Source organism: Ambystoma mexicanum, chromosome 1q, assembly GCF_040938575.1.
Source record: "Ambystoma mexicanum isolate Mex_15411 chromosome 1q, UKY_AmexF1_1, whole genome shotgun sequence".
In the NCBI taxonomy this organism is placed as follows: Eukaryota; Metazoa; Chordata; class Amphibia; order Caudata; family Ambystomatidae; genus Ambystoma; species Ambystoma mexicanum.
In genome coordinates, this window is record NC_090922.1 from 1088680281 (window position 1) to 1088752369 (window position 72089).

A 72089-nucleotide genomic window follows, 5' to 3' on the forward strand; every position below is an offset into this window, starting at 1 on the left:
CTTAAAGAACCAAAGTTACAGAAAAATCCTCATTGTAGCAGAACGATTAATGTTGCAAGCCTAAGATTGTATATTCATGCTCCAGTGATAAGCGCGGGTACCGAATTAGAAATTATTAATCCAAATTGTTATGATTAAAATTGATAAAATTCTATAGAATGAGAAAGACAGCTCTCACAGAGATGGGGATTGAATGTGAACATAGCCCATCAAATATGAAGTGTCCGATTTTATTAGAGGACATCATTTTAAAAATGTACATTTGTGCAAAAGTTTTGGTCAAAATCAATGTGGGAGTCCCTAAATCCCATTATAAAGATGACAGCTCCGTTCTGACTGCCAACCAAAACAAGGCAAGTGCCTCTGGCCACTCACAGCCGTGGGGGTGTGTTTTTAAATTCTACCCCACCATAAACTTTGTGATGTCATTTGGGAGTATAAATATAGGAACTTCACCACACATAACACACGCTGCTTCCAGAACATATCCAGATTTCCGTGCAGCGTCTTGTTCCTGACTTCTTCATCTTGTCCAGAACTCTTCATCTTGTAGCTGACTCCAGATTTCTTTGCAGAATCTAGGCATTAGCATTGCTGAACTCTTTTTAGCTAGGCCCAAATTCAACCATCCCAAAACTTGAGGGGATTTAATACTGATTCAGTCTGGCTTGCTACCATTAAGACTTGCCCGCTGAAACTCAAATCCTGCTAATCTGCCGTGTCCAGTGACTAGAAGGGCCCATTCAAATCCAGTCTGAAGTGCAGTCCAAAATTGACCAGAACCGTGCCGCAGATCCAATCCCTCCAGAAGTGCCCTGCTGCTGGTAGACCCGATCCGATGACCAGACTTTGCCTGTCCAATTTTAATTACAAAGGACTATAAGTATTAATAGGAAGAACAGTGACCCCTAGTATATTTGCATTGTTTTATCCCAATCTCAAACCATCCCATCTTTAATTTCAGAAGCTTGATTTTGTCAGAACCATTCTTGCGCTGATTTTCTCTCATCTGTGTTACAAAACCATAAGTCATTAGTGATTTTGAGTAACTAAAGTAAATCCCAGAAAGAAATAGAGTATCCACCACGTGAAGGGTTACACTGGCCATGTAACTGTGGAGATTCATGTGTAGCATTCTCTTTTTCATAGTCATTAATATAGTGTAATGAAACCAATCTGTCATTTTTAAAACCAAATTTCTGTTTTCATTTCCACGCCTATTTTTCAAAAACGCCTCTCACTAAAACCTCTATAACTTCTTCAATTTTAAAGATAGAAACGGAATTTCTATTGGGTATTAGACCTGTTTTTATCATAAATCGCATAGTGAAATTTTGCTGCGCATTAGCAGTTTTCAAAACTTTACACGTGTCTTTTTCCAATTCAAAGTGCTTCTTCACTCCCATCCTGATCTAAAGTGTGTGTGTTGTCACCCCTTGGTGATTGCGGCCCCATATATATATATATTAAAACTTGTGTGTAATTTGAATATTAAATAAATAAATACATCTTTACCATTACAAACTAGCCTGATTCCTGATCCAGTGTGACCTGGCGGGTATTTTGAGAAGGGTGTGATTTGAGTGGTATATCATTCAGAATATTGAACTTATAGACATAATAAATAAGTATTTAATTGCGCACTACATGCTAGGCGAGCCCTGTGTGTGTGCCTGATTGAAATCCTTAACACTATGTGGACCTCTGAGACACACTCTTCTCGATTTGTCCCCACCACACTGCATAAGACTTACCACAGGTTCTACCACGTGAAAGATGTTGTATTTCGTGCTTTCACCAAATTACTTTCACTGAATTGATTTGCTGCATTTTTTACCATTTTTATTTTTAATGCAAACATGCAGGTGGTAAATTAGGGATTGGTATATAGAATGGATGGTAGTGGCGGCCGGGAATGGGGTGTTGTAGTTCCACTACATTTTCCAGTGAATAACATTCTGCAAATGTGTAATTCAGAGAAAAAAACTCAGGAAACGATTGTAGATCCATATATGTGGGCTCCATGATATTCTAATGTACATGCAGGTCATGATTTTTGCACTGAGGTTAGTGTGCAACTCCTGTACTTGATGCTGCCAGTTGGCGCTCATACAACACAAATCTTGACCTGCAAGTGAAACAGGAATGTAGAGGAGGATACAAATTCCTCTACCAGAAGTCCGGCCACTATTCTGCCTATATGTTGGAAGCCATAAATTGTGACACGCACAACACCGATAATGATACCTGTACCGCAAAAGATCTTCAAAACAAGGTATCCACTGAGAAAGCCCTATAAAATGTACCCACCGGAGGGATGATGGTCTACTGAGAGAAAGTCCCGAAGTAGTGTGAAGCAATGAACAAAAGAGGCTGGTGACATCACAGCAGATGAGAGTGACGCACTGAGAAGGATGACCAAAGAAGAGAATGCATAGATCTTATGGAATCTGATTACGAAATAAAGAATGGAGTAACCTTTCATGTCCGAAATGAAGATTGCACGAGCGAAGAACACTGAAGAAAATATAAGTCACTTTATAACTGTACAGATGCTGCAACACAATTAGACTTAGTAATCATGAAGGCTGGCTATACATAGTGAATAGACTGCAGGCAGTGCCACCAATATATATATATATATATCTCCTGGATATTTGATGTCACAACTTTAGTAATTAATATATTATGAATAAGATAGAGTTTGGAGTAGCAGGGAGCTTTGAGCAAAGCGGACCATCATGATACACTAAAATACAAAATCAATAGAATTTTAATAAGGTATAAACAATGTTTAAGACAGGATTAAAAAGATTTTTAAAAGTTAGCACGAAGGCTAAGTGATACAAACAGTATGTCTGAAAAACAAGATTCATAGGAAAACGCCACAATCAATGAATGATTTGTGTAACAGGTAACAATTTTCAGTGTATGAATGCATTTTGTTCATTGTATACCTTTCTCAACTTATTGACAATCGTAAAGTCTTTGTTAACTCTGTGACAATCCAGAGCAGAGGGGACTCAACATATTTCTGTTCTTTTGGAATCACTATAGAACATTCATCAGGAGAAAGGTTTTAGGACAAAATCCTATTCGGAATCTCCAGGTGGAGAGAGAGATCAATGCAGCCTGTAGTGTTAAAAAAGATAGCGGTAAGATAATTAGTAGCCTAAATTCCTATGCAGTTCGCTTGGTAGAACTAGGAACCTTAATCACAAGGGTTAAAAAATGAATACCTTCAGAGGTTCCCTTCACAAGTGAGTTGGAACTTCTTAATCAGTCCTGAGTTGCCAAAAATGCAAAGAAAAGCAAAAACTAAGCTTTTCTGAAGTGCTAAAGCAAGGCTATTATGATCTGTCAAGAAGGGGGACTGACTGGTCACTCACCTGGATATTGGCAGGGAAATTAGGCCAGTGAGGTAGTAGGTTGAAAGCTGCATCAGCGGTATTATACTGTATTGTACAAAGAAACTCTTGTTAGGACCCGTAGCCAGTAGCCCATAGCCGAGTCGCAGGCTAGGTAGGGGATACCACCTGCAAGATTGAAATGTGAATTATCCAGTGTCAGAATGGTGGAAAGGCTGGCCAGGCTATATAGTGTGCTTGAGATTCTTTCCTCAAACATAGCTTTATATAATGAGAAACAGTATAGAAAATGGAGGTACCTTGTCTGGTGGTCTGGAAGGCTCCTAAAGGAGCACTAGAAGGATCAAATGAAAAGATTCCCTCGGGTCCGGGCATGTAACCTGGGTGAAAAACCACAGAAATACATAGTGAGGCTCGATCCATACTAGAATTGGGAGTCAGACATCAAAAAACGTGTTCGAGCCCCGTGAGCTGAGGAAAATTACCTTAGGACTCAGTCGGGGCGCTGCTGCAGTAAATGGGAAAAATTCCAAGATCAAGTGAGTGGCTAGCCGCTGAGTCTGCAGCGGTAAATGCTGTTGAAAACAAAAATCCCAGTAAGGTTGGAGAAGAGCGTTTAGGGCTCTAACGATCTCAATAGGGGAGACGTTAGACAGGGCATTACCTGTGGGAGGTTAGTGGAAAGAATCGAAGTGGGCTCCAAGTGCTCGCCGGCCCGAACCCTGAAACAGCCTTGTGTAGGACGCTGGACAGCAAAGCGTTCCAATTACCATTGCAACATCTCCGGTGGAATAAGTCCGACAACTTTAGTAAGCCAGGACCTGTGAAAGAGAAGGGCTGAAATTATGGCACAGCAGAGAAAACAGCTGAAAATCGAGGAAGGATCGAGAAGGCTGTCTGGCCCAGTGTCAAGGGTTGGGGCAGCCAAGAACTGGTTATCTATTCAACGAGATACAAAGAGCGTGAGAAGAGAGGCAAGCTCCTGCTAAGGTGCAACGGAAAGACACTATGAGTGCCAAGTTCTATTAATTTAATATCATCAGATCCGGAGAAGGAGCTCAAACACAGTCTCCTGTCACATGGAATAGATGGAAATAGAACATGGGCAAGCAGCACTTAGACTTGAAGATAAGAATGTGCTTGAACTCTCTTCCATTCTCAGAAGCATTGATACTTTGCAAGTCCAAGTTCAAAGACAATTTGAATGGCAGACGGCATTAGTGATGATGGATGATGGGCTAATTGGGTGGGGAGGCATGGTCAAGTCCACCCACAGGCACATGGGGTACCAGCTTGTGTGCTGCTAGCGAGTTCAATATTCCAGAAGGGTACAAGCGTGTCAACCAATTATAGAGGGTTATGTATTGAAGAGCCCAATAGTTTGAGAGCCAATGGTGTGTCGTGTATCTAACAAATATTGAGGATGGCTTGCACAAGGGGTGGGCATAAGTTGTCCACCTGACTATAGAGACCCAATCACAATCCAATCCCCTACAGAAAGTATACTTAGATGTTCCCCACAGACCAACCACAATCCTAGATACGTTTTTCTTAATTTGCCACGTAGTATGACGTTACGTATTATGAATTTTCACTATAAAATTATTATTTGTGTGATGCATGGAGATTATGCTTTGAGACGTCCGTTGATGTCCATTGTACTCCCTGTCTTAGATAACTGAGAATAAAACAGATTACCTTTGCCAACTTCCTGAGTCGGTCTTGTTATTGGTGTAAGAGTTATTCTGCATCCCCATCCATGTCACAATGGGCTACCTCATTTGAAAGGGCCTAAGGGTTCACATCATAGCATATCAGATGATTCAAGACCCATCAGTTAAGTAGAACTCTAGTATTTCAGACGATCGAGCGACCTTCGCCATCCAGCCATAAAATCGCTGGGTTTCCTGTGCAGAGCGGACGATATAGATTTCTTGCAAGAAAAATTGATACAGGTGTGACAGGTCCCTCTTTGACGAAATCCCCCTGGGAGTGATCACTTGGTACAGAGTCAACATCTGCCATTAATAAGTACAACCCTGTAAGAACACAAGTCAGTTGATGCCTGAAGGCAAGTGCTGGGATGGTGCGGAAGGTTGAAGGTGATTGGGCGGAAGGCAGGGACCCTGAAGGACACATAAATGTCCCAGGCCGCCAATCTCAGCGACTGTGCGGTATTGGCACAGGAGTGAGAGGGGGAAGGAGGAGGTGAAGAGGAAAGTCTTGAGGATCTTCCAGAATTTGAGGAGATCCGGCTCAAGACAGAGAGGAGGGGGGAGGCTGTTCCAGAGGAGGGAGCCAGCTGAGGAGAAAGATCTACCACCAGCTTGCTGCTTAGAAAAGTGATTGACACACAGAGAGTTGGAGCCGGAAGAGCGTAAGGATCTGGAAGGAAAGTATTGGGTGAGGGCAAGTTGTAGATAGATTAGTCCTCGGCCAAAGACAGCCTTATGGATGATGCAGAGGGATTTGAATTTGATCCTTGCAGCAACCGGGAGCCAGTGGAGGAATTCTAGGGCTGGAGAGATACGATCCTTGGGCTTAAGGTCAAGGATAAGTCTTGCAGTCCTATTCTGGACAAGCTGGAGGGGGTGGAGAGAGGAAGAGGGTAGATTAAAGAAAAGGCTTTTGCAATGGGCAAGTCTAGAGAGTACCAGAGCTCTAGAGACGTTGAGCTTCTGGGGAAAAGTGAGAAAAAAAAGGATACCTCTGAGGAGGTGGAGTTGAAAATGGGCCTTCTTGGCAATGTCCAAGATGTGAGGGAGGAAAGAGGGAGAGAGGAGTCAAAGATGATTCCAAGGTTTCTGGCTTCAGATGAAAGAGAAGAGGGAGAGCCCATTGGGTGTGGCCAGAGTCAAGGGGGAAGGGAGGCAGTGGGAGTCCCAATTGGAAGGATCTCAGTATTCCTGGCATTGAGGCCGAGATCGTTGGAGATGGATAGCAGATAGGCAGTCGGGAATGGTAGAGGAAGAAAGGGGAGCATCACAGGAAAGATTGAAGAAGAGTTGGCTGTCATCTGCATAACACTGGAAGTGAGGGGAGAACGTGGAGTTAAGGTGAGCAAGCACAGTGAGAAAGACGTTAAAGTGCCGGGATGAAAGGTTAGAGCCCTGGAGAATGCAGCAGGTGGAGATAGAGTTAGGAGAGGAGAAAGAGCCCAGTATGACCTAGGAGGGACGGTCAATGAGGAAGGAGATCAGCCAGTCCAGTTCCCTCTCCGAGATAACAAGGGTATCATGGAGCCATTTCATGAGGTTGGAGTGGCTGACTGTGTCAAATGCAGAGGAATGATCAAGTAGAATGAGGACAGTGAGAGAGTTAGTGTCAAGAGATGTGAATAGTTATTCAGGGGTGTTCATAAGAGCACTTTCCATGCATCTCGTTACTCAGAATCTAGATTGATGGTCGTGTAGGCAACCAGCAAGCTCAGTATGCTGGGCCAGTTGGGGGTAGACCAGATTTTCAAGGAGTTTTCCAAGGAAGGGGGTGATAGAGATGGGTGGTAGTTAGCAGTTGATATAGCCAACTCCCCCAAAGAGAAAACAGATAGTTAGATACTTAGCTTGCGTTGTTCAGGTGGATTATGAGAGAGTGTGCATCCTACCTGATGCTTTTACTCCTAGAGCAGAGTTGTCTAAAAGGCTCAGGGCCTGTACTAATGTTATGTAGAATAAATCACTGGAGATGATTGAGGGTGCATCCTTCCGGCCAAAAATCCAGAACAGTGAGTGGTGTTGCAGGGCATGGCATTGCTGAGCTGGATGTTGGTCCCTGATGAGATATGCTGGCATGTGTAGAACCACAAGCACCATTTGCCTGTGGCTGTGCTCTTGCAAGTATTCCTAATATGTATGGTCTTCCTGCGATTTCCCAGGGTCCTGGTGTTCTGCCTTGTTAGGGAGAATTCTCATAAATGGCTGATTTCCCTTACCCAATGAGTCCCTCAGCAGCTTTGCTGGATTTCTAGGATTTATTTTTCTCACCTGGTAAGAATGTGAACCCTTTTCCCACTCTTACATGTGTTTTGCTGTGTGTGCTTTCACTTTTTGTGTGATCTTGAGCACTGGAGTCTCACCTACTCCATGGCCTCATATTTTTCACGTGTGTTACACAGCACCTTCAGTGCAGTGACACAGGGTTGTCTTTGAGACTTCCCACCGACTCCATTTTCTGGGGCTGACTACTGTCCCCCAGAAAAGGTAAAGTTGCCATGAACTTTACTTTAGTCACTTTAAACCACAGACCCAGTACACCGCATCTTACATGGAGTATTGGAAAGTGTTAATTCTTATCCCTTTTTGATTGTGTCTCTTGGAGCAGTGTTTCACTCCCTATACATTAAGACTTGGCTGGTGGCAGTGGTAACTACCCTAGCTTTTCTACCGCGGTTATCTTATATAACCATGGTATTGTTTTAGGCTATTATATTAGCCTCGAATATAAACCCGCTTGACCAAATACATTTTATTTTTGCTCTGGCTGGGTTTATTCACCATTTCTTATTGTTAAAGTCTTTCTCATGTTTTTCTCTGCGCACCAAACCGGGGATGATTCCTTTGTTCGCTGACTTTTCGCTGACTTCTGCCCAGAAGCCCTCCTTAAGGTGCCTGAAAGTCTAGGTAGGCAGGATTTGAGGGAGGGATCTTCGGACCCCTGCCATGGGTTCCCTTGGTAACCCAAGTCGCACTCCTGTTTGGTTGGCTGAGGGGACTGTCCTTGCCAGGACAGCCACCCTGCTGTGTGATTGACAGCCAGGCTGTATGAATGGGGGAAAACTGCATCAAAAGCAGGTCTCTGGGACTGGAAAGGCAGAGTCGCCACTGGAACAAAAGAACCTATGAGGAGCTGATGGAAGAGGACCCCTAAAATGACTGAACCGTCCTTTGAAGCCATGCTGTAGGTCTGAATGTTCAGAATACGACGACAGAGAAGATCCTCCAGGAAACTTCTTCCCTTGAGCTGGTGGGACCAACCAGTTTGCCCAAACTACAAGCCAGGACTCCTCCTCTGGTCGAATTTGCTGTACAGAGCTAGAGTGGGCCAGATAGCCAGGACGGTCGGACCCTGCTTGGGTTGTAAGGAGCGCACCTTTTATTCGTTGTTTTGCTCTGCTGCTGGTTTCTTCCCTGGGTAGTGCAGGACCCTCCAGTCTTCCTACTTCTTGTCAGTCCGACAGTTGCTCCAGGAACCGTGAGCCTGCAGGAACTACCAGGAACGTCCGCCTCAGCGACAGCTTCCTCTCCATTTTAAGGTACTGTGCAAATCCGGTTGCTCGTTTCGTTCAACCGCGGTGAAAGTGTTTGAACTACCCTGAACTGTGTGATCTTGAGCAGAAGACTTTTGACTTTGGCCCTAAGCCTTTTCTACCTGATTCTATCTCTGTAGTTCCTCTTGTTCAATTGCCATGAGTACTTACCTGTTGGTTTGATCTAATTTCTAATAACTTTGTCTTTCCCCCTTTTTAAATTGCTGGAGTGCCATTTTGCTCCCACTTCATTTTGTGAGCTTAACTTGTCTGTAATTTAAGGGAAGTGGTGTGGTGTATTAAGAGTATGATTTTTAGACTGCTTATAATAGTGTAATGTTATACAACTGAAGAGTGAAATAAATGTATATTCTTTTACTTGAAAACCTTGAGTCAGTGTTTGCCTGAATCATAGTAATTGCTGTCCTTTGTGTAACTATATGATACTGCTCACTTACTCTTGCTCAGCCATCACTACCACTTTAACTGTGTAGTACAGGCTTGTACCAAAGGTTAAATTGTACTGTCGCTTGTAGTCTTAATTGTGTGTGGTGTTCCCAAAGGGTACTGCATATAATTCTGCCTAACATGCCTTTTCAGACTCTCCACCTCTGACCTGTAACTCTGAGATGTTAGACATGCTCCGGCCAGGGGTTGAGCAGCGAACGGTCATGCCACTAGGGCCAGACTTTTATTCCTGTCTGGGATTGCACCTGGTATCCCCTCTGGCCCCTTTCCTGGCCCTAACATTACGTTTCTACTCTTGCTGACTTCATCTCTACTTAAACTCCCTCTCAGTCTCTGCCCTCCTCAACTCCCAAAAACCGGTCAGTGTCCTGCTGCTCACGTGTCTCCTCCTACTTCTGCTTCTTTTCGTTACTTGCCCCCACTCACCCGACTTGAATGATGTCCGCCCTGTCATCAAAACAATCCAATCCACTGATGTATTCAACACCCAAATCAATCCATCAGCTAACCTGTACAGGGTCATCCCTTGAACCCAATGCTACCCCCTGCCTAACTGCCCTGCCTGCCTGCCCTACCCAAAAACAAAACAAATGTAAGTATGAATAGTTTAATCATGTAAATAATGACTAATTGCCTGAATGTTTACCATATGTAGATATTTCCGTGTAAATGTATCTTCCCCTTCAACACCTGGCTTGCTTTCATCCATCCAATATCTGTAACATTGTTAAGGCACCCTGCTCAAGGGTTACCTTTGTTATTTGTAATGCTGTGTGACCTACCAGCATTCAGATAAATACAACATACACAATCCCCTATTTACGGTGGCCTGATTCAGCACCTCATGCAGGCAATAATCACTATGAACAAACAAAAGTCTACACAGATGTATAGTTTAAATTACTGTTTTTATGGTAGGTAAAACATTTATAGGCCTGGGTCCTTCGTAAATACCTTCCTATTCGAGCTCTTCGCTCCTCCACCTCTAACTCCCTCAGGGTCAATTGTTTCTCCAGGCAACAAGTCGATAGTATATCGCTTTCTCATCTGGGGCCTCCCTCTGGAACAGCCTCCCTGCCTCTCTGAAACTTGAGGAGAACCATCTCTGGTTCTGGAAACACCTCAAGACCTTCCTCTTTGCTTCCGACTTTTCTCTTTCTCTCCTCTGCTGATTTCCTGTCTGATACTGCACTGGTCACCTGGCTACCCTCTGATTTCAGACACAGGTCCCTGGCCGCCCAGTTGCACACCCGCACTGCCTCCCGGCAACCCTTGCACTTGGGTCTGTATCTGTAACCCTCCAGTCCCCCTACCTGCACGTTTGGACACCTGCTGCCTGCCCTTACCCTTGCACCTGCCAACTGCTGGCCGCATTTCTTGTTATTTTTTTGATCCCATGTAAAGCACTGCCCCCTCCCCTTTCGCCTGGCAATTTTCCCTCCCACCTCCCCCGCACTTGCGCGATCTCAATGTCACTTGGCCTAGTAAGATTGTTCTCGCTGTCCTTCCCCTGTTCCTCGTTCCTCCTTCCTTGCCTTGTCGCGTCTTGAAACACTTTTGTATAGGCGCGTTACAAATGCCATATCACATCATATCATATCATATCATATCATATTATATCATATCATATCATACACGTATAAGACAAGGTTATTCACCAATAGTCCCAGGTAATAGGATGGAATCGTTAGAGATCTCGTAACTGTTAATGTTAGGGTCTTCAGTGGATTCTTGGTGGGTGTATGGCTGCCCGGAGCTCAGTAAGGTTAGCGTTTGATGAAGCCTACTCTACCATCATCCTCTGCTTCTATCTCCCACTTTAGTCACGCTAATTCTGATGAAGTGCTATCTCTACTGATGAAGGCTAACCCCTCTTATGCCCTATCAATCCCTCATGCTACTCAGCTAGTCAAGCCAATAACCCCTTTAGAGGCCTCTCACCTCGCTGAACTCTTCAACCTGTCCTTCGACTCCACTTGCTTTCTCTCTGTTTTCAAAACAGCCACGATCATCCCTCTTCTAAAAAAGCAAGTGACCCACTCCTTCCACACTACTCTAAAGTGCTTGAAAGTGTTCAACTGTCTTATCAATTTCTTAGACATCCACAACCATTGAGACCCCCAACAAGTAGGTTTCTGCTCCTGTCACTCCATAGAAACTGCTCTCAAGAATGTGTTCAACTTAATTGCCTCTGTTTAGCACTCTAATCTATCTTCTCTCCTAATTCTTCTTGTCCTGTCTGCTGCCTTTGACACTGTTGATCATTCTGATCTCCTTAATACTCTCTTTCTTGTTGGGATTCACGATCGAGCCCTTGCCTGTATAGAATCCTACCTTGCACCTCGACAATGTTCGAACCCATGGAGCAACAACACCTCTCAACTCACTCCTCTAATTGTTGTTGTTCCACAAGGCTCTGTCGGGGGCCCGCTCCTCTTTACACTCCACACCTCTGCTCCTCGGGCACTAATCTCCTCCTTTGGGTTCTTGTACCAACTCTTTGTGGACAGCACCTAAATCTTCTTCTATTTTCCTGAACTGTCCCCTGATCTCTCTATCAAAATTCTTAACTGTCTTTCTGCCATTAAATATTGGATGGCTTCACACTCTCTGATGTTAAACTCTACCAAAACAGAGGTGCTCTTCTTCAAAGCCAAAAGCTCTCTCTCATCTCTTCCTATGCCTATCCAGTTCCCACCTGACACTCTCCCCTACTCTTCAGCTAGAAACCTCAGCGTCATCTTTGACCCTTCTCACACCTTCTCTACTTTCATCAACAAAACTGCAACAGCAGCACGCCTCAACCTCCGAAATATTAAGAAAATCTGGCACCTCCTTCCTTTCAACACCACCAAGCATCTCTTAACAACTCTTTCTTCTCTAAACTGCACTGCTCTTTTGTCTCCCCAACTATGCTTTCTGGCCTCTCAACAAGATCATTAACTTTGCTACCAGGACTCTCTTTGAAATCCCTCATTTCACACCTACTTCCTCATACCGTCACCAGGCTGGATGGCTGATGATGCAAAACAGGGCCAGATTTAAATTTCTTCTCCTGGTTTACAAATCTATCCATGGTAAGGCACCACTGTATCTATCCTCCTCTATCCAACTCTACAAGCCTTCTCATAATCTCTGCTCTGCCTCCTCGACTACCCTTGTGGCTCCTCACCCTCCCTGTGCTTCCTCTCGCTTCTGCTCTTTCTTTCTTCTTGCTCCACTTACATGCAATTCTTTTCCCCCGGACATCCGAGAAACAGTCCACACCGATTTGTTCAAAACCAAACTAAAATCCTACCTCCTTGCCTCTGAGTTACCCTCTTAACCTACCTCTCATCTGCCTGCTAGCTAACATGTTTCCCTCGGCTCTAACTTGCCTCTGTCCCTCACTTCCTCTGCCTCCACTCTAGCACTTCACCCATCATGGTCACATCCGAACACAGCTGGCCGTAACGCCTCCATGCACTTAAAAATGTCCAATGTTGGTTGTCCCTAATCTATGTAGGTCGATTTATGTATTGTCCCCTCTGACTGTTCTATTTACTTGCCTCCACAACCTGCTCGGGTGTCCCTCAAACTCACCCCATTGTAAGAAGCTCACTGCTTCCCACCAATCTGACTTCTTGTCAATTGTAGGTTCTTTTGTGATCCAAAGAGCTTGGCTTCCCTTACATATATATAAATAAATACATTGGGATGCTGAACCACCCTCATATCAAGCATGATGCAGGGCTACCTCATGATTCTACTTAGTAGCTAGGCAATGGCTGAATGGCAGATCAGGAGCGCCAGATACACACGCGGAGCGCCGTGCATCTACCCGAAGTGGGAGAGCAGATCAGGAATTAGTGATTCCACCAACCTGGAGGGAGAAATTACCTACCAGGCAATAGAAGCACATCACATGCTGTCAGAAGCACCATAAGGCTCACCGGAAAAGTTTTAGCAAAATCAGAATGATTGGATATGCTACCCATAAGGCACGCTAGACTTTAACTTACTGGAATCTCCTCATCAAAAGTATATGAGAATATAAACAGCCTTGAGAAAGACCAGTGGCCGAAACACGCGTCGACTGGACTGTGTTTATGATTAATAAACACTATATCTCTTTGAAGAATTATCAATTGCACTGTATTCTTTTTTATTGACCTAACTTGGATGTACTATTGATAAGAGTCACTTTTAGTGTGTAAACAAGACTTAGGTTAAATAGTGTTGGTAAGCGCAGAATACTGGTTTATCTGTTTAACTCATTTCTCCAACGGGCCTAGGGTAGGACCCATCATTACTAGTTCTGCAGCAGACCCCAGCAATAGTATCACAACCCAAGCACACTTACAAGCAGTTTACCCTATTAACTATGGCAACAATTGCCTCACATTCACTTATTCACATTCCTGCTTAGCATCAAGAGATGGCGCGGGACACTGCCCAGGATTATGCATGGGAGTAGTTGATAGAATCATCCACAGAATACAGTAAATCTGCATGCTCTCAAATTGATGAAAGGCTGCCTCCAACTTGTGGAGCCCTCTCAGCCCGCCCAAGCCCGGTTACTTGCGTAGGTGAAACAGGTTGTTTGATTTACAATGATCCTGGACGGTGCGCTATATAAGTACCTTTAACATAACATAACATGCACCTAGAATCCTTCAGTGGGTACATATGTATCTATGCCTCTGATGAGCTCTGAGATAAGATCTTTTCAGGGAAAAGCAGTGCGCCTGTGAGGCAAAAGTGAAAAGAATTCAGAGAAGTTGGCTTAAATGATTAGCGTAGGAGTAAGCTTTTCACACTTGGACAGCAAGTCACTATTCGTGATCATTTTGAATAACCCAGAAAGATAGATGGCAGTTCTATGTTAGCATAGTTTTGGGTACATTGTATGATACAGTTATTTCCTTATTAACTTAATAAATCAGGTTCAGTATTAGTACACGTGTCCAACATTGCATGAAATCAAATCGAACCAAAACAAACTGCAGTGGCCCAATGAAAGGAAATCATAATACTGACAAACCGCAAAATAAGGGATTCAATAGAATGGAAACAATGCAATTAGAAGAACGCACAGACCTCCCTCACCACAAACCCTATTAAAACTTAAACTTTCCTACAAACTCACCGCTCAACCACAAATACAACACACACAAACCCCTACCTCAGCACAAAGCGATAATCACACAGCAAATGGCACGCCCCTAAGTAATCTCACTGAACACAGCACACCAAGGGGCCGATTCATGGAACAAACGTCCGCCAAAAATCCAAGCGCAAGCAGGCGCAAGGAGGCTAAGCGCGAGAAAGCAAGCGCACGTGCACGTGTGCGATTCAAGGAAGGCGCTGCGCTACTTTCCCACTGGTTGTGCGCCAAGCGCACGCGGGCAACATGTCATCAAACGGCGTTCGCTTCGCGCACAGCAAAAGCGCTCATAGCGCAGCGCACACAACAAAAGTGGGCGGACCAGTGGGCGTAACACGCGGAATGGGGAATAACGCGTGAAAATGAAGGCGTAACTGGGGAAGTACTGCAGGGAACTACATGGAACGCCCACATGCACGCGAACAAACCGTATTCATGGATTCGAATACGGGAAACCCGCGCACGGCAAAAGACGCACACAGGCGTCAACGCGTCCGCCACACGAAGGCAGGCGGAAGCGTCCCCGCACACAGCATAAAAGTGCGCGCAAACAACAAACACGTATATACAGCTACGATGAATGCCCCATTTGTCGCAGCACTGATCTTGGGACACCGCAGGAGGAGGAGAATAGCCAGGGCACGCATTTTTTCACCACGGACAAGCCTTTTTGGGATGCCTGACGACCAGGTCTATGGCAGGTATAGGTTTCCACCCCATATCATCATAGACCTGGTCAGGGAGTGGGAAGATGACCTAACATCCCCCACCCTCTGCTCCCAAGCATTGAGCCCTTGGAGAAGGTGCTCAATGTCCTGCATTTTTTGGCCACTGGGTCTTTTTAGCGGACTACTGCCATAGTGGGTGGGTCTCACAGGCCACCCAGTCACGCTACCTACACCAGGTATTGGCAATCATGACAGCGCGCCCCTCAGTCTGCAGGAACATATACATGCCCAGAACACCCGCAGAAAGGCAGGCCGTTGTCCAGGACTTTTGCAGGTTGGCACACTTCCCCAAAGTGCTCGGTGCCATAGATTGCACCCATGTGGCCCTACGTCCACCTAGGGCCACTGACCTCATCTACCGAAACCGCAAGCACTGGCATTCCATCAATGTACAGGTGGTATTTGATGCAAAGGGAATCATCACCTCTGTCTATGCAAACTACCCTGGCTCCACCCGTGACAGTTTCATATACAGAATGTCCGCCCTGAGCCGGTCCCTGGAAGCTGGGCAGCATGGCGACACATGGCTCCTAGGTGAGTACACATGCCCGTGCACATGCATGCATGTCACACACACACACAAATACACAAACCCCAATAATCACAACCATTATCACCTCTCCAGGGGACAGTGCCTACACTCTGAGCAACCACATGATGACGCCAATCCAGAACCCCACCACACCACACCAGGTAAGATACAATGCGGCCCATATTGCAACCAGGGCCATAGTGGAGCGTACATTCTGAGTGCTCAAGTCACGCTTCCGCTCCCTTGACCGCTCTGGCGGGCAGCTACTCTATGCACCCCCAGTAGTGTGCAGGATCATTGTGGCAGCATGTGTCCTGCACAATGTTGCAACACGGCAGGGCATACTGGTGGACATGGTGGGGCCCCCACATCTGCAACCACAGGCACAGGCGCTGCCCATGGGAGGGGATAGGGCACATGGCGAGGAAGCCCGGTCCCAGCTTGTGGCAAGATTTTTCACCTAAACTCCCAACCCTGTGGAGTGCACACAGGCCTGGCACATACCAGGTGACAATCGATGATGACAAAGAGATAGTCAACTGTCACAACCTTACCACCCTGAGATTGTTGCCATGGAATTGCCACATTGTGTGCATCCCTAGCTACTTAAACACAAGTAATCCTGTGTGACCAAAAGGCACACATGCAAGGTGTGAATCACACAGACCTGCAAAACAGGCCATGACTATCACTGGTAAGTCACTCAAACCCTCCCAAGCCACAACATGACACGGCAAGCAATAGCCATACACCAATACAGTACCAATAAGGTACACATTGCCATATGAAAAATGTAAATGGGCATCAGACAATGATGCCTGACATGGAATCAGATGAAATGACTGACCAACAACCTCCCACCCAAAATAAGTCATACCCAAATGCATTCCAAAAGTTGTATTTGAAACATAACAATGAATGCCTGGCCACATGCACAATGTGCATTGCATAATCAACACTGCAGCTACTGTGTGCCGTGTCCACCTCCTGCAACACACTGCTCAGCGCACAGCACAGTGAACATCCATTGTGTGTGATGCACACCCTGAGCATCACATCTAAGTGACAAACTACATAAAATAACAAAATTAGGCAAGTACAGGATCCACAAATGGTCATAGAACATTCGCTGCAGAGACATAGTGGGCACCAGAAGGCAAACAGAGTGTACACATGGACATGTAAGGGTGGTTGTACATGTAGTGGATCATAGTGCGAGTGTCTGGGTCGGTAGGGACATGCACTCAACATATGCATGTGAAATCAAGTGACCATGACTATCCTCTACACATCACATGTGAACATTCACCATGTGTATACCCCAGCATGTCAAACCACAACTATCCCCTCACACCTGAAAGGTAAACACAACACATGAACAGGCATTGATGAGCAGAATACATCATGTACATAGGAAAGCACAATTACAATTTCAGGGTGCCCATCACACTGCAGGGCAAGGCAACTATCAACAACAACCCCCCCCCCCTCACAAATCACCACGACCCACTGAACAACTGCATCTGGGTTATTCATCCGACATCCTTGAATTCCACCTGGCCACAGGATCACCCTTCCCCTTTGTCACCATCTCCCACCTTGTGTGTAAAAAGTTGCCAGCACCCTCAGAGCCCACCTAGATTTGCAAAAGCACAAAATCCAAGAGAACTCAAAGCAGGACAAAACAGAAGCCAAGCAAATACCCTGCAGGCAGTAAAACAAACCAGAACAGCCTCCAGTTGATGACTTCAAGTAGCAGTACGCCACAAAGGCCAGGTACTACCACAATGATGTTAACAACCAAGGTAGAACAGTAAAACAATGTCACAATAGGATCTGAACCATGTGTGGTAAATAACATAGAATGATGCAACACGAACGGATGTCTACTGTCACAGTTCCCGTGTACAGGCGCAGGAGTGGCACAAAACAACCACGCCCACCGTGGTCTGGGTGCCTGCAAGGTCTAACTCACACAGGCCTCTGAGACCCTGGTGGGGAAGGAGGGTCAGGGATATGCATTCGGCACAGGCATTGGCATACTGGATAACCGGAATGAGGGGCAGGAGAGGGGAGTAGGATTGACACGGGAAAGTAGGGAATGCACCCAAATGTAGTACACACATTAACACATACACAAATAGACCAAACTTGTTCACATGCACATAGCAGCAAATTACTCAAATGGAAGTCAAAGAGAAACTTATCTCTGGGGTGAGTGCTGGCCTCCTGCCTGCGCACTCTCCGGTCCTGTAACAGGAGCAGTTCAATGCTGCAAAGAGAGCCACAGTTAATAATCTGTGCGTGCCCAAAACACACAAACACACCGCCAAATATGCCCTAAAGTAACAAAATACTCTACAAACAGAAAATCTTGTGTGGATGCTGCATACCCATACGTAACATTACCCCTGTGATGGTTCATACACAGTCAATGCATTAAGTCAGGCACCGGTGGGTGCATGGAAAATGGAACACCAATGTGTCACGATTCACTGGGTAAGCAGACAGACGCATATAGCAAGGTCTGACTTCAGAACAAGTCCTGTACCACCATGACCAAAATAAAGTAACCAGTGCATGTATCAGATTCTACTTGGAAATTAAATGCACTGCACCCGATTCTGTCCCTTGCTGTCTGTCCCTGTGAGCTGCTTCATTCCATGTTTTGCAACGCTACATGGCTAATACAAGTGCCTCAATGGACCATGGTGGAACGGAGGGTATGTGCCACTGCCCATGCAGGTGCCCCAGACAACTTTCCCATCAACTAGCCATCAGTCCACCAACACATCGGAGCTGTATTGTGCGCTTCAACACCAATATTTGTCCAAGCTCACCGTCATTGCTGCTACTAAGCATGCATGTTCAACTGGCCAGGTGGAAGGTTTGCTGTGTTGTGACCCCCCTGTGCTGCTCACCTTGACTGGAATCCCTTGAAACACGTCATTGTTTATTGGATGTATGATCGCAATCCCTGTGCCTCTGCTTGTGCACACATGCGCATGTCGGCACCAACAAACGTGTCCAGATTCCAGAAGTCTAATGGCCCATGTCTGCTGGCAAAGGTGGTCTTGAGGCTCATCCCCCTGCAAAAAGTCCATGAAACACATGATTAATGCTTAATATTCATCTGTGTGTGTCTCTTCAGGCATTACATGAGTGGACCATGTCAGAGATGTACATCAGAAATCACACCATCAGTCCGTCTTTCACAGCAACAGTGTGGAACACACTATCTATGGCATGATTTTCAACAAGCACATGTTCATTAAAGATAAGAAACATACTACACAATGCATAGCAATGAATGTACACATGAATCATTAAACACCCCATCTAGCAAAAGATGGCCATATACGACCCGGGGAGGAGGCACCCATGAGGGGGGAGGTACAGGGTGCTGCTCAACACCCACATGCGATGATGCTGAGGAAAAAAGAAAACCTCCATGGGCTCAACGCCTGCACAGCCCGACCTATGTGGGAGATAGATTGTCGTCCGAGTCTGGCTCTTCCTGGAAAGGTGGACGTGGCACAGGAGCATGACCACGCCTAGCCGCAGCTTGCCTCTCGTCGGCAGCAGGTCTGCCGGACGGGTGAGCCTGGTTCTGTGTGGCGATGACATGTAGGTCTGTATGCAGAATCTCCCGTGATACACGTGCTTCCTCTTGCAAGGTAGCACATGTAACACGTAGTTCCTCCTCCAAGGCCTGGCTGGACAACCGCTGCACCTCCCGGCAAGCATGTAGCTCAGCCGAGATGGTACGCTCAAACTGTGCAAACCTCTCCTCTGCCCGCTCCCTCTGGGACATCAGAAGGACACCCAGAGTGGATCTGAGGGAAGCATGCTCCTCCCTCAGGACCTTCATGTGTGCCTCTGCGTGAGCAGCAATTGCTTGACGCAGAGACGACATTTCAGCCTGGTGTGCCCTGTTTGAGGCCGCCATGCCCAGCCTGAGCGAGCGGGCCGTGGACTGTGCCGCCTGCTGCTGGAGAAGCACCTGCCTAGCAGGGGGGAGCACAGATTGGGCCACACGCTCCATGCTCTCAGCGATGTTCTCCATTGCTGCCCCCTGCCATTCAGAATTGGCAGTCATGTCTTGCTCCAACTCAGTATATTGTGGTTGCGCGCGGCGACCATGTTGCTGGGCTTGACCCCTGCGGGACCCAAGCACCGCGTGTCCTTGTTGTGTTGGCCCCACCCGCGGCTGCACGACTACATGCCCCCATCGACGTGATGTCCCAGGCACATCAGTGACTGGCGTGGAGGGTGACCCTGTGTCCCGATCCACCACGTGCGGAGGTTCCAAGACTGTCTGACCCCTCAGTGCAGGTGTCACGGACAGAGAAGTGTCCACATCAGAATCACTCACCCCTGACATATGAACCTGATGCTCATCCAACTGGACATGGTCGTCAGAGTGTTCATCAGGGCTGGACTCATAGGTAGCCAGAGACAATATGGACTGTAGCACTTGGGGGTTTTCGTGGCCTACCACCCCACTACCCCCACTTGTGCTTGGTTGATGTAGTGATAACAACCCTGTGCCTGGCATGACAACACCATCCTCCAGCTCCATTGCGTCATCATCTGAAAAATAGAGAGAAAAAAGGTCACTGCACATGTTAGAAGCACACAACACACACACACACCGACAACAAACACATCAGGCAGACATGTGACACACAAATTAGAGCCTGGCATGCATGCTGGGCCAACTTGGAATTGCTTCTGTGATCAGACCTGTTGAAAGGTGGCAGTCTGCATGGAAGTGGGTCTATGCAGTGCAGCAAATATGTATGTTACTCACTACTTACATGTACAAGGACTTTATGGTGTGTGTCAGAAAATGTGAAGGCAGTGCAAGGTCAACTTCAGGCATCACGTGCAATGTGCATTCAATGGGTAGCATATCTACAAGCAAAGCACCCCTCCACCCAAGTGCAAAAGCAGGGATGCCTAGCATGGTATCAAAAGGATGACCATAGACCTGTGTATTGACAGACAGTGTAGACTAGCATCAACAGCTTCATGTGAGTCAAGTGACAACACTGCAAATGATGATGGGACAGTAAGCAGGACACATGATGAAACCTCTGGAATCCACCCACGTGTGAAGAAGACACTACACCAGTCATTGGCCATTAAACAGGCTGAGGCCTGTGACCCTCACAGATTGTCAGACCCTAAACATGTGTGCTACTCAGTACTGAGCCACAGTTGACATGGGAAGACAGATGAAATGCCATGCAATTTGGCTCATCATGGACTTGTGTAACAGTGATCATCCAGTCATGGACACATATGGGCATGCGTGGAATGCACATGGAGCATGAATGGGCACTCATGTCCCTGCGGGGCATCTGACCTCTGCACAGTCCAAGTGAGACACCCTGCATCAAGTACTAAGGATGTACCACAATGGATATGTCTGGCAGATTGGCCACAGGATGTTAGAATGTACACAGGAGGCATGACCAGGGAAGTAACCAACAGCAATATTGTAGCAGACCAGTGCTAAGATGGAATTGGGGTGCAGAGCAGGGGGTTGAGGGGCAAGGGAGCATGCCTACATTGGCTACCCCCTTGCAGGCAGAGAACACATGCATGCCAGTCATGCTATGCATAGTTCCTGGGCTGAGAGGAAGTTCACCCCACACTACATGCAGAAGCGCCAGTGAGCTGGAACATGGACCGGAGGTAACCAGCATGTGACTATGATGCAAAAGTGGTAATGTGGACAGTCCCCGTCTGCTCCACATTTCCACCATCCAGCAGAGTAGACATGCATCAGGGAAGCATTGCATTACTCACACATCATAACCATGTACACATGACATGTAGTGGCAGTCATGCACAACACATCACACAAGTAAAACATACACGTCCTCCACAAACACGCATCAACACTCACTGGACTCGGCATCAAAGTCCGGCATCTCTCCCATTCCTTCGACCGATTCAGATGGTATGAACTCCGCAATGAGTGACTCATGTGGAGTGAGGTCTTCCTCCTCCGGTGCAGGCCCACCGCCAGTCACCAGAGTCAAGTTGTAATTTGAGGCACGCTTAGCTTTAGCGCTGCATTTTGAGGTCATTCCAACACTTTTTGCAGTCTTGCGCCGTGCGCACCGCATGGCCGAATGCACTCACATGTTCCGCAACTTGCTTCCAGTGGGTATCACGGTGGGAAGCCCTAGTCTGACAATTAGCACCCACTAGCATGTCACGGCTGTGTTTCCGCACGTAGCCCACGAGGAAGTCCAGTTCCTGGTTGCAGAAAGGCTTCTTCCTCGACGTGCAGGAGGCCGTGGCTGTTTGTGGGGTCCCAGCCTGTGCTGCAGGTGCAACCTTCCTCCTCTTGGATTGTGGCGCAGACCCTGGCTGGCTGATGCCACCCTGATCAGTATAGCCAGTGGGACTGGTGGATTGAGCTAAGGGAGTGGCAGGTGGAGGGGCGACCAAAGGGCTGACTTGTGTCAGTGGCAGCTGGGTGCCCTCTAATGGACCCTGCGCATCAACATCCGCTGTGGCAGGGTCATTGACCGCAACTGTCCTGGTTGGCAGACTCACAACTGGGGTGTTGTTGGCTACATCTGCCCCTGCACTTGCCAACACTCGGCTGTTCGGGGCAGCAGATGACATTACTGCCCCAGGGACACGTGTCTTGGTCAGGGCAGCCCTGCGTGCCCCTACGGTTTCCCTCCGGTCCTGTTGGAAATCTTCCAAGGGCTCTTCAATTGCCAATGCAGCCTGCGCTGGCAGACCCTGAGCCTGAGTGGTGGTGTCCACAACTGCAGCTACCACTACCCTTGGGCCCGTGGCTGTCGATGAAACAGACTGCCGGGTCACACGGGTGCCAGAAGCTGCATCTCCCAGAACCACAGGGGGTTGTGGCATGACTGCACCGACACATGGCACAACATCGTGCTCAAGTGGTGCACCCCTGCCTCTGAGGCCACCCTGGACACCCTGGAGTCCCCCCGACTCCCTGGTCATCCTGGCCACGTCCCTGACCACGCCCGCCACGAGGAGTACGCCCAGCTGAGGCACCCCTTACCTTTGGTGGCCTCCCAACCATGGCACAGATGGAGTAGTGCCGGCACAGATGGAGTAGTGCCAATGGGAAGTGTACACCACTATTGACCTGGGCAATTGGGGTGAAGGGGGTGGGAGGCAAGATGTTAACAGCCCCCCTGCACCTTCAAGGCTGTATGTGACCCCGGTGATGTAGTGACGGGTCACGCTAGGCTCAGGCACCCCAAAACTGCAGTAAAACCATGCACGCAACCCTGCAGCCTACGTGCGTGGAATCAACTGCCCGCAGTACGCAGTGGCACCCAGTAACACGAAAAACGTATACGTGTGGGACACGCAGGCTACTATGACCTCAAAAATGGGTGCGATACACAGGGGCACCCGCGGTGGGAAAAATAGCGTGCGCGACTCACCGTCTGACTAACGTGATAATGAAAAACATGCGTAGCCAATACCCCCGCCTTAAAGAAGAGATACGTCCTCGATCGCTGTGAAGATGTGATGGTGCGCGAAACAACACGAAACAGCTACACACGTCAGTCTCCACGAAAGGCACGTACAGCGCACTGCTGGCCCTCTCACCTTTAACCCTTGCTGAGGGAAACGCCCGTGCACGTCACGTCACTTACGCACGTAGGCCCTTTCCTCGGATTACGTGCATTCACACGCGGACGTGCAGTTTTTTCACGCACGCTGAATCACTATGCCCACGTCACGAGGGAAACGCCCGCACGCGTAATGTCATAGAAGCGCTTACGCGCTAAGGGCCTTTGGTCCAATGAAAACGTGTACGTGCGCCGACGCGCTTACGCGCTAAGGGCCTTTCCTCCAATGACACGTTGACGTGCAATTTTTTCACGTGCCAAATCACTCCGTATCAAGCTGGCCACGCGAAAACACACGGAAGACCACACTCCTACTCAGAAGGCTGAATTACTGCGACCCAGAGCCCCGAGCACCCTCCCATCTGCAATCTGCTGCTGCTTGTCTGCCTGCTGCCCACGTGCCCTGCCATTTGCTGCCTGCACGTCAGCCAGGGGTGCAGTTCCTGTGACCACCCCTGCTGGAACTGAAGACTCCCGACTGGGATTCCATCGCTCCACAGCCCAGCCCCAGGACCCAGTTGCCCACCCACTCCTGCCTCTGGGGTTGCCATGTCCAGCACAACACCATCTGGCAGCACTGGCAACCCCCAGCCAGAGAGGCAGAGGGCCACCAGCTTCAGTGCCAGGGAAGTTGGTGTCCTGGTGGAGTAAGTCCTGGGGCAGTATGATGCCCTCTTTGGAGGTTTGCGCGCCGACAATGAAGGACGGACCAGGATCTGGATGGACATTGTGACTGCCATCAACGCGGAGGGGGTGGCAGTCTGCGACTTACATCATGTCAAGAAGCGCTGGGAGGACTTCAGGTCCAGGACCCTCAACAAGGCCTGGCGCCTCGCGATGGCAGCGGATGCCAAGGGGTGCCGGGGCCAGCTGTCGGACCACCAAATGAGGGTCCTGGAATGCATATGCCCAGCGCTCTACGTCCAGATCCTTGAGAGGCAGACCCGTCTGGAGTCGAGCGGTAAGCGTACATGCAGGGTGATTGGACGCTGTGCGTGTCGTGGTGTGCCAGTAGTGTTCAGGTTGCACATGTGTTTTTGTAGGGCCAGGTAGGGATGTGTATGAACATGGGCGTGAGGCTGCCACAAGTGTGTCCTCTCAGGTGTGAGATACATTGATGGTGTATGTGTTGGTAAGCATGCTGGACAAATGCAGGTGTGGGAGCACACATGTTTGAATTTCTGTGTATGTACATTGGCATGGTTGTGGCATAGATGGTGGTTCCTAATGCATGTATCTGCACTGTGTACATGTGCATGTGTGTGTATTTGACAAGTGTGCAACTGTGATGCAAAATGCATGCATGTGACACTGATATGTAGAAGGTTGAATGGCAGATCTGACATGTATGGCGATCTCATCACTACAACAGTTGGAGGAGATGTAGACATGCATGAAAGTGTGGTGGCGTGTGTGCATGTGTACTGCACTCCCTGTGTTTCATGTGATGTCTGGTTCACCTTTGGATGCTCATGTTGTTGTATGTGTATGGATGGTGCTGGCTGTTGTGATATGGCTGTGGAATTGCTCATGTGTATGAGTTGAAATGACATGTGTGTTGGGGATTGTGATGCTATGTCTGAAGTTTGACACTGCCACTCATGTGCAACTGTCATGTGTGTATCAGTCCATTGTACAGTGCCCTGATGCCTGTGTCCTATCTCTCCCTGTCTGCTGCGTCAACTGATGAAGAGGGCGGAGCGAGTGCAGTGGAGCACAGCGGCAGGGATTGCACCGCCAGCCAGAGACGCAAGGCCCGGCTGCCCTCCCAGGTTGTCATCTCGTCAGGGAGTGAGGAGTCCAGTGCCACGTCCCAGGCCGCAGCTGCCGAGGGTAGGTCCAAGAGGCGGAGGTCGGAGTTGGACTCCTCGGCAGCAGAAGGGGCAGCTGAGACCCCACAGGGTCCGATGGAGGAAGATGGCACGGAGTCATCCAGGTTGGTGGAGGGTTTGGTGGAGGAGGAGGCCGTGCAAGCAACAGAGACGGGGTCTGGAGGTGGGGATTCCACTGGTGCTAGTGGTGCAATGCAGGGGTAGGGACAGGAGGCAGCACAGGCCACCGCGGAGGTGCCTGTGTGTAATCCTGTCCCTGATCCTGTGACTGCATCATCCCGCACCAGCAGGGATGTCTACGTCCAGACCTGTTTTCAGGGAGGGGATCCGCTTACAACAACTGGCCTTCCTCTCCCTGCGGACGTGGCTATCCGGGAGCGGGTTGAGCCTGTCCTGGGTGGGGTGGCGTTGCGTCAACGGGCCATGCGAGGTGACCTGCAGTCTTTTCATGAGGAGACTGCACGTCATCTCGAATGGCTCGTTGACCGTGTTGACCTACTGGGACAGGTCACCAGGGCCAGATTCTTCAGTTTGCTGGACCTTGTTCTGACCCCTCCTCACCTGAACCCCTTATGCGCCAGTTGTCCTCCATGCCATCTTCCCACCCATGTATCACCTGGGTACCCTGTGGAGCTGCCTATGACCCTGCTGCCAGGCTGGTGGAGGACACATCCCTGCCACAGTCGGGAGTCGGATGTCCAGCAGCGGTGGCCACCTCAACAACTGCACCCCAGCCGGAGGAGCATGTGCAGGCAGCAAGAGCCAGGGCACATGCAGAGGCACAGCAGCAGCAGCAACAAGGTGGGAACCATGATGGCTCGGGGCCTTCAACATCGGAGGGGCAGGCATCGGCCAGAGGGCAGGAGGACCCAGGACTGGAAGTGTCTTCCGTGTGGCAGCGGTTAGGCCATGCTATAGATGCAGAGGGGCAGCGGGCAGAAGAAGCACGGCTCACAATGGTCAGGGCGGAGAACTCCATGCGTAGGGCTCTGAGGCGGGCCGAGTGCCTTGAGGCAATTCGCAGGGACCTGGAGGTCCACATGTCATCGTCCCTGCGAACCCTCGGGGCCATGGAAGAGGACCGCCTCCTGGCCATCGAGCCGGAGTTCGATGATGCCCTGGCCCAGGAAATCGGGAAGTGAGCCGTCGGACTAGCCCGCTGCCATTGTAAATAGTTTTTAGAGTTAGGTTTCCTTTTCCTTTTCCTTTTATTTGTGGTCATTGGACAATGCCACACACATTTGTTTATAGTTTTATTTTTATGTCGTTTCTTAGGTAGGTTTCATTTGTTTGGTTGGGCTCATGGACCCTTTACATAGTTGGACAATGGATTGATTTGATTTATTTTTTGGATTTTGTACATGGATTCATGGATTTTTCTTTTGGACCATGGATTGTGAATAGTTTGATCATGGATTAATTAGAATATTTTTTTTCATTATGGACATGGAGTAATGGATTTTTTTGGGACAATGTATTGTAAATAGTTGGACTATGGAATAATTTGAATTTTTGTTTTTATTATGAACCATTATGAACATGAAGCAATGGATTTTTTTTTTTACCTTTCCTTTGGATTTGCGTTGGTGGAGGGAGAGTTTGGACTGTTTTTCTTTAAAAAAATTTTGGATTGGTTATAATTTTCATTCACTCATCTTTTGCACATGCTTTTCATTTCATGTTTGCTATTTTTGTATGATTTCATTTCATTTATTTATTTTTGTACATAATACATATTCATATTTTATTTCCATGTGTGGGATTCACTCATTGGGTTGATGCATGTGAAAATGTGGGTTTACACAATCAATGCCAACCAGTGTATCTGTGTGACGGACATGTGTTGATGTACATAGTTGACTTTTGGTTTGTGTCTTGAGATAGGCATGTCAGTGTGGGGTGGATTGGGAAATCATTGCGTCTCAAGAATGGGGTGGCGTGATGTGGTTTTTTGGTGTAGAAGTGGCCCATGATTGTGCTTCTTTATTTTGTGTAGGGGGGGACATGAGTGGGGGCCTGCTGGCAGGTGCCCCTCACTGCTGCTGGGTGGGGGTACAGGGGGACATGAGTGGGGGCCTGCTGGCAGGTGCCTGTCACTGCTGGGTGTGGGGGTGTAGGGGGACATGAGTGGGACATGAGTGGGGGCCTGCTGGCAGGTGCCTGTCACTGCTGGGGGATGGAGGTGCAGGGGGACATGAGTGGGACATGAGTGGGGGCCTGCTGGCAGGTGCCCCTCACTGCTGGGGGGTGGAGCTGCAGGGGGACATGAGAGGGGGCCTTTTGGCAGGTGCCCCTCACTGCTGGGGGGTGGGGGTGCAGGGGGACATGAGTGGGACATGAGCAGGGGCCTGCTGGCAGGTGCCCCTCACTGCTGGGGGGTGGGGGTGCAGGGGGACATGAGTGGGACATGAGCGGGGGGCCTGCTGGCAGGTGCCTGTCACTGCTGGGGGGTGGGGATGCAGGGGGACATGAGTGGGGGCCTGCTGACAGGTGCCTGTCACTGCTGGGGGGTGGGGGTGCACGGGGACATGAGTGGGACATGAGTGGGGGCCTGCTGGCAGGTGCCCCTCACTGCTGGGGGGTGGGGGTGCAGGGGGACATGAGTGGGACATGAGTGGGGGCCTGCTGGCAGGTGCCCCTCACTGCTGGGGGGTGGGGGTGCAGGTGGACATAAGTGGGGGCCTGCTGGCAGGTGCCCCTCACTGCTGGGGGTAGGGGTGCAAGGGGACATGAGTGGGACAAGAGTGGGGGCCTGCTGGCAGGTGCCCCTTACTGATGGAGGGTGGGGGTGCAGGGGGACATGAGTGGGACATGAGTGGGGGGCCTGCTGGCAGGTGCCCCTCACTGCTGCTGGGTGGGGGTGCAGGGGGACATGAGTGGGGGCCTGCTGGCAGGTGCCTGTCACTGCTGGGGGGTGGGGGTGCAGGGGGACATGAGTGGGACATGAGCGGGGGCCTGCTGGCAGGTGCCCCTCACTACTGGGGGGTGGGGGTGCAGGGGGACATGAGTGGAACATGAGTGGGAGCCTGCTGGCAGGTGCCCCTCACTGCTGGGGGGTGGGGTGCAGGGGGACATGAGTGGGACATGAGTGGGGGCCTGCTGGCAGGTGCCTGTCACTGCTGGGGGTGGGGGTGCAGGGGGACATGAGTGGGGGCCTGCTGGCAGGTGGCTGTCACTGCTGGGGGGTGGGGGTGCAGGGGGAGATGAGTGGGACATGAGTGGGGGCCTGCTGGCAGGTGCTCCTCACTGCTGGGGGGTGAGGGTGCAGGGGGACATGAGTGGGACATGAGTGGGGGCCTGCTGGCAGGTGCCCCTCACTGCTGGGGGGTGGGGGTGCAGGGGGACATGAGTGGGGGCCTGCTGGCAGGTGCCTGTCACTGCGAGGGGGTGGGGGTGCTGGGGGACATGAGTTGGTGATCACTAGTGGAAGGTGACATGTGTGCTGGCTGGGGCGCATGCCCAGGGGTGCAGGGTAGTCCCCTGTGTTGTGGGTTGCCTGCAGGGGCCGTGGATGGGGTGGAGGGCACACCTGGGAGGACCCACACTGCCAATTCACGTGTGGGACTCCCCGTGCACCCCACTAGATACACTAACCGTTCTGACAACGAAAACGCGTATGAAACTTCCCGTGAACCCCAGTAATACATGTACCCCACTCGCACAGGGCCAATCGCGTGTGAAACTTCCTGCGAACCCCAGTTATGCACGTACCCCACTCTCACAGGGACAATTGCGTGTGAAACTTCCCGTGAACCCCAGTAATACATGTACCCTACTCGCACAGGGCCAATCGCGTGTGAAACATTCCGCGAACAGCAGTAACACACGTACCCCACTCGCACAGGGCCAATCGCGTGTGAAACTTTCCGTGAACAGCAGTAACACACGTACCCCACTCGCACAGAGCCAATCGCCTGTGAAACTTCCCGTAAATCCCTGTAATACATGTACCCCACTCGCACAGGCCCTTTCGCGTGTGAAACTTCCCACGAACCCCAGTAATACACGTACACCACTCGCACAGGGCCTATCGCGTGTGAAACTTCCCGCGCACCCCAGTAATACATGTTCCCCGCTTGCTGTGTGCTGTGTGGCGGCCATGTATACTGGTACAGGTTTAGCGCAGCCCTTTGCGCTGGATTGGGGATTTTGATGGCTTTTCCTTGCGCGAGGGGCGTTCTTGGGGGCGTAACTGGCGCTGCTGCAGGGTCGCTTCGCCACTGTGCGCCACGGCTGGTTTTGGTAGCTAAAATCCATGAATACTCTCTACGCGGAAATGGGTTTTGGCGCACGTGGAAATGGATTTTAGCGCACACGGCTGGCGCAGAGATTCGCACGCGCACACTGTGCACCAGCCGCGTGCGCCACTTGTGCGCTAAATTCTATGAATTACCCCCTAAATGTCCAGCACTGCGCCACAAACACACAAAACACTTCCATGTAGACCCACACACCAAAACATCTAACCCTTAGCATGTAGAAGCAAACGCAACACACAGTGACCGGCTTTCCTGAAATTAAGCTGGCAACAGCACAGCAAAAAGCTCACTGGCGCTCTCCCTCTAGGTTCCACTCATTAACCTTCCTTTCCAGATCACTCTGAGCGCCTGGAGACCAGGAGCATGGGAGCACTGCGCGGTATGGATCTCAGTTACATAGGTGCTCATTTCATAGGTTTAGGGATGTTATTCTTACCGAGCGCGTGCAACATTAACCAACTGCAGTATTTGTTCCGTGGGTAGGTTCCAGACAATAATTGTGAGCAGCACATGTTCTGTTGTGTAGTTGTCAATGGAAAGCAGTCATGCTCATGCTTGTACACATGAAAGGTATAAGAGAAATATGACCCGTATCGGACTTGTTTTTTGCTTTCGTCTCTAAACATTGTTTATCAGGACTTAGGTGGATGCTGAAGGCTCTCTGTTCACTTGTATTGTGTTCATGTTTGGCTGCGTGTGTCTTGTGAGCTTATGTTGCTGCCATCGCATCCAAACATATGTGATTTAATTCGCCTGGTTCTTAAGGATTTTAATCATAAGCCCAGTACATCAGCTTTCAATTATTATTATGTGCGAGCCTTTAAAATGCCTTTGGAAAACCGCAAGTATATTAGGAAAATATTAGGAAACTATTAAATCATTAGTGGTATGCAAATCCCCATGTGTTTTGGGAGTGGAGTTTGTGTACCGCGGAAAGTTTCTCCTATGAATGATACTGTTCTGACACTCCTTTTTTCCTACACACTCAGTGCTTTGGCGCCCTTTCATTTGGCTGGAGCACTTCGAAAGGTTGATGAAGGAATATGCAAAATGGCCTCAACGTAGCCAGGCTTTTTGACAGTTATCTTGCTATGTTGTTCACCTAACAGAGACAATCCTTTTCATGGAACACAAAAGTGCAGTTTTTATTTTCTGCTTGTTATCATCGGTATGGCGCCCAGCTCATGCCACATGTTCGGCAAGAACTGCAGTGGGCCCAGCGAAGGCAGATGCACACACGTGGTCATGAGGGTCTGATTCACAGAGAAATCCATTTGCACACGTAATGTGCGGTAGGGGCAATCTATAACTGAAACCATGCGCATATTGCACATTGTCGCGAAGCACATAAAGATCACTCATAGGCCAGCGATGATCTGTGATCTGAGTCACCCATCTAAGGTTGTTTATTTATTTCATTAATATGCATATAACCACATGGTTTTGTGTATACAATACAAAAACTGTGCAAAACATTTTTTTTTAAACACAACAGATACAATTTGTCCAAAAGGTCTACATTCTTAAGAATCCATTTATATTTTAGATAAGAACAGTGAACAATAATGTACAGTTTAACCAGTAAAAACTCCATCAGCTAACTGTTTTCAAATTTCAATAATCTTCCAATAAAACTTAACTAAAAAGAATATAAAATGTATATCATGACCTTCCATAAAAGTGTTCCATAAGGACGATAAATATTGACAATTAAAATGGTTATCGTACGATTAAAAAAACCTTTCTGTCATATCTATTAGACTTTCACACTCATGATGTTTGAGAGTTAAGGTTATTTAACGATGAAATCGCAAATGAATCTGGGACAAAATGCGCACAAAGTTAATTCAAGTATGGTCGGAATAAACTATAAGTAAGTGTCCCTTGAAGGTTCAAAAGTTTCAAAGTAAAATGTCTTTCAGCTTGTGTTAGGACTGGGCCCGGCCGTTCCCTAACACGATCAAACAGGACTACATGTGGGAGTCCTTCACTGGCAGCTTGAATAAACAGAAGCAAATGTGGGGGTAGAGTCTCAGTGACCAAATGCAGCATAAAAATTCCAAGAGATGCTGCTCACAATCTTGTCACTTCAGTCCACAAAGCTCATACTTTGGTGTTTGTAGCTGCACCGGGGATGGTTTTTTGAAACTAGAGGATGGTGGACAGATCTCCCCCACCAGGTATCAAGTCTGGGCTGGTGCCTGATGGTTATTCTCTTGTTGGGGTCACCCGGAACCTAGCCTTAAAGGGCTGGAGTGAATGGAAGACAGTAGGCTACCCTAAGCTGTCACTGGGTACTCTTCTCTCTATCTGAGTACAAACTCTATGGCTCACCAACTCAAGCTGTCTCTCCTCCTCACCATATCCCCCCTGAAGGCATACCTAGGGGTCTCTCTCCTAGCATCTCACCTTCTTTAAGCTGTGTTCACTCCTGTTGAACACCCTCAAAGATAGGCCATGTGCTCATTCTTTCATCCACCCTACATAAACACACCAAAGGTCTGAGATACTTGGTTACCACACTCTTCTTCTCTCCAGATCTTCTTTCCACCACCTCCTCTCTAGTTCTTCTCTTTACCGCATGCTACTTTTAACCACCTCCTCCTCAAATGCATCTTTCTTAGATAACTTCAGTGTATGATTATTCTACATCTCATCTTTTACTTCCCTCACCACCATCTCTTTAGCTTCTTTAACCGCCTCCTTCTTGGGTTCTGTGGTCACTTTCTTCTGAACCTGGACCTGGACATATTTTTGTTAGCTTCTCTTAACACCTTCTCCTGAACTCTTCCCAACCCACCACCTTAGTCTTTCTCTCCACCTTATTCTTGACTCTTCTTTTCACCTCCCGATGAACTCCTTTTACCTCCTCCTTTGGCAGCTCTACAACCTGATTCACCTTCACTCCTCAACTCCCTGTGTCTCTCCTTCTCCTGCGTCTTCATCTGACCAGTAACCCGGGCCTTCTCTGCCCAACACTCTTGGTCTCGCTCCACGGTTCCAAGTTCATTCATCGTGGCTTTTTTTGCCGAATATTTTTTGCCAAACAAATCCATCACATTCTTTTATTTTTTATTTGGGGGTGGTCACCCCCAAACTCCGCCTCCCCTATAATTTATTCCCTACACCCCACCCCACCCTACCCTACCCCTATAAGCCCATACCCCCCCTCCATAACTTTTGATGTTTGTTTTCGGCAAAACATTTTCTGCAAAAAGTGCTGTGAAGAGAAAACGGGCGACGGATGAATGTCGTTCCCTCTCCACAACCTCTGGTCCATTCCTTCACTGGTTCCCTGGGCCTCTCTCTCCTCAGCAAGTGCGGTCATTCTCTCCTTAGCATACAGGTATCTCTCTCTCCCCAACAAACTGGGACTTTCTCTCCAACCTCTGAATCTCTCCCCCAGACTCTATATCTTCCTTACCCCAGCCTCCTGAGTATATCCTCTTGTCTATTACTTCCTGCTGCAGCTCTCGCTGGTCTCCTTACCAGTTGCCAACAAATGAGCTTCTTCTCTAGCTTCAGATGCCTTTCTACCAAAAGGCCCTCCTTTTATGGGACCATGACCCTGTCTTCCAGTCTCTCTCTGGCCTAAGGGGACCGAGGTGTGCAGGTTTGGAATAGGGAACTTGGGATTGATGGTTCTCTGAGCCTGGGCTGGTACTGGGTTGCCACTGCTTCATCTCACCAGTGCCATGCGTCCTTTTCTCACCACTAACCTGGGTCTTCTCCCCCAACCACTGAGGCATTTCCTTCTCTAGTTTTGTGGATCTCTCTTTCCCTAGCAACCAGTGTTATTCTCATCCCAACAAACCGGGTATTTCCCTCCCATCCTCTGGCTCTCTCCTCCAGACTTCTCTCCTTTGCACCAGCATACCGGGTCTCTCTCCTGGGCTCTTGCCTCTTGCTCTAGTCCCTTCTGCTCTCTTAATCAGCTGTCGCCAAATGAGCTCCTTTGCCAATTTATTAACTCACCAGCCATCGAAGCTCCTTTTTATGGGACCCTGACCCTGCCTTCCTGTCTCTATCTGGCCTAACGTTACTGATATGTGCGGGGTCCCATGGAAAACGTGGGATTGATGATTCTCTGAGCCTGGGCAGGCTGCTTTCTGATTGCACCACCTTGGCTCGACCCCAAGGAGGGTTCAACTAGTTTTGGGATCCCTTGTTTGTGATTAGTGTCTTGGATTATGGATAGGCTAGCGTTTCAGCCTGGTCAGGTCTCCCCGGAATCGGCTTTGGCCCTGCTCCCTTCTCATCCACAAACTGAGCTGTCTTGGTGTCGCTCCTCCATCCTGAGTTAAGACTGTTAGCATTCAGGGGAATGGTAGCATCACATGTAGAGGAGACGTTGCAAACTTTCTCAGGCTCATGGGGACTTTATGTGCTATACCTGAGCTAGTGTCTGTGCGCAAGCGTGTATTCATGGATGGTTACCCCATGGCAGAGCCTGACAGATGTTAGCTGACATCTATTCAGCAGACAGAAACGTGTGGACACCCCCTCCGAAAACTCACCGTTGGGAAGTAGGTTTGTTTCTCTCTGTGAGAGAAACCTTAAAGATACTGGTACTTCTCCCAGCCAGATTTTTGCACTCCCTCCATACCTTCTAAGATACAATAACATATCTACAGTTCCAATATCTCAGGACTCTACATAAGTGTTTGGGCTAAGAACCAGCTCATGCAGAGGGTCAGATCGTTCTGTAATGGACCGTTAAAGGGGCAGCAGCTTCGAAGGCTGAAATGTGGTAAAACCCTGCCTCCTGTCACTGGTGTAAAGCACAATGTAGCCCCTCCCCCAATCTCCTCAAAGAAACACATTCCTGTCTCCCGTGCCTGAGCCAACACGCATGCACATGGTAATCATGTTGCCACAGAGGTGTGGTGCACTGGGTGTAAATAGCAAGTTATTTTCTTAATTAAACTTTAAATCTTTTACCTAGTACAGAAACAAGAGGGGCGGTGCCTGTCTCCCAAATGTACCAGCTGCCACTGTGAGAGGCCAGTAACACTATTTTGTTCATGCTACTGGAGGAGACAGCTTTTTTTTCTGGAGTGGATGGGCGGCTCCTGAGCTAATATTGTAAAAGAATCAAGGTCAATAGCAGCCAATGGAGAATTGCCTAACATTTCGGTGCTGGACTATCCTTGTGGGTGGGACAAAGACTGATAGAAAATATCAATTTTTCTCCTCTGTGAAGGGTGCAGTGAGCTTAAACGTGGTTGTAGACCCTGCTGAGTGGGAGAAATCCCATAGAACAGGGTATTTGACACATGTTCGTTCTCAGTAGAGGGGCTCCCACACCCTTATTCAATTTGTAAAACTTGGGGTTTCACCCTAAGTAGCCCAGGGTAATCCAGACGTAGACACCTTTCCCACTCTGCCTTAGAGATGCTCAGCTCCACCTCACTGATGAGGCCTGACTAGGCCGAAACAGGGGTCTGGGGTTGCTGATGGCACTCTTGCTCAGAGGACAATATCCTAGAATTTCAGTGCTGGACTGCCGTTGTGGATGGCACAAAGACTGATATGCAAATTGATTATTTCTCCTCTGTGAAGGGTGCAGTGAGCTTAAACGTGGTTGTTAACCTCCAGAGTGGGAGAAATTCTATAGAACAGGGTATTTGACCCATGTTCGTTCTCAGTAGAGGGGCTCCCAAACCCTTATTTAATATGCTTGTATGACTCTTGTGCCACAATCTATGCCAGTATGCTCACTCTAGATCACTTTCAAGAAGCTGCAGCCTGAGTCTTTGCCAGAATAAGGGTCACAGTAAATCACTTCCATTAAGCTGTGACCACAATCTACGCCACTTTCTTTAGTGTTAAAGATTTTCATGATTCTGCAACCACAATCTGTTCTAGTGTTGTTCACTATATATCATTTCCAGGAAGCTGAGGCCATGATCTATAACAGAACGCCCAATATATCTCTTTGATGGCTTTGAACAAATAAATCAAGCCTGTATGATCTCTATAAATATGATGTAATCGCTCCCACCGAAACACATTCACACACTCTCTTTGTTTTATTTACCTTTAGTTCATGTGTTGCTGGCTGTTTCAGTGGTCTCCTCTTTGTTCAGAGCTTCTACAATGACTCTCTCACCATCATTAAGATTAACACATGTGTCAGTTCTCCTTCTAGGGAAAATAGGGGTTGCTTCCTTTTTTCAAGGCACCATGCCTGTGCGAAATGCTGCTGTCACATATGAATTTCTATCACCCAAACAGGGATAGAAATGTGTTTTTAAAAGTATATTTCACAATGACCTTTTTCTATACTCTGGCCTGGGGGACAGATGTATAGAAGGCCAACCTATATTGTGACAGGGACAACTCTAGCCAAGCTAGTTCAAGAAAGCAGTGACAAGTGGTCTAGGCCAAGTCTAAAGATGTGATGAGCTTGTAAAGGATCCACAATGAACACAAACAATGCGAGTCACAAATTGCACTTAGACAATATGTATAAAAATACAGTTATTTATTTATGGCCAAATAACACAATGAAAACGACTACTATAAGGTAGAAGTACCCCCCCCCCCCCCGCAGTGCCATCCTTCAACTCCTTCGAGCCGATTTTGAGTGAGGAATTCCTCAAACTCCTGTTCAGCAGCAAACCCTCTGTGTCTCCCCTTCTTGACCCTTGCCCCGCCTCTCTCCTCAAAGAAATCTTCTCCTCCACCTGTGCAGGAGGACAGGCTAGGTCCATACTCAATGACTCCATCACCTCTGTCTCCTTCCCAGACCCCTTCAAAGTAGCGCACGTAAAACCTCTTCTGAAAAAAGCTGGTCTCGACCCCCTCCAGTCATCCAATTACAGGCCCATCTCCAACTCCTAATTCCTGGCAAAGCTCATTGACCGCTCTGTCTACACTCAACTCAACCTTTTCGCTGAATCCAACAACCAACTAGACCCCCCTCAGTCTGGCTTCCGGCCTCACCATGGAACTGACACCACATTGTTCTCGATCTGGGATAACCTCAAAGTCACAGCAGACGCCGGAAAGATGTGCCGCTCTGCTTCTTCTCGATCTCTCAGCTGCCTTTCACAACATTAACCACTCAATTCGCCTCAATCGGCTCCACTCCCTTGGAATCCAAGACTTGGCACCCAAAGGGATTGTCTCGTTCCTTAACAACAGGAGACAAATCACTATCCTCCCCCTTTTACCTCATCAGCTCGCCCACTGAACACCAGAGTACCAGGGTGCTTGCCTCACTTTGCTCCTCTTCAATCTCTACATGACCCCGCTGCCAGGAATCATCCGCTCGCACAACCTCACCTGCTAAAACCATGCTGACAAGACCCAAATTATCCTGAGAATCCCCAAAACGAGCTCTGATCTATGCCCCGACCTAGCAGCTTGCCTTAGTGATATAGACCAATGGATGACCAGAAACCAGCTCCTTCTAAACCCAGGGCAAACAGAGATCATGGTGTGTGGCAACAAAGCTCTACTGCCACAGCCACTTCTATGGCCTCCCTTCCTCCCTCGGCACCCCCTCACCCCCCCCTACCTCCAACACAGTCAAAAGCCTTGGTTGCCCACTGGACTCAGGCCTAACCTTGTCCCACCAGATCAATAATGTATCCAAATCCTGTCACTAACACCTTAGGCTTCTGAGACACATCTTCCCTTATCTCACCTTCCCAAAACAGGCTGGATTCTATTATGTCAATTGTCATGTCCAGACTGGACTATCCAAACTCCAGGTGCCTGGGTGCTCCGGCCTTCCAACTAAACAAACTCCAAAAAGTCCAAAACACAGCTGCTAAACTCCTCCTTGCACTGGGATGAAAGGACCACATCTCGTGTGCTCTCCGCACCTTGCACTAGCTACCTATTGGACAAAGAGCAACATTAATAATCCTGTGCATCACCCACCAAGCAGTGCACAAGGTCGGCCCGACATACCTCCAAGAGAAGACTATGCACTACCACACAACACACACCCTAAGGTCAAGCACAGCCCTACTACTTATGATCCCAACCTCCAATTCAGCCAGACTTGTAGGGTCAGCCTACTTTACCTTGGCACCAACTCTATGGAATTCACTAACCCCCCATATTCGACACAACCACGACTACATGGCCTTCCGCAAAGCGTTAAAAACATGGTTTTACCATATTCATGAAAGGGTCACCTAAGGCCAAAATCCCCCAATGGCCAAAGATCTGAGAGAATCAACACTAACCCAAAATAAAAAATAAATAAAATAAAATAAACAGACGCCTTACAAATTAGTTAACTACTTCACCTGGAATGCAGGAACAGTCAGGGCACAGAATTCAGCCTATAGACCAATGATTTCCAGCCTATGCAGCTGCGGGCTGGTGCTACATGATCAAGAGAGGTGACTCCTGCCTACGTAGGAATAAGAACCTAGAGCCCTGCACCGGGGGCACCTAGCCAAATATGCTTGGCTAGACTCTCCGGAGAATCATGCAATAACCCAAGAAACGCTGTGCAACCCAGCTTAAAATTCCACCACGGACCCGAAAAATACGCCCTCAGAGTCCCACCACCGAGAATCTGGAAAATTACCGCCTGACTGAAATAACCCAACTTACCTCTTAACAGCCAGTTACCTCTCTCTATAATCCACTACCACGAACCACCAGGACAGAAACGGCCGGCGCACTGAGCTCCGAAATGCATCCCAAAGAGGGAGGCCAGCCACCGATAACCACAGACACTCATTCCTACAAATATGCTGTGTTCGGCCACGGCGCCAACTCCGTCCCCTCTCCCCAACTTATAACGCCATTCACCACCAACCCACTACTATTGGTTGCTGCCACTATGGAGATCACACGCATCAATGCTCCACAGCACACCGAACGTGCTCCATTACTGCTCCTACCGCATTAGCAAAACCGGCATCCAAAGTGACTATATGCGTTTAATCATACAAAGGATATGAGAGCAATCTTCCGCTGTGCTCTAACAACCTACCAAAAAGCAATTCTAGCCGCAAAAAAATTAGCCTAACACGCTTTTTGACCTAGTGCAGTCTCTCTCCACATCGACTAATCCTGGCCCTTCGATCGAGCCCTCACAAGCTCTGTGTGAATCTCTCTCCTTTCTTCCATTCCAAAATCGCTACTATATGCAAAGACATCAAAGTCAATCTGGATGCTACGGCTAATAAACAATCTTTCCCTGATCCTCCTATCCCTAGTGCATCCTGGACCTCTTTTCCTACGGTTTCTGAGCAGAATATTCTGAAAGCCATTCACCTCGGCATCTCCTTCTGATACCATCCCTTTAGATGTGCTCAAAGCCATTTCCCCTGACATCATCACTGAAATGACAACAGCCATTAATGCATCTTTTCAAGAGGGGTTGATACCAGGGTCCCTGAAACACGCTCGGGTGCTTCCATTCTTGAAGAAGCCCTCTCTTGACCCTGCTATCATAGCGAACTTCCGCCCCATCTCCCTTCTTCCATCCCTGATGAAAACTTTGGAGGCGTTGGTCTCTCCCCTCCTATCTTCTTTTATGGAATCCTCAGGTTATTTTGATATTTTCCAATCGAGATTCCGCCCCGGGGGAGAGGCACCGAATCAGTTCTTAATGCTGTACTGAATGACCTCACCCGCCTAGTTGATCAGGGCGGTGTGGGAGCCTTGCTCTTACTTGACCTCTCAGCCACGTTCGACACGGTCGATCATTCTATCCTGATATACCGCTTGTCGGACGCGGGTCTGGGTGGCCTGGTTCCCTGAAACACGCTTGGGTGCTTCCACTCTTGAAGAAGCCCTCTCTTGACCCTGCTGTCTTAGCGAACTTCCACCCCATCTCCCTTCTTCCATCCCTGATGAAAACTTTGGAGGCGTTGGTCTCTCCCCTCCTATCTTCTTTTATGGAATCCTCAGGTTATTTTGATATTTTCCAATCGAGATTCTGCCCCGGGGGAGAGGCACCGAATCAATTCTTAATTCTGTACTGAATGACCTCACCCGCCTAGTTCATCAGGGCGGTGTGGAAGCCTTGCTCTTACTTGACCTCTCAGCCACGTTCGACACGGTCGATCATTCTATCCTGATATCCCGCTTGTCGGACGCGGGTCTGGGTGGCCAGGTGCTGAGCTGGTTCGCAGATTTCTTTTTTTTTATAACAAATTTTATTGTATTTTGTTACTTCATAACAACGACATACAATATACAAACATAACTTACATGCATTTGTTAAGGGCACTGCAGTTAGACACCGTATTTAATTAAAGTACATTAGCACACAATATGACCGTACCTGGATTGGATCCTTCACATATTTGAAAATATTGCATTACAGGGTCCCTTGGTTTGATTGTTTATTTACATAGTCTGTTCCCATTTGTGCCATATTTTGTCAGCTTTCCCCGGGCATCCCCTTGCTTTGTAGATTCGGCGCTCCATTAATATACAGGCGTCCACATCAGTTACCCATTGGTCATACTGAGGGGTGATCTCGGAGCCCCATAGTTGTGCAATGTTCCTTTTGGCCAGCCCTGTGGTCTTTGAGAGCCGAAGTTTTTCAAAACGGGTAATTTCTCCCGCCTCCTCAATTCCCAACAGCAGGAGTTTAGGTTTGTTTGGGACTGGCCGGCCTTTGACTCTTGACAGCCTGTCACTGCATTTTTGCCAGAAGTACTGTATTTGTGCGCATTGCCATAGGATGTGGTAAAAGGTTCCCTCTTCCTGTTTGCAGCAAAGGCATTTGGGGTCTGTAGTTTTGCCCCAGTTGTATAATGCTATTCGGGGGTAGTATATTCTGTGTAATACTTTCAATTGTATGAGTCGGATCCTGGCCGATACTGCTGTCTCTCTTGGGTACATTAAAGTTGATATCCATTCTTCAGGTAATAGAAAGCCCACATCCCTCTCCCATTTTGCCTTTAGACTATTAATTTCTTTCATGGCAAAGGAAGAGATTGCATTGTACATTGTAGATGTAGTTTTGGTATTCACACTGTCTATGACTATGTTTCTCTCTATTGGTGTGCATTCCGGCAGGTCTACGAGCTTTGTCATTTGTTTGATGAGTGCATGGGATAATTGTGTGTAGTGATAGTTTTCAGTAGGTGGGGGGTCATGACTGGTCGATAATTGAGTAAAGGGTATAATTCTACCTTCGTTGATCACTTGCTGGATGATTAGTATTCCCGCTATTTCCCAGTTTGGCCATTTAGACAGTTCGCGCATTTCCGAGAGGTAGGTATTATTCCATAGGGGTTGTACGGAGGTGATTTTGTTCTCCCAACCTATGTGTCTGTGCGTTTCCCTCCAAATTTGGGTCGTGTGGGCTGTTATCGTGTGGGCGAGGGGGCAGCCCCCCTTATTATATAGGCTCTCGATTGGGAATATGCCATCTCTTGCTTCTTTTTCCCCCCGTATGTGCGGTAATTCTGGATTGCCGTGTAGTATATCATTTACTGTCGCCATTTGGCTCGCCCAGTAGTATGTTTGGATGTTTGGGAGCCCGATCCCTTCCTCCCACATGGAACGTTGCAGGGTACTTAGAGCTATCCTCGGATGCTTCCCTCCCCATAATAGTTTACGTAGTGTCTTGTCTATTTTGCGAAATTCTGTTGTGGGAATGGGTAGAGGGGCATTTTTTAATATATATAAGAAGCGGGGCAGAGCAAGCATTTTGAAGAGCGCTGCCCTTCCTAATTTTGTCAGTGGTAATGACGGCCAGTGGCTCACATCTTGTGCAAATCGCTTCACGACTGGATGTAGATTTTGGGTCACATAGTTTCCCCGCCTGTTTGATACCAGGATGCCCAAATATCGGAATTTGTCTAATTTGAATTTATGGGGAACGTCCGGGGGGCATACAGTCTATTCCTTTCTCCGGGAAAAGCAATGATTTAGCCCAGTTCACTCTTAGGCCACTGAAGGCACCATATTTTCTCAGTATTTGCGTCACTATAGGAAAAGAGACTGCCGGATCGCCCAGGTAAATCAGTAGGTCATCTGCGTAGAGAGATACTTTGTCCTCCAAGGTTGGGTTCCATCGGAAACCAGACAATGTCTGTGTGTTTCGTAGGATTACTGCCAGTGGTTCAATAATCAATGCAAATACCATGGCTGATAGTGGGCATCCCTGTCTAGTGCCTTTTCCCAGTTGTATATTACAGGAGGGCCAGCCATTCACTCTCACTTCCGCTATTGGTGAGTTGTATAAGAGCTGGACCCAGTTTATGAATTGTTCCCCAAAGCCCATTTTCTTCATGATTATCCATAGTGCCCCCCAGTGGACCGAGTCGAAGGCTTTCTCAAAATCGATGGCTAAAAGTGCCAGAGATTGTTGTAAGGTGGGTGCTCTTTCAAGCACTAAATGTAGTCTACGGATGTTAATTCTCGTGGATCTCTGCGGCATAAAGCCGTATTGCCCTGGGTGGATCAGAGATGTGATTATTTTTTGAAGTCTGTTGGCCAGTACCTTCACCAGTATTTTGGCTTCGGTATTGATTAGGGATATGGGCCTGTAGGAGCTACATTCATCTGGGGGTTTTCCCTCTTTTGGTATTACTATTATAGTGGCTTTACGTAAGTCCATCGGGAGTATCCCTTCTTTTTTGGAGTATTCAAACATATTGAGCAGGTGGGTTGCTATGTCTAGATGACTTACTTTTTTCCAGATGTCAACTGGGAAACCGTTCGGGCCTGGGGTTTTGCCTGATTGAAGTTGGGAGATGGTTGATGATATCTCTTCCTCTGGTATTTTACTGTCTAATGTGTCTGCCTCCTCTGTAGTGAGTGAGGGAAGGTCGATTTCGTCTATTGCTGTATTCTCTATTGGGATGTTTGGGGGCTATATAGCTTTTCGTATTATTTTGCAAAGCATTCTGTTATCTCCTCATCAGTTGCGGCTAGCTCTGCATTCGTATTTTTGATATTTTTGATTTGTCCGTGTCCCTCATCTCTCTTTTCCAACCAGGCCAATTATTTGCCGGCTTTGTCCCCTGTTTCATACAGACGTGCTTTCATGGCTCTATGTGCCTTCTTAGCGCAGTCTAGGGACAGATTGTGTAGTTTCTTCTGCGCTAGTACCAGGGATCTATTTGTTTCAGGTGTGTTATTCACCTCCTCCTCCGCCTCCACAACCTCTTTCCGGTGTGCCCTTTTCTGTGCTATCGTCCATGAGAGAATTTCTCCTCTCAGAACTGGCTTATAGGCCTCCCATAAAGTTCTGAAGTTGCTCGCAGAGCTTGTATTCAGCTCAAAGTTTCAATTTTTTCCTGTAGGTCTGGGAACCCCAGGTAATAGTTGTTTAGTCGCAAGTTGGGCGGAGGACGCGGTCTCCCTGTTTCGAGTTCCAACATTAGTGGGGAGTGATCGGAGTAGGGACGCGCTATGTGCCTTATGGATATTCTGAGCTGGTAGGAAGAAGTAATCTATCCTAGATAGTGAGGCGTGCACGCCTGAATGGAAGGAGTACTCACGTGTGTCTCTGTGTAGGTCTCGCCACACATCTCTCAGGCCCAGTGCTGAGGCAAAGGTAGCTAGCTTGGTACTAGTTGTAAGATTCCTCCCTCTTAAGTGTGTGCGAACTAACGTGTTATCCATTACTTCATTGAAGTCCCCACCTAGAATCCAGATATCAGCTGTATTTGCGGCGAGGATGGGAGTAATTTCTGTCAGTAGTGTAGCTAGGAGTGCCGGTGGGGAGTATATTGCCATAATTGCAAGGGTCTGGTTCCATAATGTTGCATTTATGTGTACGTATCTACCTCCTTTGTCGTGGGTTACCTTTGATATTATCAGCAGCAGCCTTTTATGGACTAAGATCAGCACCCCTCTAGCCCCCATGGAGAAGCCTGCGTGTATCGCCGTGCAATAGTTGGACCTTTTGAAGAGCTTGCATGTCATTCCAGCAAGGTGCGTTTCAGTTAGGAGTACTACATCTGGTGTGTATCGATTTATATATTGCGACATCAGGTGTATTTTAATGCCAGTTCCTAGTCCGTTGACGTTCCATGACATAAGTGTCAGGCGTTTATTAGTTGTCACAGTTTGCGCCATTGGGTGTTTGGGTTTTGTGGTTTATGGATGTGCCCCGTGTGGAATGAATGTTCCGCGGGTGATAGGGTGTGCATTGTCTCTGTCTCTTTCATTTTTGGTGTGATCACAGTGCCTTTGCATGTCAACGAGTATATAAAAAACTCATACCCAACTCCCCCCTCCATATACTCCAACCCCAACTGAAGCATCTGTCGCCCCATTATAAAATTGTGAACTACTGAATCTCAAAATTCATACATTAACTCTTATTTAGTTAGGTCTCCCGGCCTGTGGTATGGTCTGTTTTATTTAGGTGTATATCTCACTCACTTTTAACGTTGTCTGCACACTTCCACGTCAGGGGGCGACTTGGGTTGGGCCGCCAGCTGTTGTGCACATCCATTGTCTGCTGTTCCAGCGTGTATCAAAGGTTCTGTTGCATATCCATATCCAAAAGGTCGTAATAGCGTTTATGGTTGCCTTTCCTCTTTACTCATTTCCTTCTTGCAGCATTCCGTCTGGTTGTTGCCATGGTCGAATATTGGGTTCTCTCTCTGGACGTATCTACTACATTCGATCTTGTTTCTCCCCCATGCACTCAAGTCTCCTTCTATGTTTCTTTCGGCCCAGTTCCACGCTTCTTTGGGATCTGTAAAGTGTACTGTTGTGCCTTTATGGAATATTTTAAGTTGGGCTGGGAAGATGAGTCCATATTTGATTTTCATGGATTGCAGACGTTTCTTGAGCGGATCGAAGGATTGCCGCGCCTTCTGTACCTCTCTGGTAAAGTCAGGAAAGAAGGAAATTTTTGAACCATTATAAGTGATGGACCCTCTTGTCCTTGCCATCTTTAGTATGGTGTCTCTGTCCCTATAATTGAGGAGTCTTGCAATGACTGTGCATGGTGGTGCTCCTGGTATGGCTCTTCCAGATGGTATGCAGTGTGCACGTTCAATTGAGAAAAATTTGGAGAAGGATTTCGGTTCAAATAAGTCTGCGAGCCACTGCTCGAGGAATAGTTCCATGCTTTCTTCTTTTGTTTTTTCAGGAAGGCCAAGAATGCGTATGTTTATGCGTCTCGATCTCCCTTCACTCTCGTCTACTCTCCCTTCCAAGATTTTGATGCGTTCCATCATGCCAGACATTTGTCGGTTGACACTCTGCAGGCTGTCCTCGGTCTCTGAAATGCAGGCTTCAGCTTCCCCAGTACGTGAGGTAAGTTTTTTCAAATTGTGCCGCAAAAGAGATACTTCCGGGCCATTGCTGTCCATTTTCTTCTCCATTGATGACCTGGAGCTAGCTATGGCACCCATCACATCTCTGAGGGAGATGCTGTCTTCGTTGTTCTTCGGTTCCATTGATGCGGGCCGTTCCGGCGAGCCGGACAATGGCGTGGTCGCATATTGTTCAATTCTACTCTGTGTAGAGATTTTCTTGGGTTTGTCCTTCCCCATGTTGTAGGACAAGTTGCTGTGCAGTATGGCTTCTGTTTCTTTCATGCGGGGGGTCGAGCTGTGTGCAATGCTGGCTTCCAGTCGCCGTTCAGTGTTTTGGGGCCTTGTCCGTAGAGCCGTGAGTCATAGTGCTGTGACCGGGGATGTCGTACCGGCGCTGTGTCACCACAGGCCCCTGCTTTATTTGCGTCTGATCTCCCCAGGGGCTGCGGAGCTCGGTTGATTTCAGTGTTTGGGTCTTTATTTGTCTCCTCACTGCTTTGGTGTTTAGAGCCTTCGCCTGTGTTTTTTATGGTCGGACTTGGGGTGTTTTTCCCCCGAGTGTGGTAGCAAGAATGTACTAATGCGTTGCAGATGTGCCCATTCACTTATGCCTGCAGGCATAGTCAACGTGCAAAAATACGGATGTCAGCAATGCCATGGCAGAATGTCCCAATTTTTTTGCACCCGGTCTAAACCAACGCCCGATGGGGGGGACACGTTTGTTATGCTCACATTGTGGTGGCCACAAATGCACTCCCGCATATGTATGTAGGCCTTGCTCTGGGGGTTGATGCAATTTCATCTGGCTTATTACCAGCAGTTGTGTGCTTCCAGGGTAGTTACAATGGCATGCCCTGTTGCTTGTTGGGTGCCAATGCAAGCTGCTGCATCACAGGCTCCAAGGGAGATATACGGCAGGATGCGTGGTAAATTGCTGGCCCCCTTCCCATCTGCACCCGCCTAGGTCGTTCTACATGCAGAGGCCGACAGACTCCTTGTATTTGGATCCCTGTCTTTCAAGGCACATCATGGGGGTTGGCGGCTTCTCCAGGGGTGTACCCGGTGATTGCAATGTGTCACTCAATCCCACAATAACTTTGGTCTGTGCGGGGAGCTATGGCTTCACGGCGCTCTGTGTAATATTTGGTGTAGTTAGCGTTGCTGTTACCTTTGGAGATATAGGGCGTCTTGGGGCAGATCTCTACGGACCGCATGATAGATCTCCCGTGGCTCACATCAGCTGAAGCCCAGCACCAGCCGTGTGTGTCTGCTCCGGTGGTTGAGCCACTTGCGGGGGCTGCCTGTGTCCGCACCTCTCCTTCTCCTTCTCGAAGGCAGCGCTGCTTTTCGCTGATCTCCCCCGTTGTGTTTGGCCCCAGGCACATCGCAGTCCCAGCCCCACTATCAGCAGCGGGAGTGGGCGCGCGTGCGCCAAGTCTCACTGTTGCACCCCTCCCATCCGTTCCATGCTCGCAGGATGTCGCAGGGGTGCCCATCAGGTGCACAGGGGCAGGGTGCTCGCAGCAGCACGTCTCCAAGCCACCGCAGGGATGCACATGGACCACTGTCCTCGTTACTCCGTTGCTTAACCGTGGGTTACTAGTGTCACTCCCCACGGCCTTAAAGACGCGTCGGCCATCTTTTATTGACTTTGTCGGCTCTCGTGGAATCTTCCGCGGCACAGAGCTCTCCCTGCAGGCTCCGTTTTAGCTCGTCCGTACACCAGATCACTCCGGCAGAGTTCCGCTCTGTTTCAAAGTTCGTTTCTTGGAGTATGCATCTTGAAAGGCAGGATAATTACAGGATTCCGCTGGCGGCCCCAGGAGCTCTGAGGAATCACGTCCTCATCGTACGCTCGCTGGCCACGCTCCCTCTTTTACCGGTTCTCAGATTTCTTGACTGATCGGTCTCAATCTGTCTTCCTGCCTCCATACTGCTTGGAATCAGTCACACTGTTCTGTGGAGTTCCACAGGAGGCTGCTCTGTCTCCCATTCTTTTTAATATCTACATCCGTCCACTGCTTCTTCTTATTCTATCTCATGGCTTTCGATTCTATTCTTATGCAGATGATACGCTGATCCTGGTACGCCTGGATCTCACCCGGTCTGACACTGCAGCCCGTTTTAGGAACTGCCTTGAAGACTTAGGGGCTCGGATGGCTATCAACTCTCTCAAGCTTAATGGCAGTAAAACAGAGGTCCTTGTGGTAGGGACAAATACCCCCCTTAACTATTGGACCCCGGATTTCTGGCTGATTTCTCTTGGCCCGTTTCCCCTACCTTCTCTTATGGTTGAGAAACCTGGGAGTTAAGTTTTCCTCCTCTCTGACGATGAATAAGCAAGTGGACGCTATCTGCAAAGCCGGTCATTTCAAACTGCGGACTTTGAGAAAGGTTCTTCCCTTCATCCCGGGCCATCTTCATGCCCCAGTGGTAGGAGCACTGGTTCTTAGTACAGTGGATTACTGTAACTCGCAGTACTATGGCCAACCACAATATCTGCTAAATCATATCCAAATGCTTCAAAATGCAGCAGCCCGTGCAATACTGCGCCCTCTGGCATGGTCGCATATGGGCCTCCCTCCTGAGACAACTACACTGGCTCCCTATCAAACAACGGATTTTATTTAAATCCATGTGCCTTGTTCACTGTGCCTTTTATAAGGTAGGAGCAGAGTATTTGCAGGAAAAATTTGTCCACTGTGTCCCCACCCGCTCCCTGCACTACCCGAATGTGCTACTTCTTCTGGTTCCTCTCTTCAGACGCGTTCGAACTGGCGGCCACGCTTTCACAGTGACAGCATCCAAATCCTGGAACCAACTCCCACTGGCTCTTTGTGCGACCACTAAACATCTGGCCTTCAGACGCGATCTGAAGACTCTTCTCTTTTAGTATCCATTTTTCCACCTGCTACCCTTCAGCGCTAAGATGCCTTTGGCGTATGTCGCGCTTTATAAATTTATATAACATAACATAACAATCATTTTCAAGTCCACTTCCACTTGCCCGCCGACAACGCCTCACTTCTCGATGCACCGGCACTCGGACTAACATTCCATTCTGTTTTCACATGCTCCGAATCGTACCCATCTCCGCCTATATTCCCTTACACCACCCTCCAATGACTTACACCTCGATGCGCACATGCATTGTTAAATTTGACCTGCTAAATGTGCCCTGATCAGTCTGGAGCTGCACACTGTGAAATACATCCATGTCTGCATGCCCTTATGATCTGCTAAATGTGCTATGATCACTCTGGTGCCACACACTGTGAAATGTATCCATGTCTGTCACAAGTCTCTCCCCTTCTCACCTGTTTCTCTTTACATGCGACCTTCTTGGAAGTGACTTCCTTCTTCCGGACTCTACGTGATTTGTACAGGCCCGTGCGCGGGTCTTCGGATTCCAGCGTGAGGTTTACGAGTACCCTTCGCTGGGTAGCGTTCAAACATCCATAACTGGGAACCAGGAAGGAAACAGTGTCCGGGCTCGGAGATACGAAAGTGTCAGAGGACCGAGCACAGAAAGTATCCAGGAATGAAGCGCAGAAGTAGGTAAGGAAGAAAAGGGAACGAACGGGAAATACAATTAGGAAGATGTGAACAAGGACTCAGGAGAGAGCACCGAGCGGACTCCGGCAACACACGTCTAGCTACTCCAAGCAGTAGTATTGAGAGGCGCCAAGAAGCGCGGAGGTGTGGCTGTTTAGTAGGAAGTTGAATGTAACACGCAAGGGCTGGTAAGCAGCATTTCGAAACTGACGGCCATGTTGGAAGGATCACGGAGTTCAGACCGCGATGCATCATGGACCATGAAGTCCAGAATGGACGTAATCGGCGGTTCATGACAGTATGCCTCCTCCTAAGCCCTGCACCTCCGGGTGTGTCTGGGTGGATATGATGATATCTTTGTATCAATCGGGGGGCATTCATATTTGAGACGGGTTCCCGAGTGAAGACCTCGAATTCGAGTTGGTTATTGACAATTACTGGAGTAGGTCTTGGAGCAGTTTGAGTGGATTGTACAAATGGTTTTAACAAAGAAGTGTGGAAGACTGGATGAATCCTTTTCCACGACTCTAGAAGTTGGAGTCGAAAGGCCATTGGATTAATAATTTCCTTTATGGAGAAAGGTCCATAATACCTGGGAGCCAGTTTATTTGGTCGTAGATGTCGAGGAAGGATTTTCGAAGACAGCCAAACCTTATCTCCCACTGCATAAAAAGGACTAGCCCTCCTTTTGGTGTCTGCATATTGTTTGACATCTTTTTTGGCCTTTCCCAGGCATTCCTTGGCGTCCTTGTGTACATTGATCAGTGTTTCAATCCAGGAATCGACCACAGGAACTGGGGTAGGATGTGGAAGAACTGATGGTAGAACTGAAGGGTGAAATCCTTCACTGCAAAAGAATGGACTGGTCTTGATAGCTGAATGATCCGAATTGCTGTAAACAAATTCAGCTACAAGAATCAAGAGCGACCAATCATCCTGGACTTTGGTGGCGATGCAACGAAGATACTGTTTTAGGGTCTGGTTGACTCGTTCAGTTACTCCATTGGTCTGTGGGTGATACCCGGAGGACAATGCGCGCTGGATTCCCAATATTTGACATAGTTTTTTCCGACAGAGGGGGCCCTCTGTTGGAAATGATGTTGGAAGGTAGTCCATGAAGCCTGAATATATGTTCCAGAAAAATCCCAGCCAATTCTGATGAGGATGGTAGCTTGAACAAAGGTGTACAGTGAGCTATATGTGTAAACAAATCGATGGTAACCATTATGGTTGTGTATCCTCTGGATGGGGTTAATTCCATGATAAAATCTGTGGCAATGGTTTCCCAAGGTCGTGTCGGTATTGCTGGTTGGTGTAAGAGACCTGCTGGTCTTCTGTTATCATATTTATTCTGATTGCACACTGCACAGGATCAGACATAAGTTCTTACGTCGTCTTTCATCCTTGGCCACCAAAACTGCCTCTGTATAAGACAGAGGGCGTTGGTGATTCCTCGATGTCCTGAATGGAGGGTATCATGGCATAGATTTGTGATTTTATGTCTGAGCTCTTGTGTGGGAATAGCCAGCCGTGTTTCCTTGAAAAGATATCCGTCCTTCATCATGAGATTCCTTAGATTGCCTCCCTTATATTCCTTCCACAGTTCGGAAGATGGTGTCTTGGCTCGAATATCCTCCAGTAGAGTAATGGCTTGAGCTACGAACATTGTGTAGGAAACATCTTGGGGAAGGTCCGGGCTTCAAGGGGTTCATAATCAGGACGTCTGGACAAGGCATCAGCTATGAGGTTATGTGTTCCAGGAAAGTGTTGGATTTGAAATTGATATTGGGCAAAAAAGAAGGGTCAACGGGCCTGACGGCTATTTCTACATTCCAAGGACCGTAGGATTTGTAGGTTTCGGTGATCCGTGCGAACTTGTACTTGGTGTTTGGCACCCAAAAGGAGATGACGCCAGTCAGTGAAGGCTTGTCGGATAGCTAATAGTTCCTTCTCCAGGACGGAATAATGAGTCTCACTAGGAGTCAAGGTACAGGATAGGTATGCAATAGGATGCTCCATCTTATCCTCAAGTTCTTGTTTTAACACTGCTACTATTGCATAGTCGGATGCATCTGTCTCTACCAAAAAGGGGCGATCTATATCAGGTTGAGCTAGGATTGGAGCACGAGTGAATTCCAGTTTCAGTTGTTGAAAGGCCTTCTCTTGAGTCACAGACCAATGGAATGGAGTGTCTTTCTTTAAGAGTGTTACAATGGGATGTACTATGTCAGAAGACGTGGGTATTTATTTCCTGTAAAAATTAGCAAGTCCCAGGAAGGATTGGATCTGTTTTACTGAAGTGGGAGCGGGCCAAGACAGGATATAATCAACCTTGGATGGATCCATTCCGATACCTTTGAAACTAAGCACGAAGCCAAGATAATGAACGGTTGATTCATGGAAAAGGCATTTTTCAGGCTTGGCCAGGAGCTTGTGTTCACGTAGGCATTGTAAAACTGCTTGTACATGTTCTTGATGGGCCTGAGGTTCTTTGGAGTAAATTAGAATATCGTCCAGATAGACTATGACAAAAAGGAACAGCATGTCAGAAAAGACCCGATCCATGAAGCGTTGAAATACTGCAGGGGCATTGGCGAGACCAAAGGGCATTACCAGATACTCAAAGTGGCCAAAGGGAGCCTTGAAGGCAGTTTTCCACTCTTCACCTTCTCTTATGTAAATGAGGTGGTAAGCACCCCTGAGATCGAGTTTAGTGAAAAGGACAGCACCTCTCACTGCCTCCAGAATGTCTGAAATAAGTGGTAATGGATAGCGGTCTTTGAGTGTGCATTGGTTAAGGCCACAGTAATCCAGACAAGGTCGAAGTTCCTTAGTGTCTTTTTTAGGAACGACGAAGAGAGAAGCACCGGCTGGAGACTTGGAAGGTCGGATAGTGCCGTTTGTCAAATTGGTGTCCAGATACTCTGGAAGGGCTTTCTTCTCAGGTTCAGACAAAATGAACATTCTCCCGAAGGGAATTACTGCAGCTGGGTCTGTATCAATGGCACAATCCTTGCGTCTATGAGGTGGAAGAGCTTGAACAATGGCTGTTGAAAACACATCTGAGTAAGCTTGGTATGCCTTAGGAATCTGGATAATGTCGGATACAGTTACGACTGGTTGCTTGGGCTCCTGGAAGTCTGCTATAGGACCTTGCAATGTGGCAAGAGATAAACAATGGGACATACAATGTTCTGAACTAAGAAACAAGGACCCTGCTGTCAATTGATATATGGATTGTGTTTCTGTAGCCAAGGCATGCCTAAAACCATGGGGTAGTGGGCAGATTTTATGATGTCAAATCTAATCATTTCTTGATGGTTGCTTATCGAAAGTAGTATCTCCTTGGTTTGGTGAGTTATGGGTCCAGAAGACAATGGTCTGCCATCAATGGCTTCAACAGGTTGCATTATCTCTTTGGTTTCCCGAGGGATGTGATGGCTGACTGGCCAATCATGATCTATGAAAATGCCCATGGCTCCGCAGTCCACCAAGGCCAGGATGGGGTAGGATTCTTTTTTGGAAGGTGACAGAAATGTCTGTAGAATCACAAGATTGTTCTGTCCTGGGGATTTCAAGGAAGGAATAGCTGAGGTGCAAACATCTTTCTCCCGAAACTGTGCTCCAATTAGGATCGGGAGCTGGCGTTTCCCGAATGCTGAGGCGGCACATTAGGACACTCTCTTACAAGGTGTTTATCAGAGGCACAATACATGCACAGTCCTGTATTAATCCGACGGATCCTTTCTTGGGGAGAAATTGGTCCTTGGAAGGCGCCTAATTGCATGGGTTCTGGATCTGAGGCTTAAGTTGCAACGGTTTCTTTTTGGCAGGGGTAACCGGTGGCTGCCTTTGGGGATGTGATTTAGACTTCCTTTTCTCTGCCTTTCTTTCCTGGATCCGGAAATCAATCTGTAGGGAGAGGTCCATGAGAGCTTGGAAGGAGCTTGGGCGAGCTACCCTAGCTAATTCATCATTTATCTCATCATTCAGACCTCTTCGAAAGAGGGTGAAGCTGGCTTCTTGGGACCAATCGGCTTCTTTTACCAGCTGTTTAAAGCGAGTCACATAAGTGAGCATATCCTGAGTTCCTTGTTGGAATTCAAGCAGTCTTTCTTGTGCACTGTAAACGAGTTCTGGGCGATCAAACACGGCCTTAAGGGCTTTCACAAAGCCATCGTAATCATCAAGGAGAGCATCACCAGCGTTGACTAAGAGAATTTCCAACGTTAAGGCATTGCCCGTGAGATGAGATATCATAAATCCCACCTTTGCTCTTGGGGTGGAAAAGTAGTACGGTTTCAAGGTAAAGTGTACCAAACAAGAATCAAGGAAGGCACGGAGGGTTTTTGATGAGCCATCGTATTTGTCCACTACTCCTCCCAACAGGACACTTTCTTTGGCTGCAGAGTCACGCGATAAGACTAACTGCTTTAATGCCCGTTCTCAGCTTTGAGGTTCTGGACTTCAGTGGTTAATTCTTGCATACCTCGTGTGAGGTCTTGAACTGCGGCTTTCATATCTTCCTTTGTATCAGGTTTGAGGTGTCTCAATCTGTCACAAGTCTCTCCCCTTCTCACCTGTTTCTCTTTACTTGTGACCTTCTTGGAAGTGGCTTCCTTCTTCCGCACTGTCCGGGATTTGTACAGGCCCGTGTGCGGGTCTTCAGATTCCAGTGTGAGGTTAGCTGGGTAGTGTTCAAACAATCAGGACTGGGAACCTGGAAGGAAACAGTGTCCGGGCTCGGAGTTACGGAAGTGTCAGAGGACTGAGCACAGAAAGGATCCAGGAATGAAGCGCAGAAATAGGTAAGGAAGGAAAGGGAACGAACAGGAAATACAATTAGGAAGATGTGAACAAGGAAGAGTGCACCGAGCAGACTCTGGCAACACACGTCTAGCTACTCCAAGCAGTAGCGTTGAGACACGCAGAGCCGCGGGGGCATGGCTGTTTAGTAGGAAGTTGAATGTAACATGCAAGGGCTGGTAAGCAGCGTTTCGAAACTGACGGCAATGTTGGAAGGATCATGGAGTTCAGACCGCGATGCATCATGGACCACGAAGTCTAGAATGGACGTAATCGGTGGCTCATGACAATGTCTGCATACCCTATGATCTGCTAAATGTTCCTTGACCACCACTCTGGTGCCGCATACATGTAATTCCCATGTCATTTATTAGCCATCCACAACGCATTGTGCCTGCTCATTGCAATAATGGGGCCAAGTGCTACACTCTAGCAGCACCTCAGAACTAATCATAACAGTGAGCCAGTGACGCTGCTACAACCCACACGCGGCTCCACCAGTGCCCAGCACCCTACTTGAAGACTACATATCACCAGCCAGTAGTACACCATAGTCACTCGCCAAGACTCTATGCCTTTACCCAACCATTCACCTAGCACACCGTCCTGGTGCCTATAATCATCATCAAAATTAACAAGGGGGTCCTGGGAGTCCCTCTGCCAGACATTAGTCCTGGTTACGAGAGACTTACCCAGAGTCTTTAGCTCACTATCTTTCACAGAGAAGAAATATCCCAAACATATCAGTCTTTGTCCTGGGGCAGTCCAGCACTGAAATGCAAGGCAATTCTCCTATGAACAAGAGTACCAACAGAAACCCCAGACACGTGTTTCGGTCTGGTTGGACCTCATCAGTAGGGTGGATCTGTGCCTCTCTAAGCATAATGAGCAAGGGGTCCACGTCTGGATTCCCCTAGTAACTTAGGGTGAGACCCAAAGTTGCTTAAATATGCAAATTAACAAGGGGGTCCTGGGAGTCCCTCTGCCAGACATTAGTCCTGGTTACGAGAGACTTACCTAGAGTCTTTAGCTCACTATCTTTCACAGAGAAGAAATATCCCAAACATATCAGTCTTTGTCCTGCACTGGGGCAGTCCAGCACCGAAATGCAAGGCAATTCTCCTCTGAACAAGAGTACCAACAGAAACCCCAGACACGTGTATCGGTCTGGTTGGACCTCACCAGTAGGGTGGATCTGTGCCTCTCTAAGAATAGTGAGCAAGGGGTCCACGTCTGGATTCCCCTAGTAACTTAGGGTGAGACCCAAAGTTGCTTAAATATGCAAATTAACAAGGGGGTCCTGGGAGTCCCTCTGCCAGACATTAGTCCTGGTTACGAGAGACTTACCCAGAGTCTTTAGCTCACTATCTTTCACGGAGAAGAAATATCCCAAACATATCAGTCTTTGTCCTGCCCTGGGGCAGTCCAGCACCGAAATGCAAGGCAATTCTCCTCTGAACAAGAGTACCAACAGAAACCCCAGACACGTGTTTCGGTCTGGTTGGACCTCATCAGTAGGGTGGATCTGTGCCTCTCTAAGAATAGTGAGCAAGGGGTCCACGTCTGGATTCCCCTAGTAATTTAGGGTGAGACCCAAAGTTGCTTAAATATGCAAATTAACAAAGGGGGTCCTGGGAGTCCCTCTGCCAGACATTAGTCCTGGTTACGAGAGACTTACCCAGAGTCTTTAGCTCACTATCTTTCACAGAGAAGAAATATCCCAAACATATCAGTCTTTGTCCTGCCCTGGGCAGTCCAGCACCGAAATGCAAGGCAATTCTCCTCTGAACAAGAGTACCAACAGAAACCCCAGACACGTGTTTCGGTCTGGTTGGACCTCATCAGTAGGGTGGATCTGTGCCTCTCTAAGAATAGTGAGCAAGGGGTCCACGTCTGGATTCCCCTAGTAACTTTGGGTGAGACCCAAAGTTGCTTAAATATGCAAATGAACAAGGGGGTCCTGGGAGTCCCTCTGCCAGACATTAGTCATCATCAACCAGCCTTCACTAGCCACTGCTCCCAAGAAGCACTGTACGCCAACCATGTCGAGACGTATCATGAACAACCTACACAGTGTGGTATCCTCTATTAGCTCATCCATACCTTGCCACTATGACAACCCTAATCCTAAACATACTAGAGCCCTAAGTATGGCAACTAACTTACCAGAGTCTCACACCATCCCTCCCACTCACTTTTTGCCACCTATACACATGGCAATCCCCTATGACCTCTTAGTTTCAAATAAAGCCATCCTCTAAAATAACTTTATCACAACTCACCCTCACTGGTTTCCCAGCCCAAATAAATTCCAATAGGATACTTGTTAATTTTTGAAAACATTTCTTTTGTAAAATGAACGGAACAATGAGAAACAAGTATAAAAACATATGGAGAACCGGCATTTTAGTAAGGGACATACTGCCTAATAGAAAGCGGAAAATTACGCCACCGTGAAACATGTGTTTTTAATTAGTCAATCACTTTCCCAAAGTTTTACCTGAACATGATATTGGTGTATGCTAATAGTAAATAGTGGGTAAAGGCTTGTGACTGCGCTATGCACACTATAATTAGTTGGTAATGTTGAGCTGCGTTGTGTAAGTCAAAGCCAGGTCCCCACTCTGTGCCTGGAAAATAGGATATTCTGTAGGTTATGACACACAAATATGCGCTCTTCCCAAAATTACAATCATATGAGATAGTAGATAATGTATATGACTAGGACAATAAAAATGTATTTAACAATAAAGTCCACAGAGAATAAGCCGACACGTGTTTCGACTATAAGTCGTTCTCAAGGCTGATACAATAGTTGGAAAAAAAACATAGTTGTGCATAACCATAAAAAACATCAAAATTGGTTAAGTTGGAATATTGCACAAACCAAAAGCAAACATGAAATAATAAACATATAATAGTCACATACCCAGAAATTGGCAATGTTGGTGGTATACAGAGGGCAGGTCAGGAGAGAATAGAACAAAACAAAAAGAAATAAAGAACTTATAGTACACTGTTTTCAACATAGTATGTGGCACAATTTGTGTGACAAATAGTTTGCAACTATCAGCATTGGGCGTGCGGATGCAGAAAACTAAAGTGGCATGCCATGGGATCGGTGACATTTCACTGTTAGAATGAAATTAAATCGGTGAAGATGAAATAAGTCTTTGATAAAAACCAAGTTGAATTGAGTGCTAATTACTGCATGCACTATCGTGTGAAGTGGAAGTTATCTAGACCAGAAATTAAATATAGGATTAGGATTGTAATAGCCAAAGCGGATATAAAGTTCTCACCTAATGGATTGGTCTTGCAGAAGTTAAAAAGCTTGGATGCAAAAAGGTTCAATTAATCAAGAATGGATTCTTGATAGTGGTATCTGCCAAGAGTAGGAAATATATAATTGACAGATATAAATACTGCTTGTTGTTGGAAGAAGTACTCGTAATCAAAATGTCTCTAGTTAATATAAATGCTGTCTTACCTATATTCATATTCTTTTGATAAGACATAGATGCCTAATTTGCAAGAATAATATCCCTAATGGTCCGTCGTGATGTGATGTTCTCTATTAAATCAAAGTAAATATTGTTCATGATCTATGTGTGTGTGTTTATCTCTGTCCCCTATGCGCAAAACAAGTATACAAATTATATGGACTATCAGTTGTAGCGCTTAGCTTGTTTACAGGGTTTAATCCCTGGAGAGGCCGGCAAAAGTCTAGGTGTCGCCGGCGCGTTCCGGAGTCTATTAAATATAAAATGGAATGACGATAGAGATTCCCCATTGGCCTCCATGCCGTGTGTAGTGCGCTTGCGCGGGACATGGAATACTAATCTCCCGTGCATGCGAAGTGCAACAGAACATTATGTGTCTTGATATCGGACATGGAGAGTCAAGTGAGGCTAAATGACATGTACGATGTTAACAATGCGCATGAGCATTGAAAATCTGCATCGAAACAAAGTCTTCAGTGGTGCACACGTAAAAATCATTGTTCTACAATAGTGTATGTCGAATTATGATAATGATAATTATAATAAAACGGAATGTCACAATATTGACTGCAAAAACACGCCCATAGCTTGAATGTTTTTTTGGGATGTAAACCAGACCAAACATCATTATAACTGTGAAAGCTCCACATGAGAGGAGCAATGTTCAGTTCTTATTAAATGGCATATGTGATGGCATGTGTGATAGTAAATTCATTAAAGTGGTCACAATTTCTAGTTTTAACAAAATACCTAGTTACAGAAATACATACATCTCATTGTCTGAGTTTAAACCTTCCATAATACATCGAAATAGACAAATACATTTTGCTTCTAGCTGTCTTAGTTTCAATGTTATGTCACCACCCCTTTTACCAAGACTAGCTTTCATCAAGCCCGCAAAGCGAATATCATCCTTGCTGTCAGTCTGATGTGAAGTTTGCCAATGAGTGGCTAATGGTAGTTTAGGGTCTTGACTGCCTAAGATAGACATGTGTTCACGTATCCTAGTTCAAAGTTGTCTAATATTGGAGCCAATATAGATTTTGGCACAGATACATCTAATTGCATACACAACATGTGTCGTGCGGCAATTGTTAAAGTTCCTAATCTGTATGGTATGTCCTTTAGCATCTGTAAATTGGGTAATATTGGTCCCCGCAAATTTACACATAGAACAATTTCCACACTTGTGAAAACCTGTAATTGGGGGCAACCAAGTAGTCTTTACTTTCAATGATTCATTTGGAATTTGTAAAAAAGATGGACTGATTCTGCCTCAAATAGTTCTTGATTTGGTGAATATAAATCTCGGTTTATTGGTCAGAAAAGGTGTCATATTCTTGCCCAATATAAGTATATCCCAATGTTTTTGTAATAGTTTGTACAGAAGCTTGGAATCTTTTGAAAATTTGGTGATGACATCTACAGTACCTGGTTGTTTAGGTTTACATTGTTTGGGTTTTAGTGTATCAGCCCTGCCCATGGTGCGGTATCTATGTAGACCTTTCTTGATACATTGTTTTGAGTAGCCTCTTTGCAAAAATCTGTTAGATAGCAACTCACATTCCTTATAAAATTCTTGATCTTTGTTGCAATTCCTACGTGCCCTATAAAATTCCCCCATTGGAATGTTCTGTATGGTGGATAAGCGATGACAGCTTGTAGAAAAAAGAGTCAAATTAACCTCTGACGGTTTACGATATGGTTCTGGTATTAATTTTGTTATCTTCAATTGAAATTCTGAGATCAAGAAAATCAATTTGTGCTGAACTGTGCTGTCCTGTGAACTGTATTCCATAGTTATTGTTGTTGATATATGGAAGAAATTGGTCTAATTCCGAGGTTGTACTAGACCAGATCATAAGTATATCGTCTATGAATCTCTTCCATAATACTATGTGCATTTTGTACCGAGTATGATGCAATATATGTCTGTCTTCCACTTGTGCCAAGAACAAGTTTGCCAATGATGGAGCATACTTGGCCCCCATAGCCACACCTTTTACCTGAGTATAATACTGGTTGTTGAATAAAAACACATTGTTGTTGAGTGTAAATTGTAGAAAAATCTTCAACATTGTAATGTGAGTCCTGTAAGATGCTGATACATTCTGAAAAGTATGGTCTAAAGTAGCAACTGCTAAAGTGTGATCTATACTGGTGTATAGTGCAGATACATCGTAATCAATACAATGTAATGTGTCTGTCATTTGATTTGATCAAGCAAGTGTAGCACATGGGTTGTGTCCCTAATGTATGAAGGTATTTGGATAACATATGGTTTCATGGCATTGTCTAGATATGTGGAGAGTCCTTCCATAGCCCACCCTATACCACTTATGATGGGTCTGACATCTGGTAATTTGTCAAAAGATTTGTGAATCTTAGGTAAGAAATATATTGTCGGCATAATCGGTTCAGTTATACTAAGGAATTTCTTTTTTTCATCAGTCAGATATCCTATCTGGTGCCACTCATTTATCACGCATAACATGCTTTTGACTATTTCTTTTGTGGGATCAGTTTTCGGAGTTGCTAAATATTTGTTAGCCATTTCCAGGTAGTCTGATGTAGTAAGCACTACTACATTGCCCCCTTTATCCGCTTCCTTAATGGTGATAGAATGATCAGTTGCTAATTGATTGAGTGAAGTCATTTCTTCCTGTGTTAAATTGAAATGTTTATAACGTGCCTTGGGTTTTTGTCTGTCCATATGTTTATGTATGTCACTTATCACAGCTTGGTGGAAAGCCTCAATAAGATTTTCAGTACCCAAATTCAGTGTGAATCTAGACCTTGGTTTAAGCTCCTGTAATTTGAGCACACTTTCATGTATCCCCAAATCCTTACACATAGAGGATTCATCAATGGGAGTCACTGAACTAAGTGAAAGTAAAGTATGTGTATCTGTTATGTGTTGCATAATCAATGTACTGATGGGATGTTCAAGTGGTTTAGGACAATAGTTACAAACTTGCGTGGCGAAGACATTTTTCAATTTCAGTTTGCGGACAAACTTGAATAGGTCAATCTGAAATTCAGTAAAGTCTGTAACTGATGTAGGTGCAAATGAGATATCTCTATTAAGTACTGACAACTCAGTAGCAGTTAACACTCTTTCGGACAAATTCAAAACTAGATTTGGAATATCTATCTGCCCTGTTGTTTGCGTGCGGTGGATTGAGTTAAAATGCTTCTTGGTCTTATGTCTTCTTCTATACTTCCTTCCTCCCCTCTTACTTCTGATGTGGTGTGTGGTGTTGTAATAGAAGGTGGATGTGTTTGAAACCTGACTTGTTTGACTATTTTTTGGGTGCCCTTTCTGTATCTCTTTATTTGATATAAAAATCCAGTTTTATTAGCTGGAGGATTAGATATAGGATTGGTCACTGGAGTACTAGCTTCTTCCTCCGAATCTGGATCAGAACTAGTGGGTGATACAGTGGGAGTGTTGTCTCGTGATTTAATCAATACATCGTCATACTTTCTTTGAAAAGTATATACCCTATCTTCACGATAGTCTTTGTCATCCCTGAAGAATTTACGGCACTTGCGTAATTTGATCTCATCCTGATATTCACTTAAGATTTCTGCTCCAATCTTTGATCAAATTATATGATGTTGTTCCTTTAGAAGTTCTTAACAATGCGACCCTGACTATGATGATCCTCTTTTAGAAGTTCTTAACAATGCGACCCTGACTATGATGTTCTTATTTTACAAGTTCTTAACAATGCAACCCTGACTATGATGTTCTTCTTTTAGAAGTCCGTAAAAATGCGACCCTGACTATTGGGCCTTGCTCTCTTGCATGCAATGTGGTGTGCAGCCGCCAGGGGGCCTTGAATGCCGAAGCTGGGCCTCAAATACACTGCTGCAGCACGGGCTGAGAGCTTGCCAGGCGCGCTGCTTATTATGCGGCCACGCTTATGGATTGAATCACTGCCGCCCCAGAGGCATATTCACCTCTGTGGCCTGTGACCAGCTGAAGTGGGCCCTCTCCAGTTCTCCGTCTCTGTGAGCATTTGGTCTGACAGGGCCACACCGGGTCCGAGCCTCCTCATCACCAATATTGAGGAGTGGACGCCCTCCTCTGCGTAGCAAATGCAGTGGTCCAGGGCGCTGCGCACTCAGAAATAACAGGAGGCCCACACGGAAGGTACAGTTCTCAACTTTGTCTTTATTTTTAATGAACTTCCCCCGTCCTTGAAACAAGGTATCCATTGAGAAAACCCTATATGATGTACCTGCAGAGAAATTACAGAGTTCTGAAGGAAGTTCCAGAAGAAGTGTGAAGATGAATGAAAGAGAAGACTGGTGACGTCACATAAAGCAGAAATGAGGCACCCAGAAGAGATGCTGAAGAAGAGAATATATAGAGCTTATAGAATCTGATGGCGAAGTAAAGATTTGAGTAACATTTCATGTGCGGAATGAAGATTTCACGTGCGGAGTGCACTGAAGAAAATGCAAGCCGTTTTACAATTGTACAGAGGCTGAAACACAACTAGACCAAGTAATCATAAGGCTGGCTATATAGAATCTGGATGTTCCATGACACATTTTAGCAAACTAGGACCCCATGAACAGAAGAGCTGAAAGTGTGGCGCAGGAGAAGAAAACAGCTGACAATGAGGGAAGATTCGAGAAGGCTTATCTAGCCCAGTGTCAAGGGTTGAGGCAGCCAAGAAACTTGTTACCTATTTGAGAAGATACAATGAACGTGAGAAGCGAGACAAGCTCCTGCCGAGGTGTAATGGAAAAACACTAGAAGTGTCAGGTTTTATTAATTTAATAGTGTTAAATGCGAAGAAGGAACTCAAAACACGGTCTCCTGTCACATGGTCGAGTTGAAAATAGACTTTGGGCAAGCTACACTGATACTTCAAGATAAGACTATACTCACACTCCCTTTTATTTTCAGGCACAGTGATCCTTTGCAAAGCCGAGTTCAAAGACTAATTCGAATGGCAGACAGCAGGAGTGATGATGGATGTTGGGCTAATTGGGTGGGGAGGCATGGTCAAGTTCAACCCTCCAGCACCTCGGGTACCAGCTTGCATGCTGCTACCGAGTGGAATATTCCAGAAGTGTACAAGAGGGCCACATAGTGAAGAGCCCTATAGTTTGAAGGCAATGAAATGTGTATTTTATGACACAGAAGATGAATTGCACTAGGGGTGGGCACAGCTGTCCACCTGACCTTAGAGTTCCAATCACAGTCCTAGCCCCATATAAGGTACACTTGGCTGTTCCCCTTAAGCCTATCACAACTCCAAAGTAGGTTTTCTTATTTTGCCATGTAGCATTATGTCACCTATGACGAATTTCTGTTATAAATATGTGTTTTTTCATCTGAAACATTGAGAATGCGTGTGCGGCATCCGTTGATGCCCGTTGTACTCCCTGTTTTAGACTTGTTAATAAAACAGCTAAATATTTGCCAACTTCCTGAGTTGGTCTGATATTGGTGTCAGAGTAAAATATGCATCCCCATCCATGCCAAATAGCACTACCTTGCGTAAAGGGCCTACAGGTTCACATGGTAGCAGAGAGAGGATGGTTCTGGCCGATCGATTAGTAGGTCTTTAGTGTTTTCGGATAATCTGACACCCTCCGCCATCCAGCCGGAGGATCAGGAAGTTTCCTGTGGAGAGCGGCCGATAAAGAATTCTTGCAAGAAAATCAATACAGGTGGGACGGGTCCCTCTTTCACAAAATCCCTCCTGGTTTCCACAGGTGCTGTCGGACTGAAGGCGACGGTGGTCGATTGGAGGAGGGGGATTATCCCGAAGGTCTTGAGCTGAGAAGCGAATGGTGAGTAAATTGAGGGGACTGGCAAAATAAGGGAATGGAATTGTGGTAATGTAGAAAAGTAACGGGTGTTTGTTTAGTATATAATGAGGAGTGTGTAAACGAGGAACATTTTATAGAGCCCGGTTTCCTACCTCAAGGCAGGTCTCGAAGGAGTCATTTCAAAACCCCCAAGAGGGTACATAGGCGGCACATAAACAGGTTTATGATAGGGAATGACTCAAACTTCAATCAGGGTATTTTAGGGGCAAGGAGAAAAGGAGTACCATGGTGTTTTTTGTGAAAAGTCAACTAGTCTGTTTGTGTATTTTGACATTGAAAAGAGGTGTCAAAGAGCAACAGAGTAAAACTGTGAGGTTAAAGAAGAGATTTAGTCATAGTCGGCGTCGACTGAACAGATAGATTGAGATCATTGAGAAGTAGAGGCTTTGAGCGACGAGGTTGGACCGCGCTCATATTTGTTGTTTTTCTGAAACATATCTGTGTAACTAACTGTAAGTATTGACAGTCAATTGAGACTTGTTACAATGGGGGATGTTACCCCACTGATGCATTTGTGCAAGACGCTGGCAAAGCACGTGCCTAAACTCAAACAGTATAGTACACAGTGGGTGAAGGGCTTAGCAGATAAGATGTTCATGCCATGGCCACAAGGGGGATCGCTGTCAAAAGCGGTTTTGCAACACATGACCACATACTTGCATGCTGAGTACACAGGGAAGAAATTGGAGAAAGGGTTAGTTAGTTTAGTGCTTTGGAAAATGCACCAGGAGGAGCAGAAAGATCCGTCTCCTGAAGATTGGATGCTTAATCAGTGTAGGGAGGAAGGGGTGGAGCCTTCTGCTCCCCTTACCTCACCTGAAGTAAACAGGGATAGTAAAGAAAATGTAGGATTGCATCCGTTAAAGAAACTAAAAGAGGCAACAGGATATAGTAATCCGATAGATGAACCGCCTGCCTACAGCAGTGACGATTGTCCAGAATAGACTAAAAGAAAGGAGGAGAAAAGTGAACAACCGAATATATAAACAGAGAAAGAAAGAGAGATTAAGAGATGGAAAGGAGAAAGGATAAAGCTGATGAGGTAATGCTCCTACAGAACAAATGGATGGGTAGACAGATATTGCTCAAGTTCAATGGGAAAGGTATTGTGGAAGTTAGGCAACGGGAAAATCAAGATGAAAAGGATAAAAAAGACAGAAATGAGAACAGATGTATCAGGTAGAACAGCAAAGAAAGGAAGAAAGGGCAGAGGAGCAAAGGAAGAATGACAACAGGCAGAGAGCAATCGATTAATGAGATAGGCAAGAAAGGAAGAGAGAAGAGGAGGAATCACAGAAATTAAGTATAAAAGAATACAAAGACGAAGGGAAGAAGGGAAGAAGAAGAGCATAGAGAGAATGAAAGAAGGGAAGAGAAAAGACAAGAATAGGAAAGGGTTAGACGAGAAGCGAGAAAGCAAAGGGAATTAGACCAAGAAATGGAGCAAAAAAGAAGATAAAGAAACGCGACATTGATCGCATTCAGAAAGATTTAAGGGAGCCAAGTCCAGTAATATCATGGGGCCATATAGAGAAGATCCTCCCATCACAGGGAGTAACAGCAGGGCCATCTAGGGTAACCCTAGAGGAGAATTTGGACATAAGGAGCATTAAGTAGAGGATCGATAAAGCCTATCAAGACTTAAGGGAAAGCAACAAATTGGGAAGCTGAGGGAAGGGAGAACAATCCCTGGTCCTACAATCACGAAGCGATTAAAGAGACCCGTTCAGTCTCGAGCATAGAGCATGGTCCTTAGACAGGCTGATTTAAATAAGGGTGATGGGGATGAAAGCCATACTAGTTGGGGACTAGATATGTCAGATGAAGAGAGAGAAACCTTCTGTGGGGAGGAGGGAATAAGTGCATGCGGTCCTGAGGGATGTCTGCAGACAGACAAGGAAGTGAGATGGTGTGATTTAGAACATCCTAAGGATAGGACGCCAGACCCTGTGGCATATCCAGAACAACCTAAAGGACGATCGCATAGTGAGAAGGGAGAGTCGCCACCATGTGTGAGCAGGCTGTGGCTTTTGGCAGGTAGAAGGCAATCAGGAACCATTGTCCCCACTATGGAAAGGCAGACGATGGGAGCCGATTGCAGATTTGGGTTCATGCAGTTCCCTTTATTGGAGAAAGGAGGGGCCAGACCACAGTATATTCCCTGGCCACAAATGGATAAGGATAATTTAAGATGCCAATTTCCCAGCCCAGGGGGCGGGGAAATGGATTTATTATCTAGAAAAGATGACAGGAGGAAACACTCTAGCAATAGGGGACATTAAGGGTCTCCTAGCAGCCATTCTTAGGGAAAGGGCTTCTGACATTTGGATGAGAGCAGGCTACTCAAGTGTCACGCACAGAACACAGAGCACAATGGAGCGCTATTTAACAATTGTAGAACAGATGTCCGGAGAGCACTCAGGGTACAGTATTCTGTTACGTCAGATATGGGTGCCATTATGGCATGTAAAATGAAAGATAACAAAGATCTGCTTGCTTATATTCAAAGTATTCAGGAACGCTGGACTCTTGAAACGAGGGAGCGGTGGGGGAAATCAGTGGCAGTATTTTACCACATTCTGTGTCAGGGATTACCAGAGCAGGTACAGAGACAGTGCAAGAAATTAGTGGGATTGGAAGCGAAGCCATGGGCTGAGATACAGTTGACTATAGCGCATCACTGTCGGCTGTTACAAGAGAAAAATAAGAAGAAGGAAGATGCTAGAAAACTTGAGGAAGTCAAGTCAGTTCAGAAGAAATTGTCAAAGTACGCCATAGAAGGGGCGGTTTTGACAAGCATAGAGGGATTGGGAATGCAGCAAGCAGTGGGTGCATCGCAGGCGAATAATCAACGCCAGATGGATCAAGGAGGGAATGGTTTTATGCCGCAAAGCAGAGCAATGGGCTACAGAGGAAGGAGTGGTTTTCAAAATAATCAAGGCGGTTTTCAAAATATGGAGAATGATAATCAAAATGTGCAAGGAGGATTTAATCAAGGGGGGCTAGTCATGTTTGTTGGACATGTGGAATGACAGGTCACATCGCGCAAACATGTGGAAGCCAAGGTTATGTACAGAATGGGCAATTCTCAAGAGGGGGGACAGCTTATCCTCCAGCATATAGCTCACAAGCTAGGCATGGGTTCGCCCAAGATCAGACAGTGTATCAAGCACAAGCACCGCAAATGCAGCAGGCATTGCAGCCACAGCAAACACCATTGATTCCACTGCAGTCACAGCACGCACCCATGCAGATACAGCAGAATGCAAAAACGGGACAGTTATTGAACCCTAGAGTAGGGGTGTCACTGTGGTGGGGGTAAGTCCTTTAACTGGTACGGGGATAAGCAGGGATAAGCATGTACCCACAATAGGACAGCTCACAGGGCGACTTGATGTGTTCAGTACTATTGGTGACAACCTACCCCCAAGGAAGGGTTGATGTGATGATAGGAGGCAAATCCTTTTCTTTTTTAAAAGACACGGGGGCTACTTGTTCATGTAAACGAAAGGGAAAATGCTTAAATGCTCAAGGTTTCTCTGCAGCTACAAGTAGAGTTACTTTTACTGATGAATTACCAGTATCCATAGGAGAGTGTGACATGTCTGTTCCATTATTGTATTCAAGGCAGACACTGGTTAATATTCTAGGCCGACATTTAATGACAAAGCTTAATATGACGGTTTCTTTTACTGATGAAGGCATAGTGTGTTCTACACCAGGGCTACATTATATGAATGTGGGTGAATTTATATTGGCATTTACAGGGAAATGGCTCTGAGAAGAATGTCATTAGAGCCACAAGTCTTTCTTTATGGGGTATGCATTTTGTTGACATGGCTACACGGCTTAGTGGGAAATATTATGAGAATACCTGATGAATTTATATTCAGGCCACAGATACCTATGGATGAAGAGGGGTGACAGACTATTCCCCTAGAGTTAAATGCAGCCATAGTGCGAGGGGAATTGGCCATGCTCGAAGGAACTGATGATGAGGGCAGACCATGGAGAACAGTGATCACTATTGGGGAAGGGTACAGATTGACTGACGTTACTGACTAGGATATGTTTAGAAATGATCCAGCAGATGATGAAGTAATATTCAAGATGAGTATTACATATTGGATAAGAATAGAGAAAAGAGAAATCCCACAGTGAATGGTGATAGTGCCGCAGCACCCAGCAACTTTATTTTATGAAGATTTGGAAAAAGCGCCAAATTCTTTATGGACTACAGGCCCCTATGACATAGGACTATTGAAGAGGATAGGGTAGGTTAAGATTAAACTGAAGCCAGGAGCAATTTTACCTCAAGCAAGACAGTACCCAATGTCTCGAGAGGCGGATGAGGGTATTTTTAAGACTATTTCAGCACTAATGGAACAGGGTATTTTAGTGACGTCAGAGTCAGTGTGCAATACCGCAGTGTACCCTCTGAAGAAATAGAAGGGGGTGTCGAGACCGATTAACCAGATTGTAGAGGCAGAGTTTCCTTTATTTCCGAATCTGGTGACGATTTTATGTAGTATTCCAGCAGAGGCACGATATTTCACGGTCATTGACCTGAAAAATGAATTTTTCTCAATTCCGTTGCATAAGGACTCCCAAGACTTTACGTCATTTACGTTTCATCAAAGAGCACTTGTTTGCCGCAAGGGTACTGTGACACTCCATGGATCTTTAATAGGGTCCTGCAGATGGACTCAAGCAATATTGATTTGCAAAGTGTTGTGCTACAGTACGTAGATGACATTTTGTTTGTAGCCCAACAGAAGATGAGTGCAGGCAAGTTTCGATTCAATTAATGACTATTCTAGCAGACAACGGACATAAAGTGGACAAGGAAAAATTGCAATATTGTCAAGAAGACGTGTTGTATTTAGGTCAGTTAATCTCACATGAAGAGAGTCACACCTGAAAGAGCTGAGGCGATTATGAAATCAGCAAAACCACACACGATAAAACAAATGCAGCAGTTTTTGGGATTATGTAACCATGGTAAAGCATGGCTATTTGATTATAGTTCATATACAAGATCCCTTTTGCAGGCTCTGAAGAAAGCACAAGTGAAGGAGTAATGGACTGAGGAAATGGAGGGAGGGTTTGAAGAATTGAAGAAAGCAATTTGTACAGCTCCAGTTTTAGGAATTCCAAACTATGATGAGGAATTCTTATTGTTTTCCAATATGAATGGGACAGTCATGACAGCGGTGCTAACACAGAAGACTACATTGGGGTTCAAACCCCTGGGGTATTACAGTGGGATTCTAGATCCAGTTATGTTCCTTGCGAACAGTCGCTGGTAGCAGCCACGTTCGAAATGGAGACATCTACTAGTATTGTGATGGGGTGTTCTATGACATTGTTTGTTGAGCATGCTTTGTTTACCATTTTGGAGAAATCTAAAGGTACATTGACATCTCAGAGGGCTTCCGCATGTGAGGTAGTTATATCAAATCCAGCAATAAAAATAGTCAGGTGTAAAATAGCGAACCCTGCCACGTTTGTAGCTGAGCCTGTGGAGGAGGGTGAGAATGTGCATGATTGCGCTAACTACGAGGATTTTTATGATGATATTTCAAGAGTATAGGAGAATGCGCTGGCAGGGGGGAGATTCTCTTTAGTGATGGGTCTTCAAAAATGTATCAATGGGGAAAAGCATTCAGGTTCAGCTGTGGTAAGGCACAGAGCTAATGGGGAATTTGAGGTTGTAGCAAGTGCAAGACTAACGTCTCACTTTTCGCACAAGCAGCAGAATTGGTGGCGCATATTGTCACACTTGAGAAAGATGCCGGGCAGGAAGTAATGGTGTACAGTGAATCCGCCTATGTGACGTCAACTGTGCAGGCAGGGCTAGCACGTTGGAAAAGGAGGGGCTACCTCAGAGCGGACGGCACTCCAGTGCAATGTGCAGCATTATTGAGCAGGCTTATTGGCAACTCTCAGTAGCCATCACAGTCGTTAAGTACACAGCACACACTGAAGGAACAGACTTTATCTGACACAGAAATCAACCCGCAGACGAAGAAGCAAAAAAAGTTGCACGTTCTGAAGTTATAATGAGCTTTGATACGCCTGATGTGAATGATAAAATGGTGGTGATGTTGAGTGTAAATGACAGTTTTAACAATTTGTCTAAGACTCAATTGATAGAAATTCAAGGGGAAGCACCACAGGATCAGAAAGATCTGTAGACATGGAGGTGGTGTTCTTTAACACGTTCCGAAGCATTGTGGCGACAGACGGAGAGGCCAGAAGCTGTGCATATTCACCAGATATTTCAAGTTTTGATACTCCAGATGTAAAAGGAAAAGTAGTCACAATTATGATTGTAAATGAAGGGTTTAATCATTTGTCAAGAACACAGTTGATGGAGGTTCAAGGCAGTGTACCTGAATAAGAGCAGTAATTGTGGAAGCGGAGGGGGTGTTCTTTATCCCCCTTCCCCCTCTGAAGCACTGTGGTGACAGGACAGGACTGGAAAGCCGGTGATGCCTGTAGCCTTGTTAAGGGTAGCGCTTGAACAGCTGCACTACCCTGCGCATGTAAATTGAGAAAGCCTCGCAGCAGCTATTGTGGAGGACTGGTTCGTACCGAACCTGTTAGAACATGTTGCATTTTATGTAGTAAATTGCATCGTATGTCAAAAGTTTACCACTGGGCACACAGTGTGAATGATCAGAGGAGTGATTCCTCGACCGAATGATCCTTTTCAGCATTTACATTTTGACTATGTTGATATGCTGCAAGTATGTAGTGGGAACAGGTATATGATAGTGGTGGTGTGTCTCTTTTCTAGGTGGATCGAAGCAGGTCAATGTACACACCCTGATGGCACTTGTGCAGCAAAGTTTTTAGTCTGAGAAGTCTTCCCCAGCTGGGGAGTATGTGAGATGCTGAGATTGGACAATGGGCCCTGTTTTGTTAATGAAGTATACGAACAGATTAGTCTATTGCTTAGTATAAAACACAGGTTTTCTTCTGCTTATTACCCGCAAGCGAACGGAATATGTGAGAGACTCAAAGGCCTCCTTAAATAGAGAATTGCCAAATTGAAGTTGACATTGGAAAAGGGATGGCTGTATTGCCTGACCCTTGCATTATATGTATTAAGAAATCAGCCTGGGTCGGACCACCACCTCACACCCCACTAGCTAGTGACAGGGAGGTAAATGAGAATGCCCTTGTCTCCTCCATCGAGGAGCAGATGTGATGCCCAGAAGACTGCAGAAATGTTAGGAAATGAGTTATGTGCTTATTTGACATGTATGACCACTAGTATCTCTGCCATTTCAGATCTACTCAAGTGCAAGGGATGTTGGTCTCAGGACACAGATGAAGGCCATTCAGCAACCAGACTTGAAAAACTATAAAACTATTACCTAAATCATTTATTGGAGATTCAGTCCTAGTGCGCAACTTCACAAGGAAGTGGCACGAGCCCCGTTTTAGTGGTCCCATTATTGTTGAAAATGTTACTCCCTCAGCAGTAAAAGTGCAAGAGAGACGCGCATAGCTACATTTGGGTGACGAGAAACTGTATGTTGGTCAGACCGATGCACCCCCAACTGCAGATTCGGAAGCAAAACAAGAAGAAGATGTTCAGCACGTGCAGACTCGATCCATGACGAGGAAGAAGGACGCTAAGATTGCTGATTAAATAAATGCAAGTGTGCATTTGGATTGTGGCTCACCACGGACACTCTTTATAGATAGTTTAGCAGGAGTGCTAATCAAAGTTCTCAAGCCACAGGAATCTTTGAATTTGACTTTAGAAAGTGTTGATGTGCTAAATATGCCAAATCTGGAATTCAAGTTTGACGACTGGAAATGTGAGCCGTTTCCAGATTCATTCCTCACTGAATTTCTCTTTGGTTAATCTCATGGTTCTGTCAGATGGCAATGCCCATACACTACTTCTCGGTATCTTTGTATACATACTCTGAGCCTATCCTGCTCTTGTTTGGTATAGTACTAATATATGTGTTTTTCTGCAAGATCGTAAAAATTGCCCTGCAATATGGGAGGATTCTTGCAGCGATAGTTGAACAGATCCTACAGCTAACTGATCATCTAACAAGGCTGCCTGATTTAAAACGTGTTTTTCCTTCCTTAAAGCAGGAAACAGGCACAATGTGGACTGTCGAGAATGATACAGTTCCGGAAAGTGAGCAAACTCAACGACGTGTGGAGATTCGAAAGTGGTGGGGTCTAATGTATTGGTGCATAATATATGCATGCTCATCATTTATTATTGTTTTTCTGATTTTGCTAAGCCATACTGTTTATTTCATTGGCCCAAGTAAAATAGAGTTCTTTTGGTTCTTTCCACTCCAGTAACTTATGCAGAATTATCTGTTGCAGAAAGACCAAGGCCATTTGTGTTTATCCCTACACCAGTGACACATGTAAGGTCACCCATTTCTCTGACAAGTGTTCTCATGATTCCCCCTTGTAGGAAGGACCTTATTGATGTACTTCATGAGCATTACGCAAGCACCCTCCCTGCAAGAGGGAGACATATGAGAAACACAAGGGAAGATGATTATGAGTTAATAATTATCTAGACAGTACAGCGCATTTGGGGAATAACATGTGGTATCAGCACATGAAAGAGGGGGGAAAAATACCTTCTAGGAAGAGTTTCTATGTTTGTGCTCTCCTACCTTATGCTATAGGGAATTCAAAGATATTCATAGCTATAGAAGTAGCAGTCCAGACAGCTCATTGCTTGATACACATTGCACTCAACTATACGAGAGGTCAGTTCCAGGGTCGAACAGCATCCTTGCTATAGCGATCATGTGATAAGATACAAACAGCCTGGAATGAAGGGAGCAGGAATCAGATGGGAAATAAATAAAAAGCTCAATTGTCAAGGAAAGAATGATGAAGAAATACAAAGATGCAAGTACAGAGGCCAGATGCAAATCAGGGGAACACTACTTTCTCCAGATGGTTGGGAGGAAGGCATAGTTGTGTGCCGAGCGGTGGCAGTAACAGGACATTACGAACCAGTTATAGATTGTGTGGAAAAGGGATGCAAACCTCTCTGGCCAAAGCTTGCAAAGTTGCTGACATGGGTTGATGACAAAGGAGGCCCGTTGCAGATAGTGCCTTTGGCTAATGCAGAGATATGCTTCAGAAACAATGGCAAAAGAAAAATTGAAGAGAATCAGCGGTGCGGTCAAATCTTCAATGTACCAGGAATGAAGGATGGAACAGTAGTGATAATGGACCACTACTGGGCCTGTGGATCCAGAGCATACATGAAGTAAGGACTGGGGAGAGCTGTGTTCCATAGTAATTGTCCATGTTCCAGCATTGGTGATTCCAAAGAGTGACCTGAAAATTGGAAAGTTTCCAAAAGCAGATGCTCACCTGAGAAAGAGGGGATCAGATGAATTTCTTAATCAAACCAAGAGGGAGAGCTACTTTTCAGCTAAATTGAAAGAAGCCTTTAGTTCTGTTCCATATGAACACAGGTTGTTCAGTCAGACTTTGTCAGTATTCGCAACAATCTTCATGCCAGGGATCCAGACGATGGCGAATGCCAAATGGTTACAGATTACCAGATGGGAGATATTGCAGGAAACAGCTGGTTTGCGTCGATCTTCTCATGGGTTCCACATTGGATGGCGAATATCTTCAAGTTCCTTGGAGCATTGTTGGTGATGATCATGTTTGGTTTCTGTGTGATCAGAATAATAATCACACAGTGTAAGAAGACAGCAGAGAAAGCAGTAGAAATGAAGATCATGATTGATGTTGAGTCAGGGTTTTAGTCCCAAAGAGCTGACAGATGTAGAAATTTGAAAATATATAGAGAGCAGTATTCTTGCACCAGAGGGAACGAAGTTCCTGTATCCGAGATACCACAAGAAGTATGTGGGAAGACAAATCTACTGCAGCCCGAATGGACAA